The sequence below is a fragment of the Triticum aestivum genome, chromosome 4D, assembly GCF_018294505.1.
Source record: "Triticum aestivum cultivar Chinese Spring chromosome 4D, IWGSC CS RefSeq v2.1, whole genome shotgun sequence".
NCBI classification, from domain to species: Eukaryota; Viridiplantae; Streptophyta; class Magnoliopsida; order Poales; family Poaceae; genus Triticum; species Triticum aestivum.
In genome coordinates this window covers 494313531-494385127 of record NC_057805.1, presented here as the reverse complement: position 1 = coordinate 494385127, position 71597 = coordinate 494313531, and the positions used below count along the sequence as shown (strand labels likewise).

At 47.4% G+C, this 71597-nt stretch overlaps 3 protein-coding genes across 6 annotated transcripts; 2 read left to right on the top strand and 1 right to left on the bottom strand.

Moving 5' to 3' along the window:
• Positions 1 to 39373: 39373 nt before the first annotated feature.
• LOC543246 (cycloartenol-C-24-methyltransferase 1) lies at positions 39374 to 45764 on the top strand. 3 transcript variants are annotated; one of them, XM_044521069.1, is made up of 14 exons: positions 39374 to 39606; positions 39697 to 39835; positions 40876 to 40942; positions 41487 to 41560; positions 41705 to 41789; positions 41923 to 41978; positions 42716 to 42770; positions 42899 to 42946; positions 43328 to 43411; positions 43511 to 43711; positions 43877 to 44002; positions 44910 to 45007; positions 45162 to 45230; positions 45326 to 45764. In XM_044521069.1, the coding sequence occupies exons 2-13, from the start codon at positions 39753 to 39755 to the stop codon at positions 45217 to 45219; spliced, it is 1035 nt and encodes a 344-aa protein (XP_044377004.1). In that variant the 5' UTR covers positions 39374 to 39606; positions 39697 to 39752; the 3' UTR covers positions 45220 to 45230; positions 45326 to 45764. The 3 variants fall into 3 exon arrangements, with proteins under 3 accessions (XP_044377004.1, XP_044377002.1, XP_044377003.1); XM_044521067.1 differs by lacking the exons at positions 39374 to 39606; positions 39697 to 39835 and having other exon boundaries at positions 40721 to 40942; positions 45330 to 45764; XM_044521068.1 differs by lacking the exons at positions 39374 to 39606; positions 39697 to 39835 and having other exon boundaries at positions 40721 to 40942.
• Positions 45765 to 58879: 13115 nt separating this feature from the next.
• On the top strand, positions 58880 to 62803 carry LOC123098967 (uncharacterized). Of its 2 annotated transcripts, none has more exons than XM_044521063.1 (5): positions 58880 to 59006; positions 60970 to 61686; positions 61834 to 62022; positions 62105 to 62227; positions 62414 to 62803. In XM_044521063.1, exons 1-5 carry the CDS (start codon positions 58950 to 58952, stop codon positions 62522 to 62524), a joined length of 1197 nt encoding a protein of 398 aa, XP_044376998.1. In that variant the 5' UTR covers positions 58880 to 58949; the 3' UTR covers positions 62525 to 62803. The 2 variants fall into 2 exon arrangements, with proteins under 2 accessions (XP_044376998.1, XP_044377000.1); XM_044521065.1 differs by lacking the exon at positions 58880 to 59006 and adding an exon at positions 60024 to 60258.
• Positions 62804 to 64027: 1224 nt separating this feature from the next.
• Positions 64028 to 65170, bottom strand: LOC123098968 (uncharacterized). Its single transcript, XM_044521066.1, has one exon. The coding sequence runs from the start codon at positions 65031 to 65033 to the stop codon at positions 64248 to 64250; it is 786 nt and encodes a 261-aa protein (XP_044377001.1). The 5' UTR covers positions 65034 to 65170; the 3' UTR covers positions 64028 to 64247.
• Positions 65171 to 71597: the final 6427 nt, after the last annotated feature.

The window sequence follows — 71597 nt, the reverse complement described above, 5'->3', positions numbered from 1 at the left end:
CTAACCATTTTATTATTTCGTACCTGAGTATTTACTTGAATGATTTAACTTCATGAGCTACTGGAATATCGAGTTATGAATATAAGCCCTTTATGTGATGTCGCTCAGACGTCCGACTGTGGCACTCTTGTTATTTACTTTTGATATAAGCCCTTTATGTGATGTCGCTCAGACGTCCGACTGTGGCACTCTCGTTATTTACTTTTGATATAAGGCCTTTATGTGATGTCGCTCAGATGTCCGACTATGGCACCCTTGTTATTTACTTTTGATATAAGCCCTTTATGTGATGTCGCTCAGACGTCCGACTGTGGCACTCTTGTTATTTACTTTCGATATAAGCCCTTTACGTGATGTCGCTCAGACGTCCGACTGTGGCACGCACTGTCGTTTATATTCCATTATAAGCCCTTTATGTGGTGTCGCCCTGACGCCCGACTGCGGCATTGTTAATTTATTTGTATTCTTTCGAGGAATCATTTCAGGCACTCGGTTGGCCTTCAGTATTACATTGGGATTTCGGGAGGACTACCGCCCGACTTCCTTTTTATTTCCCATGCATTGCTATTTTATTATCTGAGTGCGCATTATTAATCTGTTCATATGCATCATGTTTGCATTTGTTATATCTTATGTCCAAACTATCTTGCGAGTACTTTCATAGTACTCACCTGGCTTGTTGATTTGGCCAGATGTTGACGAAGGCGATCTCATGGATGATGAGTTTGATAGCGAGTCCGACGCCTAGAGGAGTCCCAGTCAGTCCCGTGCGATCCTGGATTTGGTCACTTGTATTATATACGCTTCCGCCACCCAAATAAAAGTCCTCGAGCCTCACTCCGACGCTCGATGAGCTGTAAGATTTAGGAGTCATGTCACCCACTTCACTGTGACATATCCACCACCACTTTTATTACGAGTCAGTAGTTATGCCACCATACCCTTGTGTCATATCCGCCTTTATGTATAATATCGGCGTGCTTGTAATAAATTGTTGAGCAGCCTCCGCTCAACCTTGTATTATATTTAGTACTCCTGGATATTTCTGTAATCAAGAAATTGTCTACCAGTAAGAAGGATTCTTCTCTACTGGTCCGTAAAGGGATCGGTTTCTCAATAAATGTTTTATTGGAAAACCGGTCGTGACAAACTTGGTATCAGAGCCAGGCTGACTGTAGGAAGCCACTAGGTGCGATCGCTAATCGGTTATTAGCGTTTTTAGTGCTTTTTCAGCATTTTGCAAATGTAGCTATTTTCTGTTGGTCATCATAAATTTATGATTTGACTACTCAGAATTTTTGCCTACTTTTGCAGATGGCTGGCAACGACTGCGAGACACGGGTGTTCACTAATGTGCCTGAGGGGTTTGTCAAACTTCTCGTCTCCATCACCAAGCTCACGATCGGGCCAGCGACTCGTCCAGAGTTCACGCTTTACCAGCACAAGCTCAGCGACGACGTGTCTATGCACCAGGCCGTGGTGCAATTCAAGGGAGGACGTTCTGCGTCTCGCCACTTCCGTTTTGTGGGGAGGGCCATGCCTTCGGAGAGGCATGCCATGCAGATGGCCGCCCGTGAGGCGATAGCTCGTCTTCGGGGTGTTCTTCCTACGATGAAGACCCGTCGCTACCGCTACCTCCCATGCCATGTGCCATATACTTGTCACTATGCATTCGCCGGCCATAGGGGAGAGAGAGATGAAGCTATCGAGATGCTGGTTGAGTATCTCAAAGCTCTGGAGGCAGCTTTCGACAACCTCGTGGACGACCTTGTGGCTGCCCGTATGGATTCAGTTCAGGGCTGTTCTGCCAACAGGAGGGAGCTTCTCCACATGGCACCGCCACTGACTTTCGTCTCGTCCTCAGCATCCTATGCACCTGCCATTTTAGCCACCGCTCGCCGTCTGCCTACCACTGAGGAGTTTGACCAAGTCATTGCTCCAACTCCAAGTAGAGCTGCACTGCCTGTCGCACCCGCACCAACTCCTCAACGCAGTGCTACGCGCCTGGAGCCGATTAGGGAGGAGGAGGAGGTTGAGTCTCCTGCACCACTGGGTCTCACCCTCGGCAGACAGAAGGAAGTTTTCACCATCTCCGACTGAGTGCACCTAGCAGCCGTGTGATGTACCTGCTTGTATGATATGTTTATATGTACATAGGTTTGGTGAGAAGTAGTTTGTGTGCGCATCATGTAGGAACTCGGAGAAGTGCACTAGCCTAATAACATGTCAGGAATGTGTACGCACATCCTGAGTGATGTATTGTATAATTACGACTCGCGTGTAAGATATGTACTGAGCAGTCCTTCTCCGTACGCAATCAAGTATTTTTCTTGAAAAATCTTGAGGTCTTTTAATTTTTTGCCTTTGCAAAATTTTCCTTGTGCCACACAGTTCTCATGAGTTTTGCAAAATAATACCCCAGAGTGGAAAATGTCTCGTCCCTGGACTCGTTCCATGCCAAATCCACCGGAAGAAGTTTATGGAACCCAGACAAGCAACAACTTCACACAGGGGCAGCCTAGTCAGCAGGACAGCGAGGCAGCATTATCTCAAGTATGCCGCCTTTTCGAACAAAGCCAGCAGCAACACCAAGAAATGATGAATCACGTTATCAATATGGGAAATCACCGTGAGCCATACCAACCGCATTCCAAGTTGTCTGAACTACAGAAGACACGTCCTCCAACGTTCGCTCACACTGATAGACCGCTTGAGGCCGATGATTGGCTTCGAGACATCGAAAGGAAGTTGATTATTGCACAATGTTCAGATCGTGAGAAGGTGCTTTATGCACCTCACTACCTCACTGGAGCAGCTGCAGCATGGTGGGAAAATTTCCTACACATGCACCCCAGTGAACATAACATCACCTGGGAAGAGTTTAAGGAAGGTTTTCGTGGGGCGCACATCCCCAGGAGCATTATAAAGATCAAGAAAAGGGAGTTTGATGACCTCAAGCAGAGAGGCATGACAGTGACTGAATACAACAGTCAGTTTACTCAACTATCTCGTTATGCCTACGATGAGCATATGACTGAGAATAAAAGGATGGAAAAAATTTGGACGGCCTGGCGCCAGCACTAAAATGCCAACTGGTCGTACACACTTTCCCAGATTTCAAAACACTGGTTGACAAGGCTATTACATTGGAGAATGAGCGCCGCAGCCTGGAGGATATTCGCAAGCGAAAAAGGGACAAGACGGCTCATGCTCGCAACAACCGGAGCAAGACTGATATTCAGAGGAATGAAGCGAGAAATTCCACGACCACTGCTCTAAGGCCAACCAAACATTTCCATTCAAGGGACAAGGACTTTACATACTGCCCAGGTGTTACTTGCTATGCTTGTGGAGTGGAAGGGCACTATGCCAAACAGTGCCCAAAGCCAAGGAACTCGGCCCCCAAGCCGAACAATGGTGGAAATAATCCAGCCCCCAGGCGTAACAATTTCAACCCCAACAACAATCACAAGAAGGGTCACCTGAACCATGTGACCAAGGAGGAAGCACAGAATGCCCCAGACATCGTACTCGGTACGTTCCCTGTCAACACAATACCTGCCACGGTTTTGTTTGATTCTGGAGCTTCTCACTCGTTCATTTCGAAGAGTTTTGTTTTGCAACATGGTTTTCCGATACTTCCTTTGGAAAAAGTCCATGATCATCAAGTCCCCCGGAATAAGCAGATCACTCAGAGTTACTGCCAAGGAGTGATTATTGAGTTTGAAAGGACTAAAGTTTCAGGCGAATCTCATCGTGTGGGAAAATAAAGGACTGGATGTTATCCTAGGAATGGACTGGTTAACCACCAACAAGGGATTTATCAATTGTTTCAATCGAACTGTAATCCTCACTCACCATCACGGCAAGACAATAAAAGTTGCAGCCCAAGAGAGACCACGGTCACGGCAACCAAAGTTGAACAAGGTGGACATTTCAGAATTGAGAAAAGTTCCAGTGGTGTGTGAGTTTCCCGACGTATTTCCCGAAGAACTACCAGGCATGCCACCAGACCGAGAAATAGAGTTCAGCATTGAACTAGCACCTGGCACCACCCCCATTTACAAGAAACCTTATAGAATGGCACCCTCCGAGTTGGTAGAATTAAAGAAGCAAATAAAAGAATTACTGGACAAAGGATTTATACGAGCCAGCTCCTCACCTTGGGGTTCACCAGTATTATTTGCCAAGAAAAAGGATGGGACACTGAGATTGTGTATAGACTATCGAGCTCTCAACATGGTCACCATCAAAAACAAATATCCGATGCCACGGATAAATGATTTATTTGACCAGCTCGCACAAGCCAAGGTGTTCTCAAAAATTGATTTAAGATCGGGATATCATCAATTAAAAGTACGGACAGAAGATATCCCTAAGACAGCATTCACCTCCAGATACGGATTATATGAGTTCACAGTAATGCCATTTGGACTGACGAACGCCCCCGCATATTTCGTCCACCTCATGAACAAAGTGTTTATGAAATTTATGGACAAATTTGTTGTGGTGTTCATTGATGATATTCTGGTATACTCAAGGACACCGGAAGAACATGCTGAACATCTCAGAATTGTATTGGGAGAATTAAGGAAACATCAATTGTACGCCAAATTTAGCAAATGTGAATTTTGGCTAAGACAGGTTGGTTTTCTAGGCCATGTACTGACCCAAGAAGGCGTGGCCGTAGACCCAGAAAAGGTCAAGGCCGTTCTTGACTGGAAACCTCCAGCCAACGTAACAGATGTACGGAGTTTCCTAGGAATGGCTGGATATTACCGAAGGTTTATTGAAGGATTCTCCACCGTGGCAAAACCAATGACACAGTTACTCAAGAAAGATAAGAAATTTGTATGGACTGAAGCGTGCGAGAAAAGCTTCCAAGAACTCAAGAAGAAATTAACAACAGCACCGGTTTTGGTTGTGCCGGACATACACAAAAGTTTTGAAGTGTTTTGTAACGCATCCCGGAAGGGCCTCGGGTGCGTATTGATGCAGGACGGCAAAGTTGTCGCATATGCTTCCAGGCAACTACGGAAGCATGAAGAAAATTATCCTACTCATGACTTGGAGCTAGCAGCAGTCATCCATGCACTCAAAGAGTGGAGGCACTTTTTGCTGGGAAATCGTTGTGAAATATATATGGATCACAAAAGCCTTAAATATATTTTGACGCAACCAGAGCTCAATTTATGACAACGACGCTGGTTGGAATTAGTCAAGGACTATGATGTCGGCATTCACTACCATCCAGGGAAGGCAAATGTAGTGGCAGACGCTCTTAGTCGGAACCCCAGCTCGGGCAACGACAGTCTACAGAACTTGAGGCCTGAAATTCAGCAGGAGCTCGCCAAGCTCAACATGGTGATAGTCGCTGAGGGCAACGTATCAAATCTGGAGATACAGCCCACCCTAATGGAACAAATTAAGAAGGCTCAGCATGGACATCCCAGCATTGAAGGTATAAAGAGAAAAATGAGCCTTGGCAAGGCTTCAGAGTTCGTCATAGACAATGAGGGAGTATTATGGTACGGGGACAGACTTTGCGTACCAAACATTGAGGACCTCAAACAGCAAATCCTAATCGAAAGCCACGCCGCCCCATATTCAATCCACCCTGGAGGAACCAAAATGTACAAAGACATTCAGGAAAGATTTTGGTGGCACAGTATGAAGAGGGATATAGCCACATTCATTGCATGTTGTGATTCGTGTCAGCGCATTAAAGCCGAGCACCCAAAAACCAGCAGGGCTGCTACAGCCAAACAGGATACCTGAGTGGAAAATGGGACGAGATTGGAATGGATTTTATCGTCGGACTACCTCGATCACAACGCGGAAATGATGCCATATGGGTCATCACAGATAGGCTAACCAAGGTAGCACATTTCATTCCCGTGAAGACGACCTACTCCACTCAGAAGCTTGCTAAGCTTTATCTCTCCCGTATAGTTTGTCTGCATGGAGTCCCAAAGACTATAATATCCGACCGAGGCACTCAATTTGTCTCTAAATTTTGGGATCACTTACAATAAGCTCTGGGCACTCAACTAGCATTCAGTACAGCGTACCACCCCCAGACTGATGGACAAACTGAACGTGTGAACCAAATCCTAGAGGACATGCTGAGAGCCTGTGTTCTCACCTATGGAACCAGTTGGGAGGAAAGCTTGCCATATGCCGAATTCGCATACAACAACAGTTACCAAACCAGCCTACAAATGGCACCTTTTGAAGCATTGTACGGACGGAGATGTCGTACCCCATTAAACTGGTCAGAAACAGGTGACAGTCGTATCTTTGGCCCAGGCATGCTCAAGGAAGCCGAGGAGAAAGTTAAACAAATCAGGGACCGACTTAAGACAGCTCAAAGCCGACAAAAGAGCTATTACGATCGAAAACATCATGAGGTCAGCTTTGAACCAGGTGAATATGTATATCTACGAGTGTCTCCTATGAGGGGCCTACAACGGTTCAAAATTAAAGGGAAGCTAGCCCCAAGATTTATTGGACCCTTCTGTATAGTCGCACGAAGAGGCACAGTAGCCTACCAGCTAGACCTACCAAAAGAGCTGTCAAACGTCCACGACGTGTTCCACGTCTCACAGTTGAGGAAATGTGTGAGCAACCCGGAAAAGCATGTATCTCATGAGAGCATTGACGTGGAACTAGACCTCACCTATAGAGAGCGACCAATAAAAATATTGGAAGAGTCTGAAAGGAGGACCCGTCAGAAAACCATTAAATTTTTCAAAGTTCAGTGGAGCAATCACACCGAGGATGAAGCAACATGGGAAAGAGAGGATTTTGTTCAGGCAGAGTACCCACACCTATTTGAGGATCAGCTAAAATCTCGGGGACAAGATTTTTCCTAAGGGGGTAGGTGTTGTGACACCCAAAAAAAATTTATTTGGCTTTATCAAAATCTTTATTTGATTTGAAGGAGGTTATTTAAATTTTTCTTCTAAGGGACTCTCCTTCTCAAAAGTTTTCTTTTGTGACAAGTGTTTTGTTTGGGTTCATCCAAGACTTGATCTTTGGTCTTGGAGGTTTTTCATCTTGTGATTCACTCAACACAAGTGTTTTTCCTTGGGAAAGTTCTTGAAAATATTTTCTTTTATAAATAGCCCTATGGCATTTGGAATGATCCTTTCCCTTTCAAAATTTCCTCTTGCCATGACCTAAGTGGAAATCCCCCTTCCAAAAGCCATATCCCCTCTTTGTGTCAAGATAAACTTCAAATCTAGCAAGTTAAACTCCCCCATGATTTTATCTCCATTTATTTCTAATCAAAAACTTTTTCTGCCCTCTATTCTGACCCTTGGAGATTTACAAAGGAACCACTAGTTCTCCTTTGAGTTTTGCCTCCAAACAAATTTCCCTGGCTAGTCCTTAGAACCCTCAACCAAGATCCATGAAGATCCACTAGTCTCCAGTTCAAAATTTTCAAATTGTGCTTGCTGCAAGTTTGGGCCATATTTGCAAAATTTGGTGAAATTCATTTGTTTCCTTCTCCCAAAAATCTGAGAAAATTCAGGCAGCCTCTAGGTGCATCGAGAGGTCACCTCACCAAGTCCCAGCTCTAGAAATATCTTCCTCATGCCCAAATCATATCGTCGAACACCTGGAGGGCACTGTTACTGTCAAAGTTCAGAGATTCAGAGAACAGTTTCAGAAGCCAGTGTCGTTTTCTTCAAAAACTTACCTCGATCACGCCAGTAACTGCAGTGGCACCTTGCGCCCTGTTCCTCCTTCTTATCCACCGCGCCGCACGATCGCCTGGACGCTTGCGGACGTCGGCGGCGAGCTGGCCGATGTGCAGCGCCCCATGCGCGGCGGCGGCAGCACCCGCTGCGGCTGCCAGAGAGGCGCAGCGTGGGACGGCGCCGTCCAGCACCGCCCAAGCCACCAGAGGCCACCGCGTGGCCGTCCCCTCCTCTGTGCACGCTGCAGAGCCGTCGTCGTGAACTGGGAGGCACGGAGCGCGCTCCCTGCCGCCGTCGTGCCCGTACGGCCATTCCGCCGAGGACCGGTGCATTACCCCAACCCGACCGAGGTTTTAGCGGAGAAACGGTGCCAGTGGACCACCACGATGATGCCCAACCGCCTAAACCTCCTGCCCGACCTCTGCCTCGCCGTAATTGCTCGCCGGCGTTATCCCGTTCACGGCCACCTCCTCGGATCGCCTATAAAAGGAGGTCCCGAGCTTGAACTCGAACACGCACCATCCCTACACCCCACAAGTACCACGCCAAGCCACTGGAAGGACCTCGAGGAAGTCTTCTTCCCCAACTCCGGCCGCCTCGACCCGCTTTGGGATCCGGCAAGATTCACTCCCGTGCGTGCACCCCCGCCTCTCAACTCATGCCAGTAGCCTCCTAGTGCATCCACCTCTCTAACCCGCGCACCAATTTGGAGTTTGCAGCACCCACCGGAGAGTTCCACCCTCGCCCGAACCATCGTCCGCCGGAGAGGTCGCCGTCGACGTGGTGCTCACCGACAGCCAAGTCCACCACCCACCGACGCGGAAGGACATCTTGAACCCGTAGGTACCATCCGATCACTCTGCCTCGCCATGGATCAATGCCGGCGACCACCGCAGCCTTCGGGCGCCGGCGAGCTCTGTTGGAGTTTGAACCTGACGGGTGGGACCCCCCCCCCCCCGTCAGCCTCTCTTCTTTCTCCTTCGAACCGTTTTCTGAAGGCGCCTTCGGGCTGAGTGTGTTTTCTCTCTGGGCTGGCGTATTTCATACCGAAGCGTTTTCTGCTTTTTCAAACAAGCCCCTGGATCTTTTCTGTTTCATCACAGATTAGTCCTTGGACTAAAACCCTTATATCTTTTAAACCAAAGATGCTTTTTGATTGATTCTTTTTCTGTCAGTCTTATATTTTTGTCTAGTTTTTTATAGTATTTATTTGGAAAAAAATTGGAATGATTTTTATACACACAACGGTATTCACGTTAGTATACGGTTTCTTTATACTGTAGATTCCGGAGGAGGTGACGGAGCCGCGAACTTCGCCGAGCTAGACTCCGACTTCTCCGAACCAGGCAAGCATGTTTGAACCTTTGATATGATGGGTGTTTTGCATGTTTGCTTGAATAGTTTGTGCATGGCATATGGGCATCGGTGAGTGTTACGTTGCATGCAAGGCAACTAACCATGTGCTTCGAAGTTTACTGTGATCTTTGATGAGAGATGACCTGATCATGTGGTGACATGAGAGGTAGTAAGATGGTATTGTTGTAGCATGCCAGTCTTATGTCAACCGATAAACTCCGACGTTAACGTGGACCGAGCCACGTTACCGTTCGTTCCCTTTCGTGCTGCCACATGTTTTCTGCAAAGAATACGGTTTAGTAAGTTGCAAACCTCTTTCCTTGTACACACCAAATAGAGGGGCCGGGATGAGGGTTCCATGGCCCTGGATTAAAGCCAGTCATCCGGTCAGGGGCATGGGTGTTTCCGGTTGGGACCGAGAGGGGGGCACCCCTTAGAGCGCGCGATATAAATTTGATCCCATGCTACGCGAGGTTGTAGCCTCCCCGTCTCAAGGTTTTTCTTGAACGTTGCCTAGGGTGATTCCTGGCATCGGAATGTGGAATGGGTGTGTACTGGTTAGATGTGTTTCTCCTAAAATACCGTAAACGGAACTAGTCCCTTGTGACTACTGAAATCCGTTGGCTGTGGTTAAGAGTACAAACTCTGCAGAGTCAAAACCTTCCGAGTCATCGTGTCCATGGTCAAAGACCTGGGTCAATGTATCCAAACAGTATCCATATCAGCCCCAGTGTCAGATCCCATGTCAGTCTCCGTGGAAATTCCCGGTGAACAAGCTTGAGTGGTAAACCCGGTTGGATGTTATTACTGTGGATGGACTAACCATTTTATCATTTCGTACCTGAGTATTTACTTGAATTGATTTAACTTCATGAGCTACTGGAATATCGAGTTATGAAGTATAAGCCCTTTATGTGATGTCGCTCAGACGTCCGATTGTGGCATTCTTGTTATTTACTTTTAATATAAGCCCTTTATGTGATGTCGCTCAGACGTCCGACTGTGGCACTCTCGTTATTTACTTTTGATATAAGCCCTTTATGTGATGTCGCTCAGACGTCCGACTGTGGCACCCTTGTTATTTACTTTTGATATAAGCCCTTTATGTGATGTCGCTCAGACGTCCGACTGTGGCACTCTTGTTATTTACTTTCGATATAAGCCCTTTACGTGATGTCGCTCAGACGTCCGACTGTGGCACGCACTGTCGTTTATATTCCATTATAAGCCCTTTATGTGGTGTCGCCCTGACGCCCGACTGCGGCATTGTTAATTTATTTGTATTCTTTCGAGGAATCATTTCAGACACTCGGTTGGCCTTCAGTATTACATTGGGATTTCGGGAGGACTACCGCCCGACTTCCTTTTTATTTCCCATGCATTGCTATTTTATTATCTGAGTGCGCATTATTAATCTGTTCATATGCATCATGTTTGCATTTGTTATATCTTATGTCCAAACTATCTTGCGAGTACTTTCATAGTACTCACCTGGCTTGTTGATTTGGCCAGATGTTGACGAAGGCGATCTCATGGATGATGAGTTTGATAGAGAGTCCGACGCCTAGAGGAGTCCCAGTCAGTCCCGTGCGAGCCTGGATTTGGTCACTTGTATTATATACGCTTCCGCCACCCAAATAAAAGTCCTCGAGCCTCACTCCGACGCTCGTTGAGCTGTAAGATTTAGGAGTCACGTCACCCACTTCACTGTGACATATCTACCACCACTTTTATTACGAGTCAGTAGTTATGCCACCACACCCACTGTGTCATATCCACCTTTATGTATAATATCGGCGTGCTTGGAATAAATTGTTGAGAAGCCTTCGCTCAATCGTGTATTATATTTAGTACTCCTGGATATTTCTGTAATCAAGAATTTGTCTACCAGTAAGAAGGATTCTTCTCTACTGGTCCGTTAAAGGGATCGGTTTCTCAATAATTGTTTTATTGGAAAACCGGTCGTGATAGCTTCCGACGGAAAACTTCGCGTAGTAGAAACGTAGACTAGTAACATATGCATGTTGTACTAGTCCAAGTTACTCACCACTATGACCAGCCTAAGCAATGTAACCAAACGCTCCTTACTCTGCCTTGTTATCTCCCCCGGAAACCCAATGCATGGAGCGCAACTACGCGTTGATCAGTCAAGAAATCAAAGTCGGCTTGCATTTGAGTTAATGCGTGGCCCTGCATGGTAGCTAAAACGGCATCTCTTAGTTGTTTGGATTAATTGTTGCGTTTAGAGACAGAAATCAGGGCTTTGATTCGAGGAATGACCGGTCAAGTTTCTCCTTCTCCTCCAATCTGCTTGCACCTTGGTCCCGCTGCACCTTCTAACGTGACTTATTACACCTAGATGGAGGGAGTCGTACGAGATACAGCGGCACACTGACTTAGATCGAATACAAGTGCCCAAAATTGTGTGCATGTTATAATAAGGATTCACTTAAAATAGTACGTGAGCGAACAGAGGGATCAATTGGACAGTGTTCCCGAGCAGTAGCGAGATGTGTGAGGTAAGATATTGTCGGGGATCGTAGCAGAATTTTAAAATTTCCTACGCATAACCAAGATCCATCTATGGAGTATACTAGCAACAAAGGGAAAGGAGTGCATCTACATACCCTTGTAGATCGCGAGCGGAAGCGTTCTAATGAACGGGGTTGATGGAGTCGTACTCGCCGTGATCCAAATCACCGATGACCGTGTGCCGAACGGACGGCACCTCCGCGTTCAGCACACGTATGGAGCAGCGACGTCTCCTCCTTCTTGATCCAGCAAGGGGGAAGGAGAGGTTGATGGAGATCCAGCAGCACGACGGCGTGGTGGTGGAAGTAGCGGGATCTCGGCAGGGCTTCGCCAAGCTGTTGCGAGAGGGAGAGGTGTTGCAGGGGGAGAGGGAGGCGCCAGGGGCTGTGGTCTTGCTGCCCTCCCACCCCCCCCCCCCACTATTTATAGGGGCCCTGGGGGGGCGCCGGCCCCCTGGAGATCTCATCTGAGGGGGGGGCGGCGGCCAAGGGGGTGCCTTGCCCCCCCAAGGCAAGTGGGGCGCCCCCCACCCCTAGGGTTTCCAACCCTAGGCGCAGGGGGAGGCCCAAGGGGGGCGCCCCAGCCCACTAGGGGCTGGTTACCCTCCCACTTCAGCCCATGGGGCCCTCAGGGACAGGTGGCCCCACTCGGTGGACCCCCGGGACCCTTCCGGTGGTCCCGGTACAATACCGATAACCCCCGAAACTTTCCCGGTGCCCGAAACTGGACTTCCTATATATAATTCTTCACCTCCGGACCATTCCGGAACTCCTCGTGACATCCGAGATCTCATTCGGGACTCCGAACAACTTTCGGGTTTCCGCATACTAATATCTCTACAACCCTAGCGTCACCGAACCTTAAGTGTGTAGACCCTATGGGTTCGGGAGACATGCAGACATGACCGAGACGCCTCTCCGGTCAATAACCAACAGCGGGATCTGGATACCCATGTTGGCTCCCACATGCTCCACGATGATCTCATCGGATGAACCACGATGTCGAGGATTCAATCAATCCCGTATACAATTCCCTTTGTCAATCGGTACGTTACTTGCCCGAGATTCGATCGTCGGTATCCCAATACCTTGTTCAATCTCGTTACCGGCAAGTCACTTTACTCGTACCGTAATGCATGATCCCGTGGCTAACTCCTTAGTCACATTGAGCTCATTATGATGATGCATTACCGAGTGGGCCCAGAGATACCTCTCCGTCATACGGAGTGACAAATCCCAGTCTCGATCCGTGTCAACCCAACAGACACTTTCAGAGATACCCGTAGTGTACCTTTATAGTCACCCAGTTACGTTGTGACGTTGGGTACACCCAAAGCACTCCTACGGCATCCGGGAGTTACACGATCTCATGGTCTAAGGAAAAGATACTTGACATTGGAAAAGCTCTAGCAAACGAACCACACGATCTTTTATGCTATGCTTAGGATTGGGTCTTGTCCATCACATCATTCTCCTAATGATGTGATCCCGTTATCAATGACATCCAATGTCCATAGTCAGGAAACCATGACTATCTGTTGATCAAGGAGCTAGTCAACTAGAGGCTTACTAGGGACAAGTTGTGGTCTATATATATATTCGCACATGTAATACGATTTCCGGATAACACAATTATAGCATGAACAATAGACAATTATCATGAACAAAGAAATATAATAATAACCATTTATTATTGCCTCTAGGGCATATTTCCAACAGTCTCCCACTTGCACTAGAGTCAATAATCTAGTTACATTGTGATGAATCGAACACCCGTAGCGTCCTGGTGTTGATCATTTTTTGCTCTAGGGAGAGGTTTAGTCAACGGATCTGCTACATTCAGGTCCGTATGTACTTTACAAATATCTATGTCTCCAATTTGAACACTTTCACGAATGGAGTTGAAGCGACGCTTGATATGCCTGGTCTTCCTGTGAAACCTAGGCTCCTTGGCAAGGGCAATAGCTCCAGTGTTGTCACAGAAGAGAGTCATCGGGCCCGACGCACTGGGAATCACCCCTAGGTCGGTAATGAACTCCTTCATCCAGACTGCTTCTTGCGCTGCCTCTGAGGCTGCCACGTACTCCGCTTCACATGTAGATCCCGCCACGATGCTTTGCTTGCAACTGCACTAGCTTACTGCTCCTCCATTCAAAATATACACGTATCCGGTTTGTGACTTCGAGTCATCCAGATCTGTGTCGAAGCTAGCGTCGACGTAACCCTTTACGACGAGCTCTTCGTCACCTCCATAAATGAGAAACATATCCTTAGTCCTCTTCAGATACTTCAGGATATTCTTAACCGCTGTCTAGTGTTCCATGCCGGGATTACTTTGATACCTTCCTACCAAACTTACGGCAAGGTTTACATCAGGTCTGGTACACAGCATGGCATACATAATAGACCCTATGGCCGAGGCATAGGGGATGACACTCATCTTTTCTCTATCTTCTGCCGTGGTCGGGCATTGAGCCGTGCTCAATTGCACACCTTGCAATACAGGCAAGAACCCCTTCTTGGACTGATCCATATTGAACTTCTTCAATATCTTGTCAAGGTACGTACTCTGTGAAAGACCAATGAGGCGTCTTGATCTATCTCTATAGATCTTGATGCCTAATATATAAGCAGCTTCTCCATGGTCCTTCATTGAAAAACACTTATTCAAGTAGGCCTTTATGCTTTCCAAGAATTCTATATCATTTCCCAGCAATAGTATGTCATCCACATATAATAAGAGAAATGCTACAGAGCTCCCACTCACTTTCTTGTAAACACAGGCTTCTCCATAAGTCTGTGTAAACCCAAACGCATTGATCATCTCATCAAAACTAATGTTCCAACTCCGAGATGCTTGCACCAGTCCATAGATGGAGCGCTGGAGCTTGCATACCTTGTTAGCATTCTTAGGATCGACAAAACCTTCCGGCTGCATCATATACAATTCTTCCTTAAGAAAGCCGTTAAGGAATGCCGTTTTGACGTCCATTTGCCATATCTCATAATCATAGAATGTGGCAATTGCTAACATGATTCGGACGGACTTCAGCTTCGCTACGGGTGAGAAAGTCTCATCGTAGTCAAGCCCTTGAACTTGTTGATAACCCTTAGCGACAAGTCGAGCCTTATAGATGGTCACGTTGCCATCCGTGTCTGTCTTCTTCTTAAAGGTCCATTTATTTTCTATGGCTCGCCGATCATCGGGCAAGTCAGTCAAAGTCCATACTTCGTTTTCATACATGGATCCTATCTCGGATTTCATGGCTTCTAGCCATTTGTCGGAATCCGGGCCCGCCATCGCTTCTTCATAGTTCGAAGGTTCACCGTTGTCCAACAACATGATTTCCAGGACAGGGTTGCCATACCACTCTGGTGCGGAACGTGTCCTTGTGGACCTTCGAAGTTCAGCAGTAACTTGATCCGAAGCCTCATGAGCATCATCATTAACTTCCTCCCCAGTCGGTGTAGGCACCACAGGAACATCTTCCCGCGCTGCGCTACTTTCCGGTTCGGAAGGGGTGACTATCACCTCATCAAGTTCCACTTTCCTCCCACTTAATTCTTTCAAGAGAAACTCTTTCTCCAGAAAGGACCCATTCTTGGCAACAAAGATCTTGCCTTCGGATCTGAGGTAGAAGGTATACCCAATAGTTTCCTTAGGGTATCCTATGAAGACGCATTTTTTCGACTTGGGTTCGAGCTTTTCAGGTTGAAGTTTCTTGACATAAGCATCGCATCCCCAAACTTTTAGAAATGACAGCTTAGGTTTCTTCCCAAACCATAATTCATACGGTGTCGTCTCAACGGATTTCGATGGAGCCCTATTTAAAGTGAATGCGGCAGTCTCTAAAGCATAGCCCCAAAATGAGAGCGGTAGATCGGTAAGAGACATCATAGATCGCACCATATCCAATAGAGTGCGATTACGACGTTCGGACACACCGTTTCGCCGAGGTGTTCCAGGCGGCGTGAGTTGTGAAACGATTCCACATTTCCTTAAGTGCGTACCAAATTCGTGACTTAAATATTCTCCACCACGATCTGATCATAAGAACTTTATTTTCCCGTCACGTTGATTCTCAACCTCACTCTGAAATTCCTTGAACTTTTCAAAGGTTTCAGACTTGTGTTTCATTAGGTAGACATACCCATATCTACTTAAGTCATCAGTGAGAGTGAGAACATAACGATATCCTCCGCGAGCCTCAACACTCATTGGACCGCACACATCGGTGTGTATGATTTCCAATAACTTGGTTGCTTGCTCCATTGTTCCGGAGAACGGAGTCTTGGTCATCTTACCCATGAGGCATGGTTCGCACGTGTCAAATGATTCGTAATCAAGAGACTCCAAAAGTCCATCTGCATGGAGCTTCTTCATGCGTTTGACACCAATGTGACCAAGGCGGCAGTGCCACAAGTATGTGGGACTATCGTTATCAACTTTACATCTTTTGGTATTCACACTATGAATATGTGTAACATCACGTTCGAGATTCATCAAGAATAAACCATTGACCAGCGGGGCATGACCATAAAACATGTCTCTCAAATAAATAGAACAACCATTATTCTCGGATTTAAATGAGTAGCCATCTCGAATTAAACGAGATCCAGATACAGTGTTCATGCTCAAAGCTGGCACTAAATAACAATTATTGAGGTTTAAAACTAATCCCGTAGGTAAATGCAGAGGCAGCGTGCCGACTGCGATCACATCGACCTTGGAACCATTCCCGACGCGCATCGTCACCTCGTCCTTTGCCAGTCTCCGCTTATTTCGCAGTTCCTTTGGTGTTGCCGGCCTTCTTGTCCGCTAAGTATTTGGGGCAATTCCGCTTCCAGTGACCACTTCCCTTGCAATAAAAGCACTCAGTCTCAGGCTTGGGTCCATTCTTCGACTTCTTCCCGGCAACTGGCTTACCGGGCGCGGCAACTCCCTTGCCGTCCTTCTTGAAGTTCTTCTTACCCTTGCCCTACTTGCACTTAGTGGTTTTATTCACCATCAACACTTGATGTTCCTTTCTGATCTCCACCTCCGCTGATTTCAGCATTGAATATACCTCAGGAATGGTCTTTTCCATCCCCTGCATATTGAAGTTCATCACAAAGCTCTTGTAGCTCGGTGGAAGCGACTGAAGGATTCTGTCAATGACCGCGTCATCCGGGAGATTAACTCCCAGCTGAGACAAGCGGTTGTGTAACCCAGACATTCTGAGTATGTGCTCACTTACAGAACTATTTTCCTCCATCTTACAGCTGAAGAACTTGTCGGAGACTTCATATCTCTCGACCCGGGCATGAGCTTGGAAAACCATTTTCAGCTCTTCGAACATCTCGTATGCTCCATGTTTCTCAAAATGCTTTTGGAGACCCGGTTCTAGGCTGTAAAGCATGCCGCACTGAACGAGGGAGTAATCATCAGCACGTGATTGCCAAGCGTTCATAACGTCTTGGTTCTCTGGGATTGGTGCTTCACCTAGCGGTGCTTCTAGGACATAATCTTTCTTGGCAGCTATGAGGATGATCCTCAGGTTCCGGACCCAGTCCGTATAGTTGCTGCCATCATCTTTCAGCTTGGTTTTCTCTAGGAACGCGTTGAAGTTGAGGACAACATGGGCCATTTGATCTACAAGACATATTGTAAAGATTTTAGACTAAGTTCATGATAATTAAGTTCATATAATCAAATTATTCAATGAACTCCCACTCAGATAGACATCCCTCTAGTCATCTAAGTGAAACATGATCCGAGTTAACTAGGCCGTGTCCGATCATCACGTGAGACAGACTAGTCAAGATCGGTGAACATCTCCATGTTGATCGTATCTTCTATACGACTCATACTCGACCTTTCGGTCCTCTGTGTTCCGAGGCCATGTCTGTACATGCTAGGCTCGTCAAGTCAACCTAAGTGTATTGCGTGTGTTCCGAGGCCATGTCTGTACATGCTAGGCTCGTCAACACCCGTTGTATGCGAACGTTAGAATCTATCACACCCGATCATCACGTGGTGCTTCGAAACAATGAACCTTCGCAACGGTGCATAGTTAGGGGGAACACTTTCTTGAAATTATTATAAGGGATCATCTTACTTACTACCGTCGTTCTAAGCAAATAAGATGCAAAACATGATAAACATCACATGCAATCAAATAGTGACATGATATGGCCAATATCATTTTGCTCCTTTGATCTCCATCTTCGGGGCACCATGATCATCTTCGTCACCGGCATGACACCATGATCTCCATCATTGTGTCTTCAAGAAGTTGTCACGCCAACGATTACTTCTACTTCTATGGCTAACGCGCTTAGCAATAAAGTAAAGTAATTTACATGGCGTTATGCAATGACACGCAGGTCATACAAAAATAAAGACAACTCCTATGGCTCCTGCCGGTTGTCATACTCATCGACATGCAAGTCGTGATTCCTATTACAAGAATATGATCAATCTCATACATCACATATATCATTCATCACATCTTCTGGCCATATCACATCACATAGCACATGCTGCAAAAACAAGTTAGACGTCCTCTAATTGTTGTTGCAAGTTTTTTACGTGGCTTGTATAGGTTTCTAGCAAGAACGTTTCTCACCTACGTAAAACCACAACGTGATATGCCAATTTCTATTTACCCTTCATAAGGACCCTTTTCATCGAATCCGTTCCGACTAAAGTGGGAGAGACAGACACCCGCTAGCCACCTTATGCAACTAGTGCATGCCAGTCGGTGGAACCTGTCTCACGTAAGCGTACGTGTAAGGTCGGTCCGGGCCGCTTCATCCCACAATACCGCCGAAACAAGATAAGACTAGTAGCGGCAAGAAGAATTGGCAACATCTACGCCCACAGCTGCTTTGTGTTCTACTCGTCCATAGTAACTACGCATAGGCCTGGCTCATGATGCCACTGTCGGGGATCGTAGAAGAATTTTAAAATTTCCTACGCATCACGAAGATCCATCTATGGAGTATACTAGCAACAAAGGGAAAGGAGTGCATCTACATACCCTTGTAGATCGCAAGCGGAAGCGTTCTAATGAACGGGGTTGATGGAGTCGTACTCGCCGTGATCCAAATCACCGATGACCGAGTGCCGAACGGACGGCACCTCCGCGTTCAACACACGTACGGAGCAGCGACGTCTCCTCCTTCTTGATCCAGCAAGGGGGAAGGAGAGGTTGATGGAGATCCAGCAGCACGACGGCGTGGTGGTGGAAGTAGCGGGATCTCGGCAGGGCTTCGCCAAGCTTCTGCGAGAGGGAGAGGTGTTGCAGGGGGAGAGGGAGGCGCCAGGGGTTGTGGTCTTGCTGCCCTCCCTCCCCCCCACTATTTATAGGGGCCCTGGGGGGCGCCGGCCCCCTAGAGATCTCATCTGAGGGGGGGCGGCGGCCAAGGGGGTGCCTTGCCCCCCAAGGCAAGTGGGGCGCCCCCCACCCCTAGGGTTTCCAACCCTAGGCGCAGGGGGAGGCCCAAGGGGGGCGCCCCAGCCCACTAGGGGCTGGTTCCCCTCCCACTGCAGCCCATGGGGCCCTCCGGAAACGGTGGCCCCACCCGATGGACCCCCGGGACCCTTCCGGTGGTCCCGGTACAATACTGATAACCCCCGAAACTTTCCCGGTGGCCGAAACTGGACTTCCTATATATAATTCTTCACCTCCGGACCATTCGGAACTCCTCGTGACGTTCGGGATCTCATCCGGGACTCCGAAAAACTTTCGGGTTTCCGCATACTAATATCTCTACAACCCTAGCGTCACCGAACCTTAAGTGTGTAGACCCTACGGGTTCGGGAGACATGCAGACATGACCGAGACGCCTCTCCGGTCAATAACCAACAGCGGGATCTGGATACCCATGTTGGCTCCCACATGCTCCATGATGATCTCCTCGGATGAACCACGATGTCGAGGATTCAATCAATCTCGTATACAATTCCCTTTGTCAATCGGTACGTTACTTGCCCGAGATTCGATCGTCGGTATCCCAATACCTTGTTCAATCTCGTTACCGGCAAGTCACTTTACTCGTACCGTAATGCATGATCCTGTGGCTAACTCCTTAGTCACATTGAGCTCATTATGATGATGCATTACCGAGTGGGCCCAGAGATACCTCTCCGTCATACGGAGTGACAAATCCCAGTCTCGATCCGTGTCAACCCAACAGACACTTTCAGAGATACCCGTAGTGTACCTTTATAGTCACCCAGTTACGTTGTGACGTTGGGTACACCCAAAGCACTCCTACGGCATCCGGGAGTTACACGATCTCATGGTCTAAGGAAAAGATATTTGACATTGGAAAAGCTCTAGCAAACGAACTACACGATCTTTTATGCTATGCTTAGGATTGGGTCTTGTCCATCACATCATTCTCCTAATGATGTGATCCCGTTATCAATGACATCCTATGTCCATAGTCAGGAAACCATGACTATCTGTTGATCAAGGAGCTAGTCAACTAGAGGCTTACTAGGGACAAGTTGTGGTCTATATATATTCACACATGTATTACGATTTCCGGATAACACAATTATAGCATGAACAATAGATAATTATCATGAACAAAGAAATATAATAATAACCATTTATTATTGCCTCTAGGGCATATTTCCAATAGATACACCGCTGGCGCTTTTAATTTTTCTTATTAATTTGTTTGTTTCACCCTCTGACTGGTGGGACCCAACGTACTACGTGGAGAGAGGTAAGGTGACTAAGGCTGCATTGTTTCTGCACCACTGTGGATAGTCTTACCACCAAAGCCACATGACACGATTATGATCTAAATCCCAATGACTCCCACACACACACAAAAATGGCATGCTTGTCACACGAATGCAGGAATGTATAAAAGGTTATTTTCCTCTCGTTGAACATAACGGGAGGGTTGTGTAGCTGGTTAGCCTGTTCGCTCATCAAACTTGAGGTCTCGGGTTCGATAACTGCACTTGAGCATAATTCGTGCCAGGAGGATTCTTTGACTAGTCAAAATGGATGGATACGGAGCTATACGATCTCGTAGTGACCGTATAATCACCTCATCATGTATAAGCTGCAGCCTCGGCGCTTGTTTTCTAGGGTTTGCACTCTTCACACTCTCTCAGCGCTTGTAGTTGCTCTCTTCACACTCTCTCACCCTCTCCAGATCTAAACAAGACTTCGTTGGCTTCTCTCTCTCCCCTCACTGCTGGTCTGCTTGTAGTTGCTCGCTTCACACTCTCTCACCCTCTCCAGATCTAAACAAGACTTTGTTGGCCTCTCTCTCTCTCCGCTCACTGCTGGTCAAAGAGCCGGCAGGATCCGTCCGCCGGGAAGGGAAGGAGGCTTAACGCTGTCGCCGTCGGCGAGGGAGGGAATCCACTACCAGCGCAGCTGTTCACTTTCACCCAGCGGCGGCGCGGGAGGGCCTCCGACCCCTTCTTCTTCGCTGCCGTACATAGTGTGGGTCGAACGGCCTCCGGTCGCCCACCGAACCACACACCAAGAACCTTAAGGTATAATTTACTTATTCCACATGCATTGCTCTAGCTGCATGTGGGCTTTTTCCGCTTCTGCACTCGAATCTAGGTGTTGGATCAAACAGGAAAGTAGTGGGGAAAGTTGTATACCATGAATCTAGGACGTGGTTCAAAGAGGAAAGGAATGGGGGAAAGTAGTGGGAGAAGTTGTATAGCATGAATCTAGGACGTGGTTCAAAAAGGAAAGGAAGGGGGAAAGTAGTGGGGAAAGTTGTATCGCATGAATCTAAGACGTGGTTCAAAGAGGACAGGAATGGGGGAAAGTAGTGGGGAAAGCTGTATAGCATAAATCTAGGACGTGGTTCACAGAGGAAAGGAAGTGGGGAAAGTACTAGTACAGACTGGCTATCCAGCACCTACATTGGTCGACAAGGGAAAACAATGACAAATGCAGTACGCACATCTGTAACGAACTGATCTTTTCTTTTGGGGGACAAGGCTGTAGAGTTTGAGCAGGACTAGATTTGCTGAGCTCACATAGGGAAAGGTGTCTAAAGATAACAAAACTGGGACCAACACAAACATGCTCCTTGGTTGTTTGTTCTTTGTTGCAACAGACTGTGCATCACCCCAGTACATCGGTAGATGCACATGGTGCTGGTGCGTCCACTGTCCCATGCAACTATTTAGTTGTTGTTAATATAAGGCCCTGTTTGGTTAAAAACTCCCTAGTCCCTACCTGCTTGGTTCCAGGGACTAAACATGGACTAGAGGTTATTAAATGACATGCTAAAAGACCATGTTACCCCTAGTAATGAACTAATAGAGACAAGGTGCGATGCGTGGCAGGGGCAACTGTTTGAAAAAGTCCCAAAAAGACTCTCCCTCGGGTCTTCTTTCTTTAGTCCCAAATGCCCACTTTTAGTCCCTAAAAGTGCCTCCTATTTGGTTTAGATGGGACTAACACGGAGTTTTTTTAGTCCCTCCACCAAAATGTCCCTGTAAACAAGCACCCTCTAATAATGCCACTGGAAAATTGATGCAATTCCACAGTTAAAAGCAAATTACATGTTTAACGAATTTTATTGTTAATATAATCTCTCTGTTAATATTAATCAATGCCACCGTTTGAGAAATGCTACTGTCTTGCTTTCTTTCCATTTAGATAAGGTAGATGCTTCTTTTTGTTGGCTTCTGTGTCATCCACCGTTATTGACCACTAGTTGTTTCCTTTGCACCTCTGTGTAAACAGGGTTATCTACTTCACCTCGTTGCCATTGTGTCCTTTTGTTGCACTGCACAAAACACTTTTGTTTTAAGAGTGTTTTGTGCAGTTCAACCAAAATGTCACACCGACAACGTTACTTGATTGCTTGATCTTAGTGGAACTGCACAAGAGGAGATCTTACTTCCTATCCGTGTTGGCAAATTTGGTTCAGATCTTCTTCTTGTGAGTTGTTTGAATTCCGCGTCATGAGAGGTCAGTACTAGCCTTCTTTCACATGATTCTGCAGTGTGCTTTCATATGTTGTGCTACTTGTACGGTAATGTTGCTTGATTTTAGTGAACTGCACAGATGGAGACAAGACTTCCAATCTGTATGTGCACCGCAATATCCCATTGAGGTAAGATAAGGATATTTTACAACTGTTGGCCTGTATTTTGTGCAAACAGGGGTGCTCAGCTTGATTTCAATGGGAACTGCACCAAATTTCATGAATACATCGAATCATTCATTTCCACCACAAGAAAGGAGGTGCCGATAAGTTCAAGGCGTTGCAACATATAAGGGCGAAATCATACAAGCTACGCGCGAATTTGGTGGAACTGCACAAAAAGAACAGCTGGTTTATTTAGCACGAGGTGCCATGTCAATGTCCAAACTGATGGCAAACCCTGCCCATTCCACAATCGTAGGCATTTGATATTTTGGAATGGGAAAACCTTGTCAAATTTTGCTCATTGATTTTAGCAAGACATGCGTTTGATATTTTCGAATGGGACGCCCTTTGCTGTCAGCAACGTCGATCCATTTTTTATTTATTATTTAGTTGTGAAGTAAATATTGGCTCTGACATGTGAATCGCTGAGATGCATAATCATCGATTGTTTTGAATGTTCTCATGAATTGCCAGGCCTGTGTGTTTGATTGCAATGTACAGGAACGCTAAAAAGCTGCTCAAACTCTTTGTACTCCTTCTGTTCCTTTTTACTTCGCACATTGTGAAAGTGCATACTTTTTTCTATAAGATTGGTCAAAGTAGAGATACTTTGACTGCAGACAAAACTTGTATGCAGACTAGAAAGGACCGGAGGGAATACATGTGAAACTGCTGCAAACGAGGTGATCACCCTGGGAATAATGCTAGTACGTATTGTTTTGCATGTTCATCCAATGCCAGTGATACAAGAATTCAAACTAATCGAAATAAATTCATTCATACACAGTCGGATTTCATATAAACATGCCAGATTTCATTACATTTCATACATTCTCCAACTAAAAAGGGGTGCGCTGGAGGTATAATTAATTAACCGAAGCTACCCACCTGTGTCCGGCTGAGCCGAACAGAAGCTTCATGACTTAACTGCAGGTGCAGTTGCGTAACTGACATGTGGCCCAGATGCCTGTTGGGCCCACGTGTTAGTCAGCCAACTGCACCAGCAGTTAAGTAGAAGCAGCGTCCTTCTCCAACATAGCTCTCCGACTCCACGTCGCCGCCAAGAAGCTAACCGGCCGTCAGTGGTCAACCCGCCAAGCTTGTCATAGCGATTAGGGCAACTAGGAGCCCAATGATCAGGATCCCCACATGACAAACACCTTTCTTCTTGTCATTCTTCTTCTTGAAGTTCGTGTGTTGCACAGCCTTGTTCTTCCCATCAAACTTTGCTTTACCATCAAACTTGCCCTTGTTCTTGAACTTGTGGGGCTGGAAGTTCTTCTTCTGTACCAGATTGGCACTAGATCCTCCCTCAATTCCTCGAGCACGTGTGTCCTTTGCTCTCGCCTTTTCTTCCACATCAAGAGTGCCAATGAGATCCACGAAGGAGGAAGCTTAGTGATGATACCTCCGACAACAAACTTGTCCGGTAGCATACAACTGAAGTGCTCAAGTTCTCTAGCAAATGATTGTATCTCATGAGCTTGCTCAACCACGGAGCGCTCTTCAATCATCCTGTAATCATAGAATTGCTCCATGATGTACAGCTCAGTGCCAGCAACCGGAGGGTAGCAGCGGTGGCCTTACTTGGACCCGAGCGGCGGCGACCTACCGTGTTCTACTCTTCCTCGTTTTCTGTGTGGCGTGGCCTCGTTGGCACTGAAGGAAAATATGCCCTAGAGGCAATAATAAAGTTATTATTTATTTCCTTATATCATGATAAATGTTTATTATTCATGCTAGAATTGTATTAACCGGAAACATAATACATGTGTGAATACATAGACAAACAGAGTGCCACTAGTATGCCTCTACTTGACTAACTCGTTGATCAAAGATGGTTATGTTTCCTAGCCATAGACATGAGTTGTCATTTGATTAACGGGATCACATCATTAGGAGAATGATGTGATTGACTTGACCCATTCCGTTAGCTTAGCACTTGATCGTTTAGTATTCTGCTATTGCTTTCTTCATGACTTATACATGTTCCTATGACTATGAGATTATGCAACTCCCGTTTACCGGAGGAACACTTTGTGTGCTACCAAACGTCACAACGTAACTGGGTGATTATAAAGGTGCTCTACAGGTGTCTCCAAAGGTACTTGTTGGGTTGGCGTATTTCGAGATTAGGATTTGTCACTCCGATCGTCGGAGAGGTATCTCTGGGCCCACTCAGTAATGCACATCACTATAAGCCTTGCAAGCGTTGCAACTAATGAGTTAGTTGCGGGATGATGTATTACGGAACGAGTAAAGAGACTTGCCGATAACGAGATTGAACTAGGTAGTGAGATACCGACGATCGAATCTCAGGCAAGTAACATACCGATGACAAAGGGAACAACGTATGTTGTTATGCGGTTTGACCGATAAAGATCTTCGTAGAATATGTGGGAGCCAATATGAGCATCTAGGTTCCGCTATTGGTTATTGACCGGAGACGTGTATCGGTCATGTCTACATTGTTCTCGAACCCGTAGGGTCCGCACGCTTAAAGTTCGATGATGGTTATATTATGAGTTTATGTGTTTTGATGTACCGAAGGTAGTTCGGAGTCCCGGATGAGATCGGGGACATGACGAGGAGTCTCAAAATGGTCGAGACGTAAAGATCGATATATTGGACTACTATATTCGGACATCGGAATGGTTCTGAGTGATTCGGGTATTTTTCGGAGTACCGGAGAGTTACGGGAATTCGCCGGGGAGTATATGGGCCTTATTGGGCTTTAGGGGAAAGAGAGAGGAGAGGCTGCGCGCGCCCCAAGGCCTAGTCCGAATTGGACTAGGGGGAGGGGTTGCGCCCCCTCCTTCCTTCTCTTCTCTCTCCCCTTTCCTTGACTCCTACTCCTACTACTTGGAAGGGGGAATCCTACTCCTGGTGGGAGTAGGACTCCTCCTAGGGCGCGCCATAGAGAGGGCCGGCCCTCCCCCTCCTCCACTCCTTTATATAGGGGGAGGGGGCACCCCTTGGAGACACAACAATTGATCCCTTGGATCTCTTAGCCGTGTGCGGTGCCCCCCTCCACCATAATCCACCTCGGTCATATCGTAGCGGTGCTTAGGCGAAGCCCTGCATCGATAGAACATCATCATCGTCACCACGCCGTTGTGCTGACAGAACTCTCCCTCAAAGCTCGGCTGGATCGGAGTTCGAGGGACGTCATTGAGTTGAACGTGTGCTGAACTCGGAGGTGCCGTGCGTTTGGTACTTGATCGGTCGGATCATGAAGACGTACGACTACATCAACCGCGTTGTGCTAACGCTTCTGCTTTCGGTCTACGAGGGTACGTGGACACACTCTTCCCTCTCGTTGCTATGCATCACCATGATCTTGCATGTGCGTAGGAATTTTTTTGAAATTACTATGTTCCCCAACAGGCAGCGGGGCGGGGCCTCGGCGGAGCCGGCGATGTCCTCTGTCTCGTTGCCAGCGGGCGGCGCCTCGGCGGAGCGGGGGAAATCCTCCCCCTCATTGCCGGCAAGGTGGGGCCTCGGCGGAGCCGGCGGTGTCCTCTGCCTCGTTGGTGGCACCGCGGAGCCTCGGCGGAGCAGGGCCTCGTCGACGCCAGCGGAGCGAGGACTCGTCGGAGCCGGCATTGTCCTCTGCCTCGTCCTCGGTCTCGCCAAACAGCGCCTCGCCCGCTGCATCGCCCTCTTTGTAGGCAGCCGCAGCCTCCGCCACCCGCATGCGGTACCGCCAGTGCTCGAGGCGGCCCTCGCAGGCGGAGCGGTACGAGTCAAGCAGCGCCTCCTGCTCCGCCCGCTCCGCGGCGATCTGCTCCTCCGTTGCAGGTGCTCCTGGAGGAGATGGTGGTTGTAGGCAGCATCGGCCTGCGCCTCCCGGAACTTCTCCTCATGCTTCTGCCTCACCGTGCCCATATATTGCGCACGGGCCTCGCTGATGGTCATGGTGCAATGCACCAGCGAGGATGGTGCGGAGGAGGGGGTTGGCGCCAGATCGTCAACTACCATGTTCTCCATTGGGACGTCATCGTCCTCCGGATGCCTGCCTGCCAGCCAGTCGGCAGCAATGGCTGCCATCTCCTTGTGGTCCATCGTCCGCCCGTCTCGAAGAGCGCTGGAGCGCGAGGAAGCCATGGTGGGAAGTAGTGGTGTGGACAGGAGAATAGGAACGGATGCGGATGACTGCGGCTATGGCCGGCGCAGCAGTTTATATAGCAATGGTGGGCGGCGGAGGGACGGACGTATGGCACCAGAGTAGCCGCCTCGGCAACCGCGTATCATTAATGTGGGCGGCAGAAGGACAGACGGACGGCACTTGTGTCATTTGAAGGCGGAGCAATCACATGCACCGGGAAGTGTGGTGGGCGGCGCTGACCGTTTCGGGCAGAAAGCGCGTGCGGGCGAGGGAGGCGGTCTGGGTGGGCCAGGGCAGTCAGACTCGTGCTTGGCAGCAGGTCGGTCTAGCAGCCGGACATGCTGGCTCGCCAGCTACCTCGCCGATCTGAGCGACGACAATCAGACGATGGACGTAGCTTCCGACCAGGAGTCGGCGCCACTGTCCAAGCCGGTTCATGGCGTGTTCACCATAGAGCAGGTGCGGCCGTACTTCGACACCCTAATGGCGGAAGAGCTACCAGCGCAGGAGGACCTGTGCTGCAACCTCCGTCTCCTCAACGAGCACCGGTGAACAAGCGAACGACAATGCAGTCGCGGACATGTGGCCCTATGATCCTGGCTTCCTGAATGAGCAGCGGGCGTTGTATCAGACCATCCGTAGGGCCCGCGAGGCCCTCTCCGTCGTCCTTCGAGTTGTTGCGCTCGCTGTGGCGCCGCCGTCTCGTGTTGTCAACATGGTCAACAGACATGAGGATGAGGAGATGACTTTACTTGGAGAGGATGACAGTGGGGACCCACCAGGGCCATAGCCGCACGTACGCAAGTGCCTCCTTATTAGTATATAAAACTATAAAAAAAATTGCTTCCTCCTGGTTTCCTGACATCACGGTCCCACACCATTGTCAACCTATGTTGTCAATAAACGAGAGAATTGCACAAGAAGCGGCCGACAGCTGGGACTAAGCAGCTCGAGCAGTATTTGTGTTTTTGAGGTGTGAGCACTGCATAGTTTTTCTTGAGCGATGTTTAGCCCAGATATTAATTTTTCTCCTCTGAACAACAATGAAAACATCGCTGCAGCTATTAACTAGGCGGGCTGTGGCCCGTCTAGCCCAGGCCAGATATCCAGCTCAGATATTAATTTTTTTCAAGCTGAAAATGGCTAGCCCAGCTATACCTTTTTTAGGAATACCCAGGCAAGGTCAAGTTGTTATTCTCCGCCCCGCTGGGCTGCAAATCTTTCCTAGGAGGGATGCATTAGGCTTAACAAAAAATGGGCTTTAAGAAATAATAAATGGGATGTAATTATAAAAACTGGGCAGTAACTATAAAAAATGCACCAAACACGTAATTACTTTATAAAATACTATTTTTGGATATTGAAAATTTTAATTTCATTAATTGTTGCGAGCGCAATGTTTCGTTGGATTTTTACGTAATATAAATTTATATTGAAATTGTATTTAATCTGACTAGAAATTTCGGGATAAAAATATTTCGGATCCCATGAAAATGTGGAAATTTTATTGAATTCTGTTTTGAATGGTTGGTTGAAATGGGCTGTACTTTTAACAAACTGTAAATGGGCTGTAGTAAATTCCATTAGAATTCAAAAATTGGATGCACATTCTTACAAACCTCAAATGGGCTATAAGTTCTCTGTCACACACTTGTGGCCTTACTAAGTTGACGCGTCTCCTCAAAAAAAAAAGAGTTGACGCGTATGCAAGGCTTTGTCAACTTATAGTCAACACACGGTTCTAGCAGCAGTGACCGTTGGATGTCCATCCAACGGATGCCGTGCTTCTTCTTCAATCTCGGATATTATAGCTTCACCCGCCGAAAAAATGATTTCTCCCCCTGACATCTGAGGCGCAGCGTTTCGGAAGCTGACCTGTGGGACTACTAAGTTGACGCGTACCAAGGGCTTTGCCAACTTAGTCAATATAAATGATTCTAGCTGCAGTGACCGTACGATGTCCATCCAACGGCCGTCGTGGTTCTTCAACCTCTGGTCTTCTTGCTCCAGCCGCCCAAAGCAGCGCCGGTCGTGCCGCCTGCTCCTGCCTCCCGTGGTCGGCTGTGCTGCCGCGCTGGCCTCACCGCCCCTACTACTCCCACCGCTGGCCAGGGCATCCCTCCACTCACCCATACCCCCCCTGTTATTCTGCGACGACGACAGCCTCACACCGCAGCCAAACCAGTGAACCCTCGTACTCCTCTCCGCATGGGCATCCACTGTCGCGTCTTCCCCGGCTCCACGTCGTCCCCTTCCTAGGCCTCGCCATCGTCCATCGCCCTGGTGCTCTCGGTGCGGCGTGGTCAACGTGGTCAAGGAATGACTTCCATCGGAAGAGTACTGTACGTGGAGAGGCTGACAGCTGGGTCCACGGCAGCCGCAAGGAAGTGCCTCCTTATTACGCGGAAAATAATTATTCCTCCACCTGACAGCAGGGACCCACCGGACGGGCCACCGTATTTGGCAAAAAAAACGTTTCCCCCCTGACTGCTGGGACCCACCGGGCGGGCCAACGTATTTCGCGAAAAAAACGTTCCCCCCGCTGTCAGCTCGGACCCACCGGAGGTGCCTCCTTATTACGCACAAAAAAATGAATACTCCCCTGCTAGTTGGGACCCACCTTGGTGGGTGGCTGACTTGTGGGCCTACTAAGTTGACGGGGACGGAGTGCTTTGTCAACTTAGTCAATATGAACGATTCTAGCTCCAGTGGCCATACGATGTCCATCCAAATCACCGATGACCGAGTGCCGAACGTACGGCACCTCCGCGTTCAACACACGTACGGTGCAGCGACGTCTCCTCCTTCTTGATCCAGCAAGGGGGAAGGAGAGGTTGATGGAGATCCAACAGCACGACGGCGTGGTGGTGGATGTAGCGGGTCTCCGGCAGGGCTTCGCCGAGCTTCTGCGAGAGAGAGAGAGGTGTTGCAGGGGAGGAGGGAGGCGCCCAAGGCTGTAGGTTGCTGCCCTCCCTCCCCCCCCTTTATATAGGCCCCTGGGGGGGTGCGCCAGCCCTGGGAGATGGGATCTCCAAGGGGGGGGGCGGCGGCCAAGGGGGGAAGGGGTTGCCTTGCCCCCCCAAGGCAAGGGGGAAGCTCCCCCCCTAGGGTTTCCAACCCTAGGCGCATGGGGGGAGGCCCAAGGGGGGCGCCCCAGCCCACTAAGGGCTGGTTCCCTTCCACTTTCAGCCCACGGGGCCCTCCGGGACAGGTGGCCCCACCCGGTGGACCCCCGGGACCCTTTCGGTGGTCCCGGTACAATATCGGTAACCCCCGAAACTTTCCCGGTGGCCGAAACTTGACTTCCTATATATAATTCTTCACCTCCGGACCATTCCGGAACCTCTCGTGACGTCCGGGATCTCATCCGGGACTCCGAACAACTTTCGGGTTTCCGCATACATATATCTCTACAACCCTAGCGTCACCGGACCTTAAGTGTGTAGACCCTACGGGTTCGGGAGACATGCAGACATGACCGAGACGCCTCTCCGGTCAATAACCAACAGCGGGATCTGGATACCCATGTTGGCTCCCACATGCTCCACGATGATCTCATCGGATGAACCACGGTGTCGAGGATTCAATCAATCCGTATGCAATTCCCTTTGTCAAACGGTATGTTACTTGCCCGAGATTCGATCATCGGTATCCCAATACCTTGTTCAATCTCGTTACCGGAAAGTCTCTTTACTCGTACCGCAATGCATGATCCCGTGACCAACGCCTTAGTCACACTGAGCTCATTATGATGATGCATTACCGAGTGGGCCCAGAGATACCTCTCCATCACATGGAGTGACAAATCCCAGTCTCGATCCGTGCCAACCCAACAGACACTTTCGGAGATACCCGTAATGCACCTTTATAGTCACCCAGTTACGTTGTGACGTTTGGCACACCCAAAGCACTCCTACGGTATCCGGGAGTTGCACGATCTCATGGTCTAAGGAAAAGATACTTGACATTGGAAAAGCTCTAGCAAACGAAACTACACGATCTTTTATGCTATGCTTAGGATTGGGTCTTGTCCATCACATCATTCTCCTAATGATGTGATCCCGTTATCAATGACATCCAATGTCCATAGTCAGGAAATCATGACTATCTGTTGATCAACGAGCTAGTCAACTAGAGGCTTACTAGGGACAGGTTGTGGTCTATGTATTCACACATGTATTACGATTTCCGGACAATACAATTATAGCATGAATAATAGACTATTATCATGAACAAAGAAATATAATAATAACCATTTATTATTGCCTCTAGGGCATATTTCCAACAGTCTCGCACTTGCACTAGAGTCAATAATCTAGTTACATTGTGATGAATCGAACACCCATTGCGTCCTGGTGTTGATCATGTTTTGCCCTAGGGAGAGGTTTAGTCAACGGATCTGCTACATTCAGGTCCGTATGTACTTTACAAATATCTATGTCTCCATTTTGAACACTTTCACGAATGGAGTTGAAGCGACGCTTGATATGCCTCGTCTTCCTGTGAAACCTGGGCTCCTTCGCAAGGAAAATAGCTCCAGTGTTGTCACAGAACAGAGTCATCGGGCCCGACGCGTTGGGAATCACCCCTAGGTCGGTAATGAACTCCTTCATCCAAACTGCTTCCTGTGCTGCCTCCGAGGCTGCCATGTATTCCGCTTCACATGTAGATCCCGCCACGACGCTTTGCTTGCAACTGCACCAGCTTACTGCTCCTCCATTCAAAATATACACGTATCCGGTCTGTGACTTCGAGTCATCCAGATCTGTGTCGAAGCTAGCGTCGACGTAACCCTTTACGACGAGCTCTTCGTCACCTCCATAAACGAGAAACATATCCTTAGTCTTCTTCAGGTACTTCAGGATATTCTTGACCGCTGTCCAGTGTTCCTTGCCGGGATTACTTTAGTACCTACCTACCAAACTTACGGCAAGGTTTACATCAGGTCTGTTACACAGCATGGCATACATAATAGACCCTATGGCCGAGGCATAGGGGATGACACTCATCTCTTCTATATCTTCTGCCGTGGTCGGGCATTGAGCCATGCTCAATTGCACACCTTGCAATACAGGCAAGAACCCCTTCTTGGACTGATCCATACTGAACTTCTTCAATGTCTTGTCAAGGTATGTACTCTGTGAAAGACCAATGAGGCGTCTTGATCTATCTCTATAGATCTTGATGCCTAATATATAAGCAGCTTCTCCAAGGTCCTTCATTGAAAAACACTTATTCAAATAGGCCTTTATACTTTCCAAGAATTCTATATCATTTCCCATCAATAATATGTCATCCACATATAATTTGAGAAATGCTACAGAGCTCCCACTCACTTTCTTGTAAACACAGGCTTCTCCATAAGTCTGTGTAAACCCAAACGCTTTGATCATCTCATCAAAGCGAATGTTCCAACTCCGAGATGCTTGCACCAGCCCATAGATTGAGCGCTGGAGCTTGCACACTTTGTTAGCATTCTTAGGATTGACAAAACCTTCCGGCTGCATCATATACAACTCTTCCTTAAGGAAGCCGTTAAGGAATGCCGTTTTGACGTCCATCTGCCATATCTCATAATCATAGTATGCGGCAATTGCTAACATGATTCGGACGGACTTCAGCTTCGCTACGGGTGAGAAAGTCTCATCGTAGTCAACCCCTTGAACTTGTCGATAACCCTTAGCGACAAGTCGAGCTTTGTAGATGGTCACATTACCATCTGCGTCCGTCATCTTCTTCAAGATCCATTTGTTTTCTATGGCTCGCCGCTCATCGGGCAAGTCAGTCAAAGTCCATACTTTGTTTTCATACATGGATTCTATCTCGGATTTCATGGCTTCTAGCCATTTGTCGGAATTCGGGCCCGCCATCGCTTCTTCATAGTTCGAAGGTTCACCGTTGTCTAACAACATGATTTCCAGGACAGGGTTGCCGTACCACTCTGGTGCGGAACGTGTCCTTGTGGACCTACGAAGTTCAGTAACTTGATCCGAAGCTTCATGATCATCATCATTAACTTCCTCCCCAGTCGGTGTAGGCACCACAGGAACATTTTCCCGCGCTGCGCTACTTTCCGGTTCCGAAGGGGTGACTATCACCTCATCAAGTTCCACTTTCCTCCCACTCAATTCTTTCGAGAGAAACTCCTTCTCCAGAAAGGACCCGTTCTTGGCAACGAAGATCTTGCCTTCGGATCTGAGGTAGAAGGTATACCCCATAGTTTCCTTAGGGTATCCTATGAAGACGCATTTTTCCGATTTGGGTTCGAGCTTTTCAGGTTGAAGTTTCTTGACATAAGCATCGCATCCCCAAACTTTTAGAAACGACAGCTTAGGTTTCTTCCCAAACCATAATTCATACGGTGTCGTCTCAACGGATTTCGACGGAGCCCTATTTAAAGTGAATGCGGCAGTCTCTAAAGCATAGCCCCAAAATGAGAGCGGTAAATCGGTAAGAGACATCATAGATCGCACCATATCCAATAGAGTGCGATTACGACGTTCGGACACACCATTTCTCTGAGGTGTTCCAGGCGGCGTGAGTTGTGAAACTATTCCACATTTCCTTAAGTGTGCACCAAACTCGTGACTTAAATATTCTCCACCACGATCTGATCGTAGGAATTTTATTCTCCTGTCACGTTGATTCTCAACCTCACTCTGAAATTCTTTGAACTTTTCAAAGGTTTCAGACTTGTGTTTCATCAGGTAGACATATCCATATCTACTTAAATCATCAGTGAGAGTGAGAACATAATGATATCCTCCGCGAGCCTCAACACTCATTGGACCACACACATCGGTATGTATGATTTCCAATAAGTTGGTTGCTCGCTCCATTGTTCCGGAGAACGGAGTCTTGGTCATCTTACCCATGAGGCATGGTTCGCACGTGTCAAATGATTCGTAATCAAGAGACTCCAAAAGTCCATCTGCATGGAGCTTCTTCATGCGCTTGACACCAATGTGACCAAGGCGGCAGTGCCACAAGTATGTGGGACTACCGTTATCAACTTTACATCTTTTGGTATTCACACTATGAACATGTGTAACATCACGTTCGAGATTCATCAAAAATAAACCATTGACCAGCGGGGCATGACCATAAAACATCTCTCTCAAATAAATAGAACAACCATTATTCTCGGATTTAAATGAGTAGCCATCTCGAATTAAACGAGATCCAGACACAATGTTCATGCTCAAAGCTGGCACTAAATAACAATTATTGAGGTTTAAAACTAATCCCATGGGTAGATGTAGAGGTAGCGTGCCGACGGCGATCACATCGACCTTGGAACCATTCCCGACGCGCATCGTCACCTCGTCCTTTGCCAGTCTCCGTTTATTCCGTAGTTCCTGTTTTGAGTTACAAATATGAGCAACCGCACCGGTATCAAATACCCAGGAGCTACTACGAGTACTGGTAAGGTACACATCAATTACTTGTATATCACATATACCTTGGGTGTTGCCGGCCTTCTTCTTGTCCGCTAAATATTTGGGGCAGTTCCGCTTCCAGTGACCACTTCCCTTGCAATAAAAGCACTCAGTCCCGGGCTTGGGTCCATTCTTTGACTTCTTCCCAATAACTGGTTTACCGGGCGCGGCAACTCCCTTGCCGTCCTTCTTGAAGTTCTTCTTACCCTTGCCCTTCTTGAACTTGGTGGTTTTATTCACCATCAACACTTGATGTTATTTTCTGATCTCCCCTTCCGCTGATTTCAGCATTGAATATACCTCAGGAATGGTCTTTTCCATCCCCTGCATATTGTAGTTCATCACAAAGCTCTTGTAGCTTGGTGGAAGCGACTGGAGGATTCTGTCAATGACCGCGTCATCCGGGAGATTAACTCCCAGCTGAGACAAGCGGTTGTGCAACCCAGACATTCTGAGTATGTGCTCACTAACAGAACTGTTCTCCTCCATTTTACAGCTGAAGAACTTGTCGGAGACATCATATCTCTCGACCCGGGCATGAGCTTGGAAAACTAGTTTCAGCTCCTCGAACATCTCATATGCTCCATGTTTCTCAAAACGCTTTTGGAGACCCGGTTCTAGGTTGTAAAGCATGCCGCACTGAACGAGGGATTAATCATCAGCACGTGATTGCCAAGCGTTCATAACGTCTTGGTTCTGTGGGATTGGTGCATCACCTAGCGGTGCTTCTAAGACATAATCTTTCTTGGCTACTATGAGGATGAGCCTCAGGTTCCGGACCCAGTCCGTATAGTTGCTGCCATCATATTTCAGCTTGGTTTTCTCTAGGAACGCGTTGAAATTGAGGACAACGTTGGCCATTTGATCTACAAGACATAGTGTAAAGATTTTAGACTAAGTTCATGGTAATTGAGTTCATCTAATCAAATTATTTAATGAACTCCCACTCAGATAGACATCCCTCTAGTCATCTAAGTGAAACATGATCCGAGTTCAACTAGGCCGTGTCCGATCATCACGTGAGACGGACTAGTCAAGATCGGTGAACATCTCCATGTTGATCGTATCTTCTATACGACTCATGCTCGACCTTTCGGTCCTCCATGTTCCGAGGCCATGTCTGTACATGCTAGGCTCGTCAAGTCAACCTAAGTGTATTGCGTGTGTTCCGAGGCCATGTCTGTACATGCTAGGCTCGTCAAGTCAACCTAAGTGTATTGCGTGTGTTCCGAGGCCATGTCTGTACATGCTAGGCTCATCAACACCCGTTGTATTCGAACGTAAGAATCTATCACACCCGATCATCACGTGGTGCTTCGAAACGACGAACCTTCGCAACGGTGCACAGTTAGGGTGAACACTTTCTTGAAATTATTATAAGGGATCATCCTACTTGCTACCGTCGTTCTAAGCAAATAAGATGCAAAAACATGATAAACATCACATGCAATCAAATAGTGGCATGATATGGCCAATATCATCATGCTCCTTTGATCTCCATCTTCGGGGCACCATGATCATCTTTGTCACCGGCATGACACCATGATCTCCATCATTGTGTCTTCATGAAGTCGTCACGCCAACGATTACTTCTACTTCTATGGCTAACGCGTTTAGCAACAAAGTAAAGTAATTTACATGGCGTTATTCAATGACACGCAGGTCATGCAAAATAATAAAGACAACTCCTATGGCTCCTGCCGGTTGTCATACTCATCGACATGCAAGTCGTGATTCCTATTACAAGAATATGATCAATCTCATACATCACATATATCATTCATCACATCTTCTGTCCATATCACATCACATAGCACTTGCTGCAAAAACAAGTTAGACGTCCTCTAATTGTTGTTGCAAGTTTTTACGTGGTTTGTAGGTTTCTAGCAAGAACGTTTCTTACCTACGTATGACCACAACGTGATTTGCCAATTTCTATTTACCCTTCATAAGGACCCTTTTCATCGAATCCGTTCCGACTAAAGTAGGAGAGACAGACACCCGCTAGCCACCTTATGCAACTTGTGCATGTCAGTCGGTGGAACCTGTCTCACGTAAGTGTACGTGTAAGGTCGGTCCGGGACGCTTCATCCTACAATGCCGCCGAAACAAGAAAAGACTAGTAGCGGCAAGAAGAATTGGCAAACTCAACGCCCACAACTACTTTGTGTTCTACTCGTGCATAGTAACTACGCATAGACCTGGCTCATGATGCCACTGTTGGGATTCGTAGCATAATTTAAAATTTTCCTACGCTCACCAAGATGCATCTATGGAGTCTACTAGCAACGAGGGGAAAGGAGTGCATCTACATACCCTTGTAGATCGCGAGCGGAAGCGTTCCAATGAACGTGGATGACGGAGTCGTGCTCGCCGTGATCCAAATCACCGATGACCGAGTGCTGAACGTACGGCACCTCCGCGTTCAACACACGTACGGTGCAACGACGTCTCCTCCTTCTTGATCCAGCAAGGGGGAAGGAGAGGTTGATGGAGATCCAACAGCACGACGGCGTGGTGGTGGATGTAGCGGGTCTCCGGCAGGGCTTCGCCGAGCTTCTGCGAGAGAGAGAGAGGTGTTGCAGGGGAGGAGGGAGGCGCCCAAGGCTGTAGGTTGCTGCCCTCCCTCCCCCCTTTATATAGGCCCCTGGGGGGGTGCGCCAGCCCTGGGAGATGGGATCTCCAAGGGGGGGGGGGCGGCGGCCAAGGGGGGAAGGGGTTGCCTTGCCCCCCCAAGGCAAGGGGGAAGCTCCCCCCCCTAGGGTTTCCAACCCTAGGCGCATGGGGGGAGGCCCAAGGGGGGCGCCCCAGCCCACTAAGGGCTGGTTCCCTTCCACTTTCAGCCCACGGGGCCCTCCGGGACAGGTGGCCCCACCCGGTGGACCCCCGGGACCCTTTCGGTGGTCCCGGTACAATATCGGTAACCCCCGAAACTTTCCCGGTGGCCGAAACTTGACTTCCTATATATAATTCTTCACCTCCGGACCATTCCGGAACCTCTCGTGACGTCCGGGATCTCATTCGGGACTCCGAACAACTTTCGGGTTTCCGCATACATATATCTCTACAACCCTAGCGTCACCGGACCTTAAGTGTGTAGACCCTACGGGTTCGGGAGACATGCAGACATGACCGAGACGCCTCTCCGGTCAATAACCAACAGCGGGATCTGGATACCCATGTTGGCTCCCACATGCTCCACGATGATCTCATTGGATGAACCACGGTGTCGAGGATTCAATCAATCCGTATGCAATTCCCTTTGTCAAACGGTATGTTACTTGCCCGAGATTCGATCGTCGGTATCCCAATACCTTGTTCAATCTCGTTACCGGCAAGTCTCTTTACTCGTACCGCAATGCATGATCCCGTGACCAACGCCTTAGTCACATTGAGCTCATTATGATGATGCATTACCGAGTGGGCCCAGAGATACCTCTCCATCACATGGAGTGACAAATCCCAGTCTCGATCCGTGCCAACCCAACAGACACTTTCGGAGATACCCGTAATGCACCTTTATAGTCACCCAGTTACGTTGTGACGTTTGGCACACCCAAAGCACTCCTACGGTATCCGGGAGTTGCACGATCTCATGGTCTAAGGAAAAGATACTTGACATTGGAAAAGCTCTAGCAAACGAAACTACACGATCTTTTATGCTATGCTTAGGATTGGGTCTTGTCCATCACATCATTCTCCTAATGATGTGATCCCGTTATCAATGACATCCAATGTCCATAGTCAGGAAATCATGACTATCTGTTGATCAACGAGCTAGTCAACTAGAGGCTTACTAGGGACAGGTTGTGGTCTATGTATTCACACATGTATTACGATTTCCGGACAATACAATTATAGCATGAATAATAGACTATTATCATGAACAAAGAAATATAATAATAACCATTTATTATTGCCTCTAGGGCATATTTCCAACAATTTGACCCTTTTATTACGGCATATAGCATATATTATATAACCAGAGTAAATTATTTTAAAAAAGAAAACGAAAAACCTGAAAAAGAATTCACAAAAATAGGAAAACCCACAAACTTGAAAAAAGTTCAAACTTTGGAAAAACTTCATCAACTTTTTCAGAACTTTTCATCTATATTCAAAAATAGTTCATCATTTTTTGAAAGGAAACCATTCATTGGTTTCGAAATAAGTTTATCAATTTTGGAAAATGGTTCATTAATTTCAAAATATGTTCATCCATTTTGAAAAACAGTTCACAATTTTTGAAAAAAAAATTGTGTATTCAAACTTTGTTCATAAATTCAAAAAAGGATCACATTTTTAAACATTGTTCGGAAATTTCTAAAAATGTTCCCATCCTCGAATTTTATTCAGAAAAAAATCACATTTTTGAAAAGTGTTTGAATGCTCCTTCAAAAATTGTCCCCGTTATTTTTAATTGTTTGCATTGAGAAATATCAGTTTTTTCAAAATATAATAATGTTTGAGATTTTAAAAAATGTTTAGATTTGTCGCTGCTGGTAGTTCAACAATGAAGCTCATCAGCTCATGTGGCTAGCGACGAGCAAACACCGCGGGAGGTCTAGGGTTCTATTATTTGGGTCCCACAGTTTGGGGAGATTCTAGCCGGTTTTTCTTTTGTTTTTCTGCCTTTTTCTTATATTTTCTTTTTTTCCTCGTTTTGGATTTGGCTTAGAACTGAATCATGGTTTCCTCTGGGATATTCCTTCGGTTTTGGGGGGTCCAAGTTTAGGCTAAGGAGGTTGGCGATGTAGTTCTAAACGCCGAAAACCAGGGACTGTATGTTTCGTCATGCAGGAATGGGGAGCGAACGTTCGCCCCATATTCGCATCCAAAACTTATACTCCCTCCCTCCCAAAATAAGTGACTCAACTTCGTACCAACTCCGTACTAAAGTTAGTACAAAATAAGTCACTTAATTTGGGACGGAGGGGGTAGTTTCTACTATCATTTTCATGATTATTTTTTACAGCGCCCTTGGTCTGTGACGTGGACGACGAGACGCGGCCGATCCCATCGATCTGACCCGTCGGTTTGAAAATGCTGCAGGAAGTGACCGGACCCCTTGGCGCATGTGCATCAGAGAGTACACTGAGTAATAAAATTCAGAATCCTGAATCCAAATGGAGGCTCGGCGTGGCTCGGCTGGCATTTGCTTGTCCTGTTTCTCGTGGCCGCCTACTTGTAATCCGCTGCCAGCCAAATCGCTAGCTCACTCCCTCCCTCGTCAGCCTCCGGCAGATCCTCCTCCATACCGCTCGAAGCTCCGCCCTCCTCCTCCCGACACCTCGAGATCTCCGCCCCGGACCCATTTCTTCCCCACCAAGGTCGGCGGCCTCGCTTGATCCCGTCCCGTTCGATTTCGATCCGGAGCAGCGAGTCTGAACCTTGCAATTTTCGTGTTTTGTTTCGGTCAGGTCCAGCGCCGTCCGGCCGGCCCTCCCTGTTGCAGGCAGGCGACGCCGCCGCCGCCATGTCCAAGTCGGGAGCCCTGGATCTCGCGTCCGGCCTTGGCGGGAAGATCGACAAGGAACAGGTCAAATCCGCGGTCGACGAGTACGTCTCTCTCTCTCCCCCTTGCCGTTGGCGTGATCCATTCCAGCAAAGCTTCTTCTTTTAATATTCCGCGGCGCTCGATGATGTTTTTTTCCTTTTGAAATAAATAAACAAGACACGGGAGCTGGCTGACCCGATGCGATTTCTAGTACCTTCTTCATGCTCCCTGTGTGCTACGGACTTGGATACAGTGAGCCAGTCACCGGATCGGAGAGGGAATTTCGGTTGGGTTTCAGGCGAAGGGGGATTGGGGATACTGTTAGTACCTACTCCAGAATACTGACTAGTAGATCTTTCCTAGTACGCCAGATCCAACTGATCCACGCCTTTGCTCAATACACTCAGTGCTGCTGGGCTGTGACACTCACTCTGTCGTTTTTAAGTTTCCAAACCATCATTTCTGCGCCCCAAATCATATGAAATACAAACATTTTGGTCGAAATTTGGTTGGTTGGTTTGTAGGATTACCAGGAGCTGCTCTGCTCTGCTATGAGAAAACCCGTGCTCTGTTTCTCTTCTCCCTCACATCACACGTCCTTTTCCAGTTGGCGGGCGGCTCTCATTAATCTACCTTTCGCAATCTGCGCCCACACATGGGTTGGACACTAATTCTCTGCGCTTCTTGATGGGCTCGGAATTCCTGGCTTAAATTCCAACACTTAAGTCTTTGGTGGATTAAATGCACATCTCAAGATGTAGCTATCTGCCCCCTGGGTGTGCTAGTACTACAAGTCATCCAACTGTACCTAGTACCACTGTACCTAGGAACCATGCCATGTTTCTTTCAAGGCCTGAACCATGTCATGTTTTTTAAAGGCCTCAACCATGTCATGTTTTTTTTAAGGCCTGAAAATTAAACTAGTCCTTTCACATGTGCACACTAGTTCAAGGAGCATCATAATGTTTGTGTTTTGCCTCTGCACGCGCTGTCGGATCTGCCGAGTGTCTTCATTCCCTGTACTGTTGCTGTTTATGTTCATTCACTTGAGTTATTTTTTCCTTGTCCTACTCCTAATTTTGGGACAATTTTTTTTCACAAGGTATGAGAAATATCATGGATATTACGGAGGGAAGGAGGAATCGAGGAAATCCAACTACACCGATATGGTAATAATTATTATCTTATACGGGACATGAAACACCACATTTTTTTTTTGAGGAATGGCTTTGTAAATTTGATGCTTTCCTACTCAAGTTATTATTTTAGCCCGCGATGATTATTTTGTCATGAATGGATTGTTATAGTGTATTTAGCTTCACCATACATAAATCAAATTGTTAGCCTGCAGCTCTGATAATCCAATGTCATTAGAGGGTCAGTGTTCTTTCAAAGCTGATTTGGAATCTCCAAAACGTTTCTTAAGTAGTCAGGAATTTCGGATGATGGTTGAAGTAACAAATACATATGCACCTTCTTAGGTTCTGCCATTTACAATCCTCTTTTAATGTTAGATACATCCGTATCTAGACAAATCTAATCTAAGACAAGTAATTTGGGACGGAGGGAGTATTATTGAATGGAGTCAGTTTCTTGTTTTTGTGGTAAATGAAATGAATAATGTTATGAATTGAGAATGCTCACATTTATTTTCTGTCTGCATCACCCCATGGCCCATGTTAATGTCCAACCTAATACTATGATGTTTACCAGGTTAATAAATACTATGATCTTGCTACTAGCTTCTATGAGTATGGCTGGGGTGAATCCTTCCACTTTGCTCACAGGTGAGGACTCTTATCGAAAGAATACATAATTGATCTTTCATTTTTCACGAAAATATATCATTTCGTTTTTAAAGGAAAAAATTATATGAAAAGATTTAGTAGAACATTGCTAGCTGTAATTCCCCATCTCTCTTGGCATTTCAGGTGGAATGGGGAATCTTTAAGGGAAAGCATCAAACGACACGAGCACTTTCTGGCCTTACAGCTTGAGTTGAAACCAGGCATGAAGGTCAGTTTTCTTATGAAGATACAATATAACCTATGGCAGAATGATTTCCCTTTTTAAGCTGCTCTCGCTGCAGCATATAACATGATAATGGAACATACAATATCCTGATGTTTGCTGAACTTGTTTGCTGTAGGTTTTGGATGTCGGCTGTGGAATAGGCGGGCCATTAAGAGAAATTGCGAGATTTAGGTTTCATTCCTGTTTCACTCTTTCACCTCTGTTCATATATATGAATTGTGATGTGTTCGGGTTTAGACATTCTCATATGCACGATTAATGCATCTGAAGTGATTCATGTTTTTATTACTTAGAACTGTAAACTTGTGGTGGCATGATTTTGGGGAGAAGATCTAGATATTATTTTCCTTTCAATTTATTTATCATGATCTGTTTCTTTGGAGAAGTTGAAAGCTGAGATGATCGTGTACATAGCACCAAAAATGTTTTTAGTATCAGCCTTGATCTATTGGTTGTTAAATCATGGTAATCAGCCACTCAACAATTTAACTGCTTCCTCCATTCCAAAATCGGTGATGTTTTAGATATGGTACGGTCTCCAGGATGCAACTTTGACTTTTGTTTTTATATGAAAATGTAATAAAAAAACTTGCATAATTATGAAATATTTTGATGAAAACTCTAATGATATTATTTCCATTTCACCAATCTCAGTTATTTATACATCAATACTGTAGTTAAAGTTAGAGAAGTTTGACTTAACGCTTTCCAGGAAGTCATCAATATTTATTTTCATTTCACCAATAGTACTAATACTTATTATCTCTTACGTTTGTAACCTAAGGAAGATGTATAACTGCATCTGTAAGTTAGAAAAGGACTATTGGCTTTGTCATCTTTCATTATCAGTAGTTTAGTACATTATACTTGCAGCCCGAAATAACTGATCAGGCAACCGTTATCTGCAGCTCCACCTCAGTTACTGGATTGAACAACAACGACTACCAGATAACTAGGGGAAAGGTTGTTCAATGGTCATTATTTTTTGGTTGATTCTGCTGTTGATTGCGATTAACAACTTCAGTTAAATGTGCACCATTAAGTGTACTTATCACATAACTCTTCTGTTAATAATGATCTTTGTATTTCAGGCGCTTAATCGGTCGGTAGGACTTGGCGCAACTTGTGATTTTGTCAAGGTATTGTTTGCTTACCCACTAGATCACTTTGTTTTCTGTTTAGCTTTATTTTATCTGTTATTGTCCTCGGCTCCTTGCAGTCTCTTTTTGTAGGCAAAAAATATATTTGTATTTGCTTTTCTCACAGTTACAAAAAAACGCTAGGCATGTGATGGTGTGGCACCTGGTCACCCCTAGGTGGGATAGGTGTCAGACTTTGAGAACAGTTGTGCTGCCATATAAACATGTGATCAACCTCCTTAATAAAGTAATCTTTATTTGATGAAGACACATATTAGTTGTGTAAAAATGTATAAGTCAATGCTTGTATGTAGTTCCTGGGTATGGAAAAGATTTTAAATAACAGTACTTATATTTCCCACATATTGTTCTGAAATACAGGCAGACTTCATGAAGATGCCATTCTCTGATAACACTTTCGATGCTGTTTATGCCATTGAGGCAACATGCCACGCACCTGATCCGGTATGACCTCTGTCACTCTATAACTCTTTCGATGCTGTTTATGCCATTGAGGCAACATGTCTTCTCTTATAGAAGTGAATTGACCTTTTTGTTGCACAGGTTGGCTGCTACAAGGAGATCTACCGTGTATTAAAACCCGGGCAGTGTTTTGCTGTATATGAGTGGTGCATTACCGATCACTATGATCCAAACAATGCAACCCACAAGAGGATTAAGGATGAAATTGAGCTTGGGAATGGCCTGCCAGATATCAGAAGTACTCGGCAATGTCTTCAAGCTGTTAAAGATGCTGGGTTTGAGGTAAGATATAGCACTTTCTCTATTTTCCTTTAATCTCCTTCTAGGATTTACCTGGGTGGAAATCCCCACTCCTGCAACAGGAAATACTGCAAGTATTTCTTTTCTTCTCAGTATCATGGTGTTTCATCCGATCTGTAATGAATATGAGTTGTTGTATTCGTGAAGGTTATTTGGGACAAGGATCTTGCTGAAGATTCTCCGTTGCCTTGGTACTTGCCCTTGGACCCAAGTCGGTTTTCATTGAGTAGTTTCCGGTTGACTACCGTGGGACGAATAATTACTCGCAATATGGTGAGGCAATGAATTCTTTATTTTTGCTATCATTTCTTTCCGCACAATCAAGTCAAATTGTTAATTTCTCTCTCTCCGGAGAGCAGATTTTGTTCAACTAGTTGCCCATGCACCCTATTTTCTGAGTTTCCAAAATTTATTAAATAAATCATGGATGTAAATAATGCTATATAATGTGCATTTACAAAATTTCTTCCAAAAGTATGACTATTTGTGACCTAGAGAAAAAGGACAAGATATGAACAACTAGTTGCACAAAATCTGCTGTCAGTGCTACTTTCCTCCACTGTATGGACCATGGGTTGACAACTATTTAACTAGTTCTTCAAACCTCCTTGTGATTAGGATCCTGTCATGTGGTTTTAAATTCTTATCATGAGAGGTATCATCCCATTAAATTTGTATCAAATTGCATAGAAATTGGAAACCATTCAGTTTCACCTCTTGCCGTGACAGCAAAGTTAGATTACTAACTATAACTATACAGCATGGACACAAATATATATAGTTCCAGCTGCTTGGCCTTTGCCATTTGTATTGGTACTGTTTGCATCTGACACATCAAGATTTTGATACCCGGCAAAATTGATATTTTACCCAATATTTAAACGGCGATATTGTTTATGGAAAATCTTAATATTGTACACACATACTTAAAAGTGATTTGCTGTCCATGTAATGCACTGAGTTGCTTGACTAGGGAACTTAATCAAATTCAGTTCCTAATCCATAAAAGGGTACAGGTAGTAACTACTCCATAAGACAGTTAGCGCTTTACGGATCATCTTGTATGTTGTCCAATGTAGTATGCCATGACAGCCAAAGCTGATTCCATCATGCCTTGATGCTTGGTTGGCGAAAAGTCGTAAACATGAGATTGAGATTCTCTTGTGATATTGTTGTTCAGGTCAAGGTATTGGAATATGTTGGTCTGGCTCCGGAAGGCAGCCAGAGGGTCTCTAGTTTCTTAGAGAAGGCCGCGGAAGGTCTTGTTGAAGGTGGCAAGTAAGTTTATCATCTCTGAACCACGTTTCTGAAAGAGAAAAAGTATAATTTGCAGGGAGCTTCAGTCGTAGTGCAACTTCAGGAGCCCGCTCCTTTTATTCCCTCCAGTTTAATGCTGTATATATATGAGTTGTAACATGCGCAAGATCTACAGGAAGGAAATCTTCACCCCGATGTACTTCTTTGTGGTTCGGAAGCCTCTTTCAGAATGAGCAACCTTCAGGTACCGGTACTATTAATTTTGACTAGTCCTCTAAATCATCATGATATTTTCCCAGTTCATGTATTCACAAGTTCCTATCGTGTGTATCTTTGAAGCCAGGCAATGCAAAGATGCATTTTGAAGGCGGGCTCGACCGGGGAGTTTGGTTATGCGATCCTCGGTTCTTATCTGTAGAAGAAGACGTAGTGAAATGTGTTGCGTTTCTGTTTGTTTTGTATTTAATGTTGAGCTTCTGTTTTGTTGTTTTGTCGTGCGAGCCTTTCGATGCTCGTCGATTAACTGACAGTTTGACACCATTGTGCTAAGCTATTAGTGGCATAAATAAGCTAGATGCAGTTTTCTTCCCCGTCAAGGTTTGCATGAGGCCGTTCCGATTTCTTGTCCAAACAAGCTTGTGTACTGTGTAGGATCTGGTGGTGCCGAAGTTTTGTAACCTAGCAACGAGAATTTCTCATGAAAGATCGTTCCGAGTACTGGAATTTTTCAAGTATGTTTGCCGTAAGAATAATAATTTGAGGGGTATGTTTGCCTTAATTTTATTGTATCACATAACTGCCATTTCTCGTTGTGCCTCTACTGAACTTTCAGACAATTTTCCTTTATATATTACTATACTAATTCTTATTACCAACTAATTTGGTACTTGGATAGTTGATGATTCAGATTTAGGAAGAAGTTTCAAGTTAAGTAACAAAGTATCAGTGTTTTTGCTTTAACAAGGTAAAAATGACCAATAGATTTATGGTTCTATATGTATTTTAATTTGCATGGTCTCGAGATGGATTTTCGTCTTCTTGATAAAGAAGATGGTGTGCGTATTTTCAATCTGAGCAGCTATTTGGATATGAAAGCCTGGTTTTGTTCGAGTCTCTGTGGCTCGTGTGGACTGTCAACGATCTATGTGACCATGTCTAGTGTCGATAATTGATTCGCTGCTGATCTTATGATCGTGTGGGGGCCGCAGCACCATCTTACGGACGGACCTTAATATTGCAGTTTTAGCATGTTAGTCTTTTGTCGAATGGAGCGGCTCACATATTAGCGCAATTGTGTGTTTCTTCTGGTGATTCTATTCAGCACAATGCAACTTCTCATGTTGCATCCGGAAAAACTCTCTGTAGTGACGTTTCGTGATCAATGAACAGCAGCATTCTCTCTCAAGAAAAAGAAAGAGAGGATAACGGTGAACAAATACTAATCTTCCTGTTTGTTATCCCACCAAAACAGATCATCCTATCGTAGTGTACTCCCTCTGTTCCTAAATATAAGTCTTTTTAAAGATTCCACTTACAAACTACATATGAGACTATATAGACATATTTTAGATTCACTCATTTTGCTCCTATGTAGTCCATAGTGAATCTCTGAAAAGACTTATATTTAGGAACGGATATAAGATGGTCCTGTTTATGATGTGAAAAAAAAGACGGTCATGTTTGTTTATGTAGACAGCACAATCTGGATATAACGGCGCGGCGGAATCCGCACCGCAACGCACCAAATCCTAGAATCTGTGCGCTAGTCTTATCCCAAAATAAAAACCGCGAGTTGGATGTTGGTGTAGTAATAATCGTCAAGAAAGAAAGAAACTGATGCGAAAGATGAACGAAGGGTTTCCTAGCCCTGGCGATCTCGAGGCGTATGCCCAGCCGCTACCACCGCCGGCCGCCATGCCGGCCGTGTGTGGCCTTCCTTCCGCGCCTAGGGCAAGCCTAGGAGTCGGAATTGTGGCGGCCGAGTCCGCCGAGCGGTCGCGCGGCCCCTCGTGGCCCCGAGACTCTGCGGTATGCGAGTTGGGTTCTGGGTGCCCTAACCCCCGACGCAAGGCTGAGACACAGTCTGCCTACAAAAACCCATCTAGGGTCTGGGAACGAACACATCAGGAACCGCGTAAGCCACCAGATCGCACAACTCTCAAGCCATCGCCGCCGCTGTTAGCCGAGATGTCGTCGTCCGCGAGCGAGAAAGGCAAGAAGTCGCCGGCGGCCGAAGTGATCCCGGAGGTTGGTGGGGGCGCATATAGGGCTCCCTCCGTGGACGCTGCTCGCCCGAAGCCTTCCAATGGGGGAGCTGTGGCTGCTAGGCGGATCAACCCGCAGATGCAATCGTTGACGATCTGGACGCAGATGAAGACGGCGGACGAGACGGCGGCGCCGTCGACGACCCGGCATCGCGCCGAGCGGGAGGTTGAAGGGCCAGAGGACTTCAGGGAAGGAGAAGATTCCGAGGGCGAGGTAGAGCTAGCGGAGGTGGACCTTGAGGAGGACGGTGTACTGCAGCAACAGGCGCATCCTTGGTCCGTGGTCATGCTGGTGTATTCCCTGGACCGGCCATCGCCTAGCGCCCTATTTGATAACATTGTAGATGGATGGCGGCTAAAGGAGGATTTTGATTACTCGTACCAGGGAAATAATAAGTACCTCGTGCACTTCGGGTGCGAGGCCGATATGTCAAGAACCCTTCGAGGGGGGCCATGGCAGTATGAGCACGATCCGTTGTTAATTGAGGCCTATGATGGTATGAGGAAAGTGTCGGACTATAAGCTGGATAAGATGAGGATATGGGTACGTATTCTTGATGTGCCCATGAACTGGAGGACCGATGCAGTGGTGAAAGCATTATGTGTTAATCTGGGAAAGATCTTGCAAGCGGAGCTCAATGAGAAGGCTGGTAACTATGTTCGGGTCAGGGTGGAGATCCCGGTGTACCGTCCGCTGGAAACTTCAGTAGCTATGTTCGCCAAGCTGCAGGGTACAAGAACTAAGATGCAGTTTGAGATTCAGTACGAGAAGCTGCCACATTTTTGTTATACATGTGGATATCTTGGACACCAAGAGAAGTCTTGTGGTAGGAAACGCAAAGGAGGTTTGCCAACTGGCAAATACAGTGGCAAGTTGCGCTGCTCACCACCACGTCGCTTTGGTCGGCAGTCCGGTACGGTGAGGGCGAAGACGTACCCGACGGTATTTCGGGGGCTTGATTTCTCGTCCGAGAGCACGGCATCATCGGCCCGTGGACGCGGCAGCAAGGGGGCGCGACGAACGGAAGGCGGCTCGGTTCGGAGTCAGCAACAGGCCGAGGAGCCTAGCACTGGGAACCCTGCGGTGGACGAGCTACTGGCTGCAAAAATGGAGGCTATGTCTGGGGGTAGCAAGGACGTGTTGAAGGAGCCACATGCAGCTACAGTGGGAGATGGTGCTAGCCACGGACTCGCCACATCGGGTGCTCAGAGCTCCAACCACTCTGAACCAAGGAGTTCTGACATGATACCAGCCATGCGCAATCTTTCACATGAAATCACCATGGCTAACGCTGATCTCTCTGATGATTTATCAACCCTGGGCAAGCGTGCAGCCGTTGGAGACAATAGTACTGCTTCTGTATAGGAGGCGGGAAACCTTGCTTTGGTGCCATATGATAATAAGGCCACTTTGGCCGATCGTGTGCTTTCAGGTACCCCCAAAAAGCGCAGAACGTCGGGAACTCGGGAGGTGCAGCAGTCCCAGCATGAGGGCGAGGTGGCTGACCAGGAGATGGTGGACCGGACCAACAACTTGCAGGCTGTCGGCACAGGGGCCGCCGACGAACTGACGGGGCCGGCGGAGCCCCGTCAGGAGCAATGAATCTCCTTAGTTGGAACTGCCGAGGGGGTGGGAACTCTCGGACAGTTCGTGACCTTGTGAGTCTAGTGCAGGCTCACTCCCCGAGTATCGTTTTTCTTTGTGAGACTAGGCAGTCTAAGAATAAAATGAAACGTCTTCGTGCTAGGTTAGGTTTGAGAGGTTTTCATGCTTTTGATTGTGTTGGTCGTAGTGGTGGTCTTGCTTTGTATTGGCATGAGTCTTTGAGTCTTGATGTAAAAGAAATAAATGAATGATATATTGATGCGTATGTAACTGGTACGGCGGGTGAGCCACCCTGGAGGCTTACCTGTGTCTACGGCGAGCCACGGACGGAGGACCGTCATCGCATGTGGTCCCTTCTCCGTGATCTTCACCAAAAGGCCAACATGCCGTGGGTCGTTGTGGGAGACTTTAACGAAGCGATGTGGAGTTTTGAGCACTTCTCCGACACACCGCGTTCAGCAGGTCAGATGCTTGATTTCAGAGATGTTCTTGAGGTTTGTGGTTTGGGCGACCTTGGTTTTGCAGGTCTGCCCTATACTTTTGATAATCGTCGAGGGGGGCGGGCTAATGTAAAGGTCCGCCTCGACCGCGCCGTGGCCAACAACATGTGGAGAGATGTCTTCGCTCATGCCAGGGTGGAGCACCTGGTGGCGCCCAGCTCCGACCACTTGCCCATCTTGCTTCGATGCGCGCTCGAGGAGACGAGCCAGGCAACAGGCAGGAGATGCAGACAGTATGAGGTAATGTGGGAACGGGACCCATCCCTGCCCGAGGTAATTATGAACACATGGACTGAGTTGGGTGCTATGCTGAATCTTGGTGATATTGCTTCCGGCTTGGGTAACTTGATGAAAAAACTGCAAGGCTGGAGCCGCAAAAAATTTGGTAATGTGATTAAGGAAATTAACAAATCTCGCTCCCGCTTGGAGGAGCTTATGTCGATGAATGCAGATAGGAAGACATACGGGAGGAGACCGATCGCATGAACGAGCTGCTATACAGAGAGGAGATGTTGTGGATGCAGCGGTCTCGTATTGCATGGCTGAGGGAAGGCGACCGCAACACTCAGTTTTTTCACCGGAAAGCGGTGTGGCGTGCGCGGAAAAATCGCATTAAGGCACTCATTGATGAGGCAGGGGTCACGTACAGGGACCATGGTTCCATGGCGGCTATGGCCACGGCCTACTTTTCTAAGCTTTTTACTGCTGATTCTTCTCTATGTGCGGATCCAGTTATAGATTTGATACAGACTCGTGTGACTGACAGTATGAATGATGGCCTGTGCACAGATTTTTCAGATAAGGAAATAGCTGATGCTCTCTTCCAGATTGGACCACTCAAGGCGCCAGGGCCGGATGGATTCCCAGCCCGCTTCTTCCAGAGGAACTGGGCAGTTATGAGAGAACAGGTTATGGCAGGAGTGCGGGAATTTTTTCGTACAGGGATCATGCCTGAGGGGGTGAATGACACTTCCATTGTTCTCATCCCGAAGGTGGATAACCCGGAGAGGCTAACTGAGTTTCGTCCAATAAGCCTATGCAATGTCATATATAAGGTGGTGTCAAAGTGTTTGGTGAATCGACTGAGACCTATTTTGGATAATATTATCTCTCCTCAACAAAGTGCCTTTGTCCCTGGCAGGATGATTACAGATAATGCACTAATTGCCTTTGAGTGTTTCCACTTTATTCAGCAGGAGAAGGACCCTAGCAAGAGCTTCTGCGCATATAAGCTGGATTTATCAAAAGCTTATGACAGGGTGGACTGGATCTTCTTGGAGCGAATGATGAAAAAGATGGGCTTCGCTCGCCGGTGGGTGGACTGGATTATGGCTTGCGTCACCTCGGTGAGATATACAGTGAAATTCAATGGAACCCTCTTGGAATCATTTGCACCGTCGCGCGGGCTACGGCAAGGTGATCCTTTGTCCCCGTTTTTGTTCCTGTTTGTGGCTGATGGTCTATCTGCGTTGTTGAAAGATGGAGAGCAAAGAGGAGATTATACCCCGCTAAAAATATGCCAAGAGCGCCGGGAGTGTCTCACTTATTATTCGCAGATGATACGTTGCTCTTCTTCAAGGCAGAGGCGGACCAAGCTAAAAAGGTCCAACAAGTGCTAAATACATATGCAAAGGCCACTGGACAATATATTAATCCGTCTAAATGTAGTGCCCTGTTTGGCACTTCGTGTCCAGCCATGATGCAAGACGTGGTGAGAGATATTCTCCATATTGGTACTGTTACTTTTGAGGAAAAGTACCTAGGCCTTCCAACGCCCGAGGGTCGCATGTCTCGAAGTAAATTTCAGAATCTGCAGTCCCGGTTGTTGAAAAGGATTATTGCGTGGGGCGACACCCTCTCTCTGGCTGGCAAGGAGACTATGATCAAGGCAGTAGCTCAGGCCATCCCTACGTATATTATGAGCGTTTTCAAGTTACCTATGTCTTTCTGCGATGATCTGAACAGAATGGTCCGGAATTTTTGGTGGGGGGCATCGGAAGGCAAGCGGAAAACACATTGGATAGCATGGCCAAGGATACAAGCTCAGAAAAGCAAGGGTGGTTTGGGATTCAGAGATTTCCGCCTCTTCAACCAGGCGCTCCTAGCGAGACAGGCTTGGCGTTTGCTAACTAATCCCACCAGCTTGTGTGCGCAGGTTCTCAAGGCACGGTACTATCACGACGGGCGCCTCGAAGATACGGTATTCTCGGGGAATGCATCTCCGACTTGGCAGGCGATTCAGCACGGCCTCGAGCTCTTGAAAAAGGGCATCATATGGCGCGTCGGGGGCGGGCAGGACATCCGCATTTGGCGAGACCGGTGGCTGCCTAGGGAGCCATCACGCCAACCCATATCCCTGCAGGGTACGTGCCGCCTAAGGAGGGTGGCGGAGCTCCTGGATGGCGAGGGGTCCTGGCGCATGGACCTGCTCCGCCGCTACTTCCTCCCTGCGGATGTCGACGTCATCACCAGTATCCGTACGTCGACCCGCGTCACCGAGGATATTATTGCATGGGCACCGGAGAGGAACGGTATCTTCACCGTTCGGTCCGCCTACCGCCTGGCCATGGACGAGCGCGAGCGTCCTTCGGCTTCCGCCACGAGCAGGGCACCGGATGGTCGTCGCGCCATCTGGAAGATCATATGGGGGTGCCCTGCTCCCCCTAAGGTACGCGTGTTCGCTTGGAGAGTCGTCACCAACTCACTTGCTACTTGGGCCAATAAAGCCTCGCGACACCTCGAGCTTACTGACATTTGCCCCTTGTGTGGTGTTGAACGCGAGGATGGATTCCATGCGCTTTGCAGGTGTCCCCTGGCAAGAGAGCTCTGGCGAGTTATGGCCTTGGACTGGAACATCCCCAAGGTGGAGGCCATCGTCAACACTGGCCCAGAGTGGATCTTTTCACTGCTGGACCCCTTGGATGAGACGGCGAGACTGGTGGTGCTCATGACCATGTGGAGAGTATGGCATGTCCGGAATGAGATCACACACGACAAGGCGCCGCCCACTGCCGAAGCCTCTCGACGCTTTTTGCACGGATACATCAACTCACTCATGTGCATACAGCAACATCCTGATGGTAACCTAGAGAAAGGGAAGATGGTGGTCCTGCCTTCACCACCACGCGCTCCAGAAAGTACGGCGCCCAAGGTGCGCGCACACTGGGTACCGCCCCAGCCGGGCTGGGTTAAGTTGAACACGGATGGGAGCTACATAGCGGCCACAGGTGCGGCGGGAGGAGGTATGATCCTGCGTGATGACAGAGGCGAGATCATCTACAGCGCATGTAGGGAGCTACGTACATGCGACAACGCTTTAGAGGCGGAGCTAGAAGCGTGCAGAGAAGGCTTGGAGCTGGCCTTGCACCGATCTAACCTACCTATTCTGGTTGAGTTGGATAGCGCGGAGGCGGTGTCGATGATTACAGCACGCGAGATGGATAGATCGTCACATCGTGCACTTATAAAGGAGATTCGTAGGTTGGCTGGAAGCGATGCTAGGGAGATCTCTTTTACTCTTTGTAGCCGTCTGCAGAACAGGATTAGTCATGAGCTGGCCGCCTATGGCCGTAGCACTCCGCGCACAGCAGTCTGGCTTACTGCCGGGATGGACTTTGTTATAAACCTGGCTCTCGCTGAGAAGCCTCCTTGAGTAATGAGAATTCCTTTTTTCTAAAAAAAAAGAAAGAAAGAAAGAAAATCCACCGTACGCACCTCTCAAAGATAGGATACGGCTAGGGTCAAGTTGTTGCATCCCCAAAGAGACCGAGCTAGATAGATAGGGGGAGCTAGAGGAGAAGGCATGATCTGGCCGGGCACAGATTCGTGCTGCGGCCCCCACACCGCAGCGTGCAACCGGGCGCACACAACACAAATGCATGCAGCGGACCGGGAGCATAGTCCGTCCGCAAGGGCCAACCCGTAAAAATCCTCCTCCGCAGACATAGAGGATCAGTCCACGGACACGAATGCGGGAAGACGTCATCAAATCGTAGTCGTATACATTCGGCCTTTCGAATTTTTTCCTAGCCCGCAAGATTAAGTAGCTGCATACACAGACGTTCAAATAGCCGCATGCAGCACAAGTTCAAATTTTTTAAAAAAATCAAATATTACATCCCAACATTGTTGTCCCCTTTCACCGCCTACTGATGCCCAATCAGATCTTCTTTCAGTTGCTCGTGAGTTGATCGATGCCGAATTTGTTGATGCATTTGAATAAACTCCTCAAATGAATGACCGGATTCTGGTCCGGAAGTTGGGTAGGATTACCCATGTTCTCAAATTCCAGACATGCGGTACCATCGTCACCCTCATCCTTGACGATAATGTTGTGCATGATCATACAACATGTCATCACCTCCCACAAGGTCTCCGGATCCCATTGTTTTGCAGGTCCACGGACAACTGCAAAACGGGCCTGCAGAACTCTGAATGCCCTCTCGACATCATTTCTAGTTGCTTCTTGTCTTTGGGCAAAGTGAGTCCTTTTCTGGCCAACTGGGTTTGAGATGGTGCTGACAAAGCTAGCCCATGAAGAATAGATACCGTCAACCAGATAGTAGCCCATGTTGTACTCATGTCCATTGACAGTATAGTGGCAAGGAGAAGCTTTTCCTTCAGTCAGCCTCGCAAACAATGGCAATTTTTGCAGCACATTGATGTCATTGTGAGAACCGAGCATGCCAAAGAAAGCGTGCCAAATTCAAAGATCCTGTGATGCAACTGCTTCAAGAATGATTGTGGGCTTCTTAACATGACCCTGATATTGCCCTTGTAAAGCCTTCGGGCGGTTCTTTCATTTCCAATGCATGCAGTCAAGAGATCCAAGCAAATCTAGCCACCCTCTTGCTTCTGAGATTGCCAGGACCCTCTCCCTGTCCGCCACAGTTGGTTCTCTCAGGTACTGAGGTCCGAACACCTCGACCACGGCAATTACAAACCTAATCATGACATCTCCGCATGTGCTTTCAAACATCCGTAGGTACTCGTCCCACGAATCAGCGGCCGTGCCATATGCAAGCATCCGGAGTGCGACCGTGCACTTCTGGTAACCAGAGAAGCCAATCGTTCCAACGGCATCCTTCTTCGTGATGAAGTAACCATCGTAGGACCGGACGCCATGGTACAAACGATCAAAGACAGTCTTGCGCGTCCGGAAACGTCGGCGAAAATGGTCAGCAAATAGTGCATCCGCGGCAAAGTAGTCGGCCATCAGTGTCAAATGCCCGCGTGCCCTATTGCGGTTGAGCACTCGATGACCCTTGATCGAGCCCTTAAAATTGAGAACATGTTCCTCCGTACGCTCCGCGCCTTCAAGGACCGCCTGCATCATCGCCGTCTCATCGGAGTACTCCTTGTCAAACGACTCAACATACTGCTCGTATATGTACTCCAAATCGGAATCCATTGCCAAATCGAACAGTTGCCAGGCACGATATATAGAGGATGGTACCTGGCGGGGCGGTAGGAGGACAAGGGGTTGAACGGAGACGGAGGAGAAGCGGCGGGGAGCCCTGCTGGATCGCCGGAGGTGACAGAGACGTTTCCGGCAGAGATGTGGCGTGGTGGCCGGGGTGGTGGAGCGGCGGCGACGGCAAGAGAGAAAGAAAGGAAGGAGAGAAAATGGGGATGATGGAATCACGGGTCGGGGAAGGGTTTTGAGCGGGCCTGGGGTGTCGGATTCGTACGTTTCGCGTGTCCGGACTCCCGTAAAGCTCCCCCATTTCTATCTTCGTTTTGCGAGAGAAATTGCATCCGGACCGCCCTGCGGATCCACGTTGGATGATTTTGACGGTATGGACAACACGATTGGAACGGTTGCGGGGAATTTACAGGGCCCAAGCAGATGCCGCAACGCAACGCGCTCCGTCCGAGCTCTGAAGCTCGCTCGCGAGCGAGCCCGCGGTGAATCTGGGGTCGCGTCGCGCGATCGGAATATGGTCGGCCGGATCGGAACCCGCCAGACGTGCGGTACGACACCCACCCACCCACCATCGTACGCTACGCGCGCACGGACGGAAAGAGGGGCCACTCCCACGGGCCGGAATCGCCAGGTCGCGGCGTGTAGCGCTAAAGCGGGGACACCCGCAGCGCGGCGCAGATCACGGCCTGCTCGCCCTCCCTCCCTCCCTCCCTCCCTCCGGGCATCGGCCTTTCGCCTCCTCCGTCCGCCGCTACTTGCGACCTCGATCCATCCATCCATCCATCCATCCATCACAAAGCTTCGCCTGTGCATGTGGCCGTGGTAGGGCAGCAGAGCTAGCGATTTGGCCTAGTTTGCCGAGGCCTACGGCGGGCCGGAAGGAAGGGATAGACAGACAGATGGATTCTTCCTGCTGCTGCTGCGGCCTCTGCCTCTGCAGCAAGCAGGCAAGCATTGGAGCGTGGCGCTGGTGCATACATGAATGCCCTAAACTCTTTGGGGCTTTTCTCTCTTTCTTTTTGGGACTGATGGGCATTGCATTCCGTCTGGGTGGGTGCGCAGCACAGCACAGCACACACTTGTGCACCGACCGGCAACCAGCCTTTCCGTCTCCTTTGTTCCTTGCTGCCTTGCTCTAATCTGTCAGAACCATATACCCTGCACGGCCCTGTTCATCATGTACTCTACTCCCCCCGTGCTATTGCTACCCGCTTTTGCTTGTCCTCTAATGTGCATCATTGTCCGGCTGATTTCTTCTCTGTTTCAGTCATCTGAGGACGGGGGGGAGGGCCTTCTTTCTTCCCGTAGAAGCGACATAGCCGCCGCAAGGCTGAGAAGCTTCCCGGCGCTGTTTTCCAGCGCCGCGCCCCCCTCCCCCCCTTCGCTGACGACCTCTCGGTCACCGGTGGTGAGGGGGGGTCACCGGATCTCACGCATGCGGACGTGTGTAGCTATAGGTTTAGGGTTCTAACAGTTTAGGCTTTGGTCATTCGACATCTTGGCTTCGGTGACGATGACGACAGAGCAGAATAAAGGAACTCCAGATCTTTCTTCGATGTATGTGCAAGCGGGGATGGCATGACAGGCGGCGACATCCCTATGATGGACTTGCGTTCTCGGGCTCCGTCGTCGCAAAGGCATTTGCTCCAGTGCCGGCGCGGAGCTTGGGAGGTAGTCGAGGAGTGGATGCAGATAGTGGTCTGCGTCGGCCACATCCAAAAGACGGTGGGTCGTGTGATGAGTCCATGGTTGGCGGTTGGCAGGTATGGCTTCCTCCTCCGACGTCTTTGTCAATCGGGGGTGTCAGGTCTGGAGTTTTATAGCGTGTCCGAGGTGCTGCCCCGGTCATATTCTTCCACCGGCAATGACTTCACCTTTAGTAAGCCACTTTGAAGGTCCGAAAAGCTGCATATCAACGGTTGAGCCGCGTCGAGCTCGGGTGTAAAGGTGATCCGTCATATTTTTTTCCTTACCGGCTGTTGCGACAGTGCCGGAGGCGGGTGATAGATGTTTGTGTGGCCTTGATTATATTTTTTCTTGTTGATTGATGGTCCTTCGTGTAAAGGCTAGCATTATTGTTGTTGTTCTAGTTTTGTCGGGTCGAGGCCCAGATGATCTCTGTTGTATGAACGAGACACGTATTATCATGCGGGAAAAAAAAGACATCTGAGGACGACACGTACTGCACCGCAAAGAAGAAAAAAAAAAGGAGAGGAGAGGACTGCACGTACTTGCAACCGGTAAGCACTGGCACATTTGATTCGATCATGATCACGAGGCTAGATAGCTAGTTAAGTTAGCTGTTGACCATGCAAAGCTAGCTAGTATATATACGAGCCGGAGCTGCTGTCCGGGGTGTGTACCGCGAACAAACAGGTGCCCGTCGTTTCTAGTTAGATACCCGTGACCGTGTCTTGGCTCCAAGTAGAAATTCGGTGATACGGAACGCAAGGCAAAAATGATGGTGCAGCAGAATCGGTCCACCCCTGTCTGTGCGGGCCGGCGACACGTGTCGACCAACCGTTGCACGCGAATAGCACAGTACAGTAGTAGTGGAGTACCTAATCTTATACTCCCTCCGTTCCTAAATATAAGTCTTTCTGGAGATTCCAAAAAGTGACTATATACGGAGCAAATGAATGAATCTACACTCTAAAATATGTCTACATATATCCGTATGTTGTAATCTATTTGAAATGTCTAAAAAAACTTATATTTAGGAACGGAGGAAGTACTACGATCGAGGTGGGTCAATGCACCCTGCTTGGCTGCCGTTGGATCGATTGAGATCGGTACGTAACCGCGGGTGTGTTGGAAGCTGAGAATTTGTGCCCTGTGCCAAACCCTAGTTGGACGCTCTGGGTGTGCACTGGTGAGATAGAAGATCTCCGGCCCCCGACCCGACGCGAGATCTTGATCGGAATCACCTGTCACGCGATCGAGCTCCCGATGCCCGATATGTTGGGATCCGGTACGTAAATCTACTCACGCTACAGAGGCCCGTACGATCTCGAGGTTTTACGGTCGCCTCATGGATGGATGGTGGCCGGGCCGGTGTGTGGTAGAAGAAAGTAAAGCGGCCGGCGGTGAAAGGAAAGCTAGCTAGCTAGCTAGGCTCGTCCGTCGATCCTTAACCCTCAAGACACATATGTCGTCGAGCTACAGCTTACACTAGCTACTACGTAGGTACGTAGAGGGCTATGGGTAGGCTGACATGAGGTGACCCAAAGGGGACAGCCACTCGACCGGATTCTATTCGGCGAGAACTACATTGTCGACCCGCTAACTCCATGCATTTCCCCGATACCTCAACCTTTCCCGCCCTCCGTCACGCGTAATCACAACAGTAATAATCAACTCAAACTCAAACTCACTGTGCCCGGCCGTTACCTACGTACCATCATCCAGATTATCACTCCCTATTTGGTGTTTTTTTTTCCGGATAAACTTCCGATCTATTTGTATTGGTACAACAAACACTAGAAATAATAAAAATTACATCCAGATCCGTAGACCACCTAGCGACGACTACAAGCACTGAAGCGAGCCGAAGACGCGTCGCTCTCATCGCCCCTCCCTCTTTGGTGATCTATAAGACGTCTTATATTTGTTTACATAGATAGTATCATATATTTAACTCTGTCCGAAATTTATTTGTCTAGATACGAGTGTACCTGACACTAACACTAAAATGTGTCCCCGTACATAGATTAACATCCTGACAGATAATCATTGAACGCCAAAAGGTTGTACGCGCGCACCCATCACGACGCAAATCATTGGCAGTGCAAAAAAGGCTCGAGTTCCGTGGAGCTCAGGGCCTATTTATGATCGAGACAGGGTTTAGCTACTACTCACCTAGTAACCTCCGATGGTTAATTCAGTTCCGCTAGCTAAGCTAATGATATATCAGCTTTAGTCGTTGATTGCGTTGGCCCGACCAAATATGGAGGCGGTTCCCCTATAAATGACGGGGCCGGCTCCGTCCCATGGCTAGCTAGCTACCTAGCACGTACCTAGGCGACTCCCTTTTGACCCTTCTTCTTCCTCCTCCTCCTCCTCCTCCCTCGGCTCGGCTATATATACGCAGCAACCACCTCTCACTTCCCTAGCTATCTTCAATTCACCACTAGATTTCCGAATCTCCAGCCCCTTCTTCATAGCACAGATGATGAGGATGTTCTTCGAGGAGGACGCGCCGCAGCCAGACGAGCAGCTATGCATTGTAAGCACACAAGCCAGACTCTTCAACCTTAATTTACTCTCGGTTTAGTTCGATCCGCTGCATGCTTCTATATATATATATATATGCAAGGAGATAGATGATCCATCTCGCTTGCCTTGCTTACCTTGCTTCATTCAAATCTACTTATAAATTTTTGCATCGCTAACGTAACGTGTCTTGAGCGAAAACTTGATAGAATGAAATTGAGCACATTATATATATACTACCATGAAAGATGAGACGCTTGTTTGGCTTCTTGATTTTATTTATCCATTGCTTGAAAAATTATCATGTTTGTTTGAGGACGAAGCAATCAAACGTACGTACCTCGAGAATTGCCACTTGCTGAAGATTCTGCATTCCAGATTGGAAACATGGGCATAAGTTCCTTTCTTTAGGCACCCACAGCTCTAGCCATGACTTGACGTCCTTTTCTTGCATGGTAAAGCCTCTTCCAAAGTTTTGACAGTTCAAGCAGTAGGTGCACATCTACAATCGATGACATGTCAGACAGTAGCCAAACTACGCTCCCACTATGCATAGACAGGACGTCCACAGCATATCTTGCACTTTGTTCACCGGCATATATATCTCATCCGTCCGTGCATGACACAACCGACCGAATAGGATACTTCCAGATCAATCCATATAATCACAGGATTAAGCGATCGCGCTTCTATTTCATCTGCAAATGCCAATACAAATATCATTTATCAGTCATAAAGTAAAATCTCCAAGATAACGGATTGTACAAAGCCAATTATTTAAAATATAAATATATATATATATGCATGTATCTCGTCCATATTTTATAAACATAGGTATCCATGCATGGCAAGGGTCAGAGTGGTACGGTCAAATGGCTAATATCAGAAACCCGCCATGCGAAATCCGTCAAATGATCAGAGACGACCATACTACCATCCCAGCCGTTGATGCAGAAATAAGAGCATCTGCAGCACAGAAATTCCCGGCGTCTGATTTGCATGGACGCCACCCTATAAAAGGTCATTTCTGCATCTGCATGGAGGGAGAAACAGGCTTCTTCTTTCCTCCTCTTCCCGCAAGGCCATAACCCATCTTCCTCGCCGCATCGCGATTCGATCTTTCACAGCTCCGTCCGGAACCATCTCTCTTCTGGAGAACCAACAGAACAGTTCCAAGGAATTTGATCCGACAAGCTGCAGCGCCGAGACAATCCGGTCGTCGCTGTTGAGGACCGACTATGCTCCCCGACGACGATTGCATCACCGTAATTGATTCTCAGACACAGATCTTGCTTAATTCTTTTTCGTATGTAGAAACATGCTCCAGGGCAAAAACCAAGCATTTTCAATTGCTCTTCCTGGTACCTTGTCGATGCTTGTTCCTTGGGTGATAACTCAATGCCCATCTTAGGTGATAACTGCATGTACGATACAATAATCTTAGGTGGAATCTTTCAATGCAGAAATCAGCATTCAAAAGCACCAAATCGAGATGAAATCTTTCAATTCTGAACCCGAGGAAGTACCAGACTATAATTAGTTAATTACCAAAATCCCAGTGTTTTTGTTTTTTAGATCTTCCTTCTTATTCTTTTTTTAGAATAAAATTCCATCTTAATCTTCACAACCTTTTTATGTCCACACTTTTGAGTTGCTTTTGCTCACAATATTCTTTGATGATTTCTCTTCAAACAGAACAGTAACTATATCCGGAAGAGGGCAGATGGGCATATATGATACAGTCTTTGATCCTCTCTTTATTCTTTTCATTATTTTACAAAAAGTACTGCTTTCTCGGTTAACTACATAAACAATATTTACGCCATAACATCATGTATGCTTGTCAACCTTAGTACTCAAGAACATACATGTGACTTTACTGATATACAGAATGATGTTATCACAATATTCCTTATTAGAATGAAATTTGTGTGGTAAAATGTACTCACATGTTTTCTCACCTTTGAAATTTACAGGAGGGGATCTCAAGCCCCATAGCTGCTCACATACTTGATTTCTGCGATGACGGCCTGGGTGATAACCTCCTTGCCGCAGTGACCTCTACCTCCGGCCCATTTGCAGCCTCCTCTGAGGATGTTTCATCCTCCTCCACTGCCACCCCTCCCCTCTGCAGCTACAGCGATGACATCCCAGAAATGCCCTTCTCCCCGTTACCCTGCTTTGACTCCACTCTCTCAGCCCTACTTGAGGAAGAGCAAAACGCTTGCCCTGATACCAAGCTCATTCCCCCAATCAACGAGACACTTGCAGCATCAGGATACTATCAAGCTGTGACCGGAGAGACCAGCATAGAGCAATTCGGCCAACCACGGCTTCCCCAGAGTATAGCTGAACCCTTGCTGGCAATGCAAATGAGCAGCACTGCACCTATCTCGATGCCTCTTGCTCCAGGGTGTGATGAAGATTGCCTCACGGCAGCACTAGCCAGAGGGTACATGAGCCTGGATGGTGCCCTGTATCCGCAAACAGGAGCAATGATCCCGAGTTACAACACAGAGGCATCAAAAGTAGGATTCTTCAATGGTAATAGTGCTAATAGCAATGGTATGGTGGTGTTAGATATGAGTGACATCGGTGAGTATCAGAGGATGATGGAAGGCGAAGGACTGACCAGAACATATAGCGATACAGATTCCATGAAGGGGGCTTATAGCAACACTGCAGAGATGCAGGTAACATCCGGAACCTAACAATCAAGTAATATCATACTGCTTAACTGCGATAGTACCAAATTTCCATGCAGCACTTGTAAAAGAAAACTGCTTAACTAAAAAATTAGCTTACAAATGATATTTGAAATCTCTCTGACCTCTAAACAGAATGCGGGGAACAACCAAGACCTGGTAAATGGATGCAACGGAAGCCCACCAACATTACCTCCAACAGAAATCTCAGGAATAGAAGATTCCACCTTCAAAGTTGTGCGTCTTTCAGCTGAACAGAGGAAGGAAAAGATCCACAGGTACATAAAGAAAAGGAATGAGAGGAACTTCAGCAAAAAAATAAAGGTAATATGGAGCATCTCAGACACAGCACTGCTTGCATAGGCATCTTACCAATTCAGTTCTGATGACACGCAACAAAATGCAGTATGCTTGCAGAAAAACTTTAGCAGATAGCAGGCCCCGTGTCCGTGGAAGGTTTGCAAAGAACGAGGAACTTTGTGAAGCAACAAGATCAAGCTCCCAAAATCATGAACAGTATGGACAGATTGTAAGTCTTCTAGTATATTACACTGTCTTATCTTACCAGAAACAGCCCAGTTTATTTAATGATCACGCATAAAATATGGTCATGTACTCATCAAGTCATCTTTTACATTGCTCCATGCAGTCAGTAATAAAAGATAATGCAATCGTGTAATTTTCTAAACCAAGGTTCATGCTTGTATTTTCTCAGGCGGGTGCAGATGGAGAAGACATGCTTGACTCGTCCGATATTCTGGCACATTTGAGTGGGATAAACAACTACAGCTATAAGTATAATTGTACCATTGAATCATGGATATGACTACCACACCTGCACAAACTAAAGTCTGTGTTCCGCTTTCAGTTGTGCAACCATAATCCATAGTTTCCCCTTGATCTAGCAAAATAAGGCTACAGCTTTACAGGTTCTGTCACAGGAGAAGTGCTTCTAGTTCAAGTTATGGTAGATTTGGTGTATTATCAATCTGTTACCTTATGCCGTTCTTAACAGTGAGTGTGTTAGTTAGAGTCTCCAGAGCAGTGATTTGTAAAAATAGAATTGTGTCCTTGTCGTAATAAACAGTATCAAGAGTTACCCAAACTATTCGCCATTCTAAGGTCTCCCCACTCGGTGTACATAATAACAGTATTCACAGGAGAACAAGGCGTGGAAGTAAGGCAACTTTGGACAATTTAAAAAATCGGAATAACACTCCAGTACAGAGAATCCGTAACATCTGGCCGTATGGCAAGAAGATTGACAAATTAGAATCCAGTACGATATAGGAGTAATTAAAATGAGAGTTGCAGCTCAGAAACTTCTGCCATTTCAAGTATAATCATATATGCAATCAAATACTGGAAATGCACAAGACATTTGTTAACATGATCATGTTGCTGGTCATAAGCAATTAGTGCATCACAGACCATTTGTACGTGAAAGCTTATGCACATCACCATTGGATAGCAGAAATGGAGGACTCAGATAATGCGGTTGGATTCATTTGAATTATAAGCAAAAGGCAAAATGGGCTTATAACCAATTAGGCCAAGAACTCCATATTTTAACTAGTGGCAAAAAGAGAGCAACTCCATCTTAAAAATAATTACCCATCCATCAAGAGCACCGCAGAAAATGAGAAAAACAAACCGGACAGAGGAGATCCTCCTAGAGGATTCTGAACTATTCTATGCCGAACCCTTGTAGATCGGGTCAGTTACAACAGAGAACCCAAAAGCCTATCTAACACCAGGCCCATTGTACAGGCCCAAGATAAATAAATAACAAAAATTGCAGTTATAAACTTATAATTCATTTCAGATACATGTTGTACTTAAAGAAAAAGTTTGCAGTAGAACTCAAAGGTGAAGTGCACACAACAATGGGCACTGTTTTTACATCATGTACTCAGTAATGCTAAGAGTGTGGTGAGAGGTTCTTGTCTTCTTGACAACAAAACATAAACATTTCAATTGATGGGTTTCAGCCTGCATTCAAGTTATCCAACAATGACCCACAATATAGAAAATCCGCAGTTGGTTAACAGGGAAAATCCTAACTTATACATTAATTTTTCATTCTTACTGAAACTGAAACACTGCATCTAAGGTTCCAGCAAAAGTTCCAACCTGACCATAAATAATTTAAACATCTCAAGTTAAACGGAAACACCGTCCCCTCCAGAAGTGAAACTGGAAGGTGGAAGCATTGCCATATTGAAATTCTCTACATCAGCAAAACTATCATCAATAGTACCAAATTCCCAAACTCAATATAAAACCAGAGAAGTAACAGCTAACTGAAGAGGTATATGGAGACAAGTAGTGAGCATAAACCACCGATTTTATTTACTTTACTTGTTGATTGAGGGGTAATGCACAAACAAGCAGTCGCAGCTAACTGAAAAACCAACACACATGAGCTAGGAAGCAAGCATTGGATCAAAATTGAAAAGCGTACGTGACTACATACAACATCTGATGATATAAGCAACTGTACAACGCAGCTGTGTGCTAATTGCAACTAACTCACTAATTTGGCCATCTCAGGCAGGCAGGGGCACCGCGAGGCAGAGCAACAGGGAGGGGTCCGGGTCCTCCTCCAACCAGCACCCCTCGTCCTCCATCTCGACGGCAGTTCCAGGATCGAAGAGCACAACCTGGGCTTCAGATTTTGCAGACCCGGCTAGGACCAAGGTAGTCGTCCTGGTGAGGCCAAGGAAGCGGACGCAGCGGCCGCGGCCGTCGTCGTCGGCGCCCCAGAAGCGGCCGCCGACCCAGACGGCGACCTCGGAGGCGATGACGGCGACCTTGACGACGACGCCGAGCGCGTCGACGCCGTTGCGGAAGCCCTTGTGGACCTGCAGGCCGAGGAAGCCCTCGACGACCTTGGCGGAGTTCTTGGAGAGCTTGTATCCGGACTTGAGCAGCGCGAGCGCGAAGAGGGCGGTGGGGGAGGAGGAGGAGGAGGGCGAGGAGGCGGCGGCGGGGAGGAGGAGGAGGGTCGGGGCGAGGCGGAGGAGGGAGGCGGCGGCGAAGGCGGCCTTGACGCGCTTGGAGGAGGGCAGCGAGGGGAGGCGCGCGGCCGGGTCGAGCGCGCGCGCCGCCTTGTAGGACTTGGAGGCGGCGAGGAGGGCGGCGAGCGGGGAGGAGGCGGCGGCGAGGACCCGCGGCGCCCGGAGCGCGGCCGCGGCCGCGGACGTGGTGGCGGCGAGCGGCTTGAGCGCGCGCGAGCGGGAGAGGAGCAGGAGCAGGCGCACCCCCAGCGCTACGCCGACGGCCGAGGTGGCGGCGGCCGTGGCCGCCGCGATGGGGATGAGCGGGGCGGGCATGGGGCGGCGCCGTCGGGGTCACAGGCCATAGGAGAGGGGGCGTGGCGCACGACGGGAGCCGGCCGGCCGCCCGTGGGGGGTGGGGAAAAGGGATACGGGACGGACGGCAGGAGCGACGTGGACGCGGCCGCGATCGCCCGTCGGGTCGGGGTCGGGTCGGGCCGGGCCGAGTCGCGCCGGCCAGATTTTCTAGGTTGACCCGTGTGTGAGTGTGTCTGGTGTGGCCGAGACGAGATGCCGATTCCGAAGAATAGCCGCGGCGTGGGGGATATGCGGCGGCGGCGAGGTGCTGATTCCGGCGAGCGGCCGGGAGGATATGCCGGAGTGGGAGTATTGCTTGCACTCCTTGGCTGGTGCACGCGGTGGCTGTATGCGGCCGTGACGGTGAAATGCCGTGCTGCACGATCGATCGGTGGCTCTCCAAGAAGAAGCGAGCACAGCTAGCCACCACGCTGCGCTGCTATCGGTGTGGCACGTCCTACTTGAAGAGTGAAGAGAGCCAGTTTTCTCCCGGTTTTTTTCTTCTCTGCATTTTTTCGCTTGTTTCTTCAGTTTTTTTTATTTTCCTTTTCCTTTGGTTTATTTTTTCTTTTGTTTTTCATACTATATTTTTTGTATATGTCAACAACTATTTTCTAATACATGTTTAAAAAAATTAAATACAAATTTAACATTTTATTAATATACGCGCAACATTTTTTCTATTATTTTTATTACTTTTCAAATGGTTCATTAACATTTTTCGAACACAAGATTAACATTTTTTAATACATGGTTAACATTTTCCTATATATTTCTTAATGCTTGATTAACATTTTTTAAATAAAAAGATTAACATTTTTTCAATGCACATTTAACATTTCCAAACACTTGATTAACATTTTTCAAACACTTGTTCAATATTTTCTCAAATGCTAGATTAACATTTTTATATACATGATAAAAAATGATTCATCATTTTTTAATACATGGTCAGTATTTTTTATATACACATTTAAAATTTCTCGAATGCTTGGTTAACAGTTTTCAAATACTTGTTCAAATCTTTTTCAAATCCTTATTAACATTTTTCTATACATGATCAATAGTTTTTCAAATAATTGTTCAAAAAATATTGTGTACTTATTCAACATTTTTCAAATGTTTTTTGAAGAGTGTCTTTTGTAAAATATATATGTATATGTATATGTATAAACAAAAGCACAAAAATAGAAGCAAAAAACAAAAAAAACATAAAATAAAACCGGAAAAAAGAGGTTGTGGCCTCCCTCAGTCATGGGCCGGTCCAGCTCGCTCGCCCCTTCGGGGAGTCGGAAGCCAGACTCGCTGAAGGCGAGATATAGGGCACCCCTAAAATTTAAGAAAATGGGTGGCATGCCCCGGCATGGTGATGCGGGCCATGCTTGGCCCACGCTTCGCCCATCCTGCCTGGTTGGGTTCGAAATCTTAAAAAACGTGTGTTATAATATTACTAGGAGAACTTATCCATACTCTATTAAAGTTAAAGGGGAGTCCATAGTCGTTTTGTTCGTTTTGCACATAGCCATCAATGTTAAAAAAACAATTTTTTAGATAGGTTTATCAATTACATGTTAATTATGTGATTAGCACATACGTTTATATTTGATATGATATTAACTGCACCCTAAACATGTTGAATGCTCGCCATCGAATGTTTATATCTAGGTCGTTGGATTGACATGGTTTGATGACCCAAGTGTATCTTCGTGTCTTTGTATGTAATAGGTATATAGATCTATCTATTGGTGTAACAATTTTATCGTAAACAAAATTCAGACTTCTCAGATAAATATGTATTTATATACTTCATGAGGTGCTTTACTTAGCTTTATAAAAATGCATTTCACAGTCGCAAAACTTCAATTAAAAAATGATGACATGTAATATTGATTGTACCGGCCGTGCTTGGGCTCGCCCGGTGCAAAGCCATCACAGCGGGCCATTCGACCATGCCTGGGCGTCCCCTCGGGCATGGCAACTAACAAGGCATGACACAACACAGTAAGTAAACAGGGCCGGTACGGCCCAATTTGCCGTGACCCAAAGCCCGATGGGTTTGGTTCGGGCCAAGTTGGCCCGGCCCGGCCCAAGTCCCAGGTTTACCGTTCGGAAACCACCCGGAACTCCGGAAGCAACGGTTGGCAGGGTAAAATGAAGGAAATGGAAAGGAAACGAGGAGCAAAACTTCGTGGCGAAAAACTGTACGGTATCGATTTGATTGGTTGTTCGGAACGTAGGAAAACTTGGAAAGAGATTCTACCTACGTTGGCCCGGCCCGGCCCAAGTCCCAGGTTTACCGTTCGGAAACCACCCGGAACTCCGGAAGCAACGGTTGGCAGGGTAAAATGAAGGAAATGGAAAGGAAACGAGGCGCAAAACTTTGTGACGAAAAACTGTACGGTATCGGTTTGATTGGCTGTTCGGAACGTAGGAAAACTTGGAAAGAGATTCTACCTACGTTGGCCCCACCAAAGGAATATAATACGTTAAAAGCACCCAGTTTATGTCGTAGATCCATCATATTCTATACATGACGTGGGCCCATGGGGGACCAGATGCAGGGTTGAGCAGGCTTTTCCCTTCCCCTTGCCTCGGGCCTCCGCGAACACAAGAGGTGGGAGTGCATGTTATTTTTCCTTTAGAAAGTACAGGCAGGCAAGACTTTACAGAGGAAAGGAAGCGATGAATCCTTTGTTCCGAACGCTCCGAACGAAAGAATTCCTATAGGATCAGCGTTCCTCCAAATTTCCTGCACGATTCCTACGTACCAAACAGAGCTTGGGAAGCGCTCCTTTGATTCACAGGGTTTGGGAAGCGCTGGAATAGGAAACGTACATGAATAGGATGTACAATCCACTGAAATCCTACGTTTGATAGCAAAACAGAGGATTTTTTCCAAGAAGTCCAACCTCATGCTCGTTTTCCTGTGAAAATGAACTAAGAAGTTTCTATAGGATTGGTCACTGAGGAATGCAATCCTGCGAATCAAACAACATGTAAAGGGAAAATTCCAGAGGGTGTCAATCCTGTAAAATTCCTATGCAAACCCTGTAAATCAAAGGAGGCCTAAACGTTGCATCCGTTTCGAATCGACCCGGAGGAGAGATCGAGGGAGGCGTCGAGGAATTGGTAGCATGTTCTGGCAATTGCAGGCAGCAGGATTTAGCCAGCTGAAAATGACAGGGCACAACTAGGCCGCAAGTGTCCGGTTGATTCGAGAGCACACGACTCGTCGATGAGCAGCCAGCGGCATTCAGATTTGAAAACTTGGCTGGCTGCATCTGCGTGCATGCAAGTGCAAGTCGGAATCCATCCATCCATCCAATCGCTGATCAACACGTGGAGACGTTTTACCAATGCCAATGCCCTTTTTTCTCCTCTTCCAAGACAGAAGACGCCGTGGATCCATTTTGAATTTCCACGTGTTTCTTTCCTCGATGGATGGATGGATGGATGGCACTGTAAAGCAGTAAAGTAGGGTCTAGTATATTGTCCTTATATACGTATTTGTATACATATGTAATTGTAATTGTAATCATCTATATATTAAGACGTGAGGCTGGATGTCGACCACCCACGCAAAACCCTAAACCTTTGTTTTCAACGACCGGACAGGGACAGGCCACCCCGGGAGTTGAGGTCGATCGTCGCCCCATGGATGGGATGCAACGTTTCTTTCCACCGAGCACCAGCCATACGTACGTACCTACTCTACGTCTCCACGCCACACCACTACCAGCACGGGCATCGGGGCATGCACCTACGGAAAACCGCCGTAGGCGAACACTTCGAGCATTTGCGTACGCAAAGACCGGCCTGTACGTACACGAGGCTTCATCAGCTTCATGCATCATGCGTAAATTTGTGTCCTCGTCCCTACCATACGTACGTACGTACGACGGACAGATCAGCCCAAGGCGACAAGGTGTGTTGAGGAAATTCAGCCTCTCTCTCTCTCTCGGAGTAGTACGTACGTTAGACAGGTGCTGCATGATCAATCAATCATCAGGACCTGCGGATGGATGGATGGGTGCCAACTGATGAACTCATCAATGACATGTCATGAATAAAGCATTCCGAACAAGAACATGCGAGTACTACTCCTACTACTATTTGGTCGCGGTGCGGCACGTGCCATCTTATCCTTATCCTTTTTTTTTTGAACAGCCAAAGGCGCCAATCTATTGCAAAATCATTCAGAGTACAAGCAGTCGGCACGCAACGAGGAGTCAACACGCGCGTAACTAAAATCAAATTAAGCACTCCACCCACTCCCGCTGCAAATACAGTACAGCACGGTACAGTACAGTAGTCTTTGCAGAGCCTGCAAGCAAGTGAATGACGTCCACTTCCCTGAACATTATATAAGTATATATGTGCACATAAGAGCCTGCAAGCAAGTGAAATACGTCCACTTCCGTTTTTATTTACTCTGCATATATGTTTAACTGAAATCAAACTTCATAAAATTTCATCAAATTTATAGAAAAATATATGAAAATTTACAATAGCAAATCTATATGATGTGAAAGTGTATTCAATAATAACATGACCCTTGGGAGATTTCGATTACTACTACCAGACGCTCGCAGAATAAAGTGAGCCATGCTCTTGCTGTATATGGTAGAAGTACGCCTCGTACAGCTGTTTGGTTGGGCTCGGGTATGACCGTATGAGCCACATTGTAAAACTGGCTGTGGCTGACTGGCCACCTTGAGTTAATAGAAATCTCCCTTTACCCTAAAAAAAAACTAATGGTATTGATTTGTTATTGTACTATATGTTGTGACGCCTCCGATTTGACCGTACACTAATCATGCACGCAAATGTGTACGATCAAGATCAGGGACTCACGGGAAGATATCACAACACAACTCTAAAACATAAATAAGTCATACAAGCATCATAATACAAGCCAGGGGCCTCGAGGGCTCGAATACAAGTGCTCGATCACAGACGAGTCAGTGGAAGCAACAATATCTGAGTACATACATAAGTTAAACAAGTTTGCCTTAAGAAGGCTAGCACAAACTGGGATACAGATCGAACGAGGCGCAGGCCTCCTGCCTGGGATCCTCCTAACTACTCCTGGTCGTCGTCAGCGGCCTGCACGTAGTAGTAGGCACCTCCAGTGTCGTAGGAGTCGTCGTCGACGGTGGCGTCTGGCTCCTGGGCTCCAGCATCTGGTTGCGACAACCAGGTAGAAAGGAAAGGGGGAAAAAGAGGGAGAAAGGCAACCGTGAGTACTCATCCAAAGTACTCGCAAGCAAGGAGCTACACTACATATGCATGGGTATATGTGTAAAGGGGCATATCAGTGGACTGAAGTGCAGAATGCCAGAATAAGAGGGGGATAGCTAATCCTGTCGAAGACTACGCTTCTGGCCATCTCCATCTTGCAGCATGTAGAAGAGAGTAGATTGAAGTCCTCCAAGTAGCATCGCATAGCATAATCCTACCCGGCGATCCCCTCCTCGTCGCCCTGTTAGAGAGCGATCACCGGGTTGTATCTGGCACTTGGAAGGGTGTATTTTTATTAAGTATCCGGTTCTAGTTGTCATAAGGTCAAGGTACAACTCCGGGTCGTCCTTTTACCGAGGGACACGGCTATTCGAATAGATAAACTTCCCTGCAGGGGTGCACCACATAACCCAACACGCTCGATCCCATTTGGCCGGACACACTTTTCTGGGTCATGCCCGGCCTCGGAAGATCAACACGTCGCAGCCCCACCTAAGCACAACAGAGAGGTCAGCACGCCGGTCTAAATCCTATGCGCGCAGGGGTCTGGGCCCATCGCCCATTGCACACCTGCACGTTGCGAACGCGGCCGGAAGCAGACCTAGCCTAGTGGCGTTCCAGTCCAATCCGGCGCGCGCCACTCAGTCGCTGACGTCACGAAGGCTTCGGCTGATACCACGACGCCGGGATACCCATAACTACTCCCGCGTAGATGGTTAGTGCGTATAGACCAAATGGCCAGACTCAGATCAAATACCAAGAACTCGTTAAGCGTGTTATGTCGAAGTAACCGCGGACGCCGTCCAGGGCCAGGCCCACCTCTCACCTAGGCGGTCTCAACCTGCCCTGTCGCTCCGCCACAAAGATCCACTTGCGGGTACTCCTACGAGCCGACCCGACCTTATTTACCACATGTGCCATGTATAGAGTATATAAGTATATACCCGTGATCACCGCCCAAGTGATCACGGCCTGATAGTATAGCACAGCAGACGGACAGGAATGTAGGGCCATTGACGGATAACTAGCATCCTATACTAAGCATGTAGGATTGCAGGTAAAGGTAACAACAGTAGTAGCAAGGATAGGCTATGCATCAGGATAGGATTAACGGAAAGCAGTAACAGGCTATACTACTCTAATGCAAGCAGTATAGAGAAGAATAGGCGATATCTGGTGATCAATGGGGGGGCTTGCCTGGTTGCTCTGGCAAGTAGGAGGGGTCGTCAACTCCGTAGTCGAACTGGGCAGCAGCAGCGTCGGTCTCGTAGTCTACCGGAGAGAAGAAGGGAGAAGAAACAG

What these genes read in the sequence shown, in the direction of transcription:
- LOC543246 (XM_044521067.1), top strand. Translation starts at nt 40,736, where the DNA reads ATGTTTGTGTTTTGCCTCTGCACGCGCTGTCGGATCTGCCGAGTGTCT. An exon ending in AGTTGAAACCAGGCATGAAG is followed by an intron (nt 41,790 to 41,922) that starts GTCAGTTTTCTT and finishes TGTTTGCTGTAG; the next exon opens with GTTTTGGATGTCGGCTGTGG. An exon ending in GAATAATTACTCGCAATATG is followed by an intron (nt 44,003 to 44,909) that starts GTGAGGCAATGA and finishes ATTGTTGTTCAG; the next exon opens with GTCAAGGTATTGGAATATGT.
- LOC123098967 (XM_044521063.1), top strand. Translation starts at nt 58,950, where the DNA reads ATGATGAGGATGTTCTTCGAGGAGGACGCGCCGCAGCCAGACGAGCAG. An exon ending in CAGACGAGCAGCTATGCATT is followed by an intron (nt 59,007 to 60,969) that starts GTAAGCACACAA and finishes TGAAATTTACAG; the next exon opens with GAGGGGATCTCAAGCCCCAT. An exon ending in GCAACACTGCAGAGATGCAG is followed by an intron (nt 61,687 to 61,833) that starts GTAACATCCGGA and finishes ACCTCTAAACAG; the next exon opens with AATGCGGGGAACAACCAAGA.
- LOC123098968 (XM_044521066.1), bottom strand. Translation starts at nt 65,033, where the DNA reads ATGCCCGCCCCGCTCATCCCCATCGCGGCGGCCACGGCCGCCGCCACC.